The sequence below is a fragment of the Phocoena sinus genome, chromosome 6, assembly GCF_008692025.1.
Source record: "Phocoena sinus isolate mPhoSin1 chromosome 6, mPhoSin1.pri, whole genome shotgun sequence".
Taxonomy (NCBI): Eukaryota; Metazoa; Chordata; class Mammalia; order Artiodactyla; family Phocoenidae; genus Phocoena; species Phocoena sinus.
In genome coordinates this window covers 1,873,062-1,943,810 of record NC_045768.1, presented here as the reverse complement: position 1 = coordinate 1,943,810, position 70,749 = coordinate 1,873,062, and the positions used below count along the sequence as shown (strand labels likewise).

General features: G+C 53.1%; 1 protein-coding gene and 1 long non-coding RNA gene across 2 annotated transcripts; both read left to right on the top strand.

Moving 5' to 3' along the window:
* The first annotated feature begins 34,894 nt into the window (after positions 1-34,894).
* Positions 34,895-54,685, top strand: PAEP (progestagen associated endometrial protein). The gene is made up of 7 exons (XM_032634044.1): positions 34,895-34,990; positions 35,466-35,605; positions 36,293-36,366; positions 52,992-53,102; positions 53,812-53,916; positions 54,145-54,186; positions 54,617-54,685. The coding sequence occupies exons 1-6, from the start codon at positions 34,895-34,897 to the stop codon at positions 54,159-54,161; spliced, it is 543 nt and encodes a 180-aa protein (XP_032489935.1). The 3' UTR covers positions 54,162-54,186; positions 54,617-54,685.
* On the top strand, positions 38,712-39,522 carry LOC116755134. Its single transcript, XR_004350243.1, has 3 exons — positions 38,712-38,788; positions 38,979-39,020; positions 39,454-39,522. It is a non-coding gene; the product is annotated as an uncharacterized LOC116755134 (long non-coding RNA).
* Positions 54,686-70,749: the final 16,064 nt, after the last annotated feature.

Genomic DNA, 70,749 nt, shown 5'->3' with positions numbered 1-70,749 from the left:
CTAGTGCTAGAGCTGGCTCTGGAGCGGACTGTGATTTGAGCTGGTTCTATTTCTAGGTCTGGTGCTAGAACTATCGCTGGAGTTTTCACAGGAGTTCGTAATAAAACTGGCTCTATCTCTGTAGTTTGTGTTCAGACTGGTACAGAGGTTTTTCTACCTCTAGTTTCGGTGCTAGAGTGGATGCTGGAGCTGTCTCTACCCCTGGTGGTGGTGCCAGAGCTGCTGTAGCTCTGGAGCTGCTTCAAGAGCTGGTGCCACCCTGGGCTTTAACACTGGGGCTCATGCTAGAGCCAGTGGTTCGTCCTCTGAACCTGGCATTGCCTCTGACTCTTGCAGTTGTTGTTGGAGCTGGTCCTGGTTCTAGATGAGGCCTGCCCCAGTTTGCTCCTGTGTACTATGTGGGGCTATGGCGTCCCTTCTCTCAGGGATGGGCATGCTGCCAGGAAGGCCCAGTTGGGCTCATTGTCAAAGCAGCCATTCGGAAGAGGTCTGTATCCTCTTCAACGCCCGCAGGCTGGGCGTGGCCAAGCTCTCAAGGATGCTCTAGTACATGTTGCCATTGTCCATGTGCAGGCTGATGTCCATGCCCACGTGCTGGATGGAGAGCTGCAGTGAGGACCTGTGTTTGCAGACCCCTGAGACAGAGAGTTTGTGGGTGTGTGGTTGAGGCTCAAAAGCGGGAGGTGATGCCGGGGACCAAGCCGATACCAGGTCTTTTCTGTAATTGTGGTGGGAAGCATGGTCAGCCGTTCTCTGGACCCTGCAGGGCACCCCAGGCTGGCGAGCAGCTCATGAGCTTCTAGAAGCTCTGTTCAGGAGCTGGGGCTTCCTGGCCCCTTTTGTGAGTGTAGAGTGGGGAACTCTGGTACCAGGAACGGAGGGGCTGGGAAGGGCTGTCAGGGAGAAGGGGAGGGGCAGTGATCTTCTTTTCCTGGGCATCAGGGGACTCTGTGTCAAAGCTCATGTTATCTCCTCCGCTTTGAAGTTGGAGGAGCTAGCCGAGTGTGCAGTGAGCACATGGGCAAAGGCCCTGCTGCAGAGGTCGCTGGGCGGGAGCTGTCCCTGGTCCTGAACTCTGGGCTGGGGACCCTGTGACTGGGTGGCGGGGCCGGCTTTGCAGTGACTAGATCCACAGGGTGAGTGGGTGCTCTGTGGGACTCGTGGTCACAAGTGGCAGCGACCCGTACTAGGAACTTGTGAGGAAAGTGCACAGCGGGCAGTGCCTGGGGGGCGCACGGGGCTCAGTGCCCATGGGTAGCGCTCCTTGGCAAAGTCAGCTTGTCCTTTGGATCCCGGAGATCGGGAGGCACCTGAGGCCACATGTGGTCTACTGGAGGTCATGCCAGCCTGCCGGCAGCAGGAGAAGTTCAGGGTGAAACTGGGCCTGGGGGGTGGCCGGGGCTGGCAGGTCAGTGGGAAGGTATCCACCTGACCTTTGTCACTCCAGTCGGTAAGTGGTTAGTTATCTAGCCAGACAGTTGCTGGGGAGGGCAGCCATGTGACTGGCCAGTGCTAAGGACCAATTAGAAGATGCCCTTTGCAATCTCGAGTCCCTTCTGCTTCAGGTGGAGGAGGGTTGACTTGGCTCCAAGCCTGACCTTCACCCCTTTGCTGGAGGTCATCTTTGTCAGGACACAGTCAGAGTCAACGGTAGAGCTCATAGCACAGAACGTGTTGGCATTCCCAAGGGTCTTCACCTCTGTGGGGGAGGGTTATGGGAGGGGCAGTTGAACTCATGAGGGGGCTGCAGGGCACGGGGAGGGAAACGCACAGAGACAGGAAGCAGATTAGTGGCTGTCAGGGGTTGAGAGAGTGGGGCTTGGGCCGTGACTGCTTAATGGGTACAGGGTTCCCATTGGGGTGATGAAAATGTCTGGAACTAGAAAGTGGTGCACAGAACAGAGAATGTAGTTAATGCTGCTGAATTGTACGATTTAAAACAATTACAAGGTTAATTTTAATTGACTCTGAATTTTAACACATGAAATATAAAAAAAAAAAAAAACCCAAAGATCACATAAAAGAGAAAAGTAAGAAAAAACTGCCTTCGTGGGTGAGGTGAGTGAGCTCTGCTGCCAGAGCTGGTGTTGCTGGTGCTGAAGGTGTTGCAGAGGTGGCGCTGGCACTGGAGCTGGTGCTTCAGCTGAGGCTGGAGATGCTGCCGGCTCTGGCTGTGGACCTGGCCCAGGAGCTGTGCCCCAGCTGGGGTTGGAGCAGGCTCTGCCTCGGGTCGTGCTGCTGGAGCTGCTTCTAGAATTGGCTCTAGTTCTGAGCTGACTCTACTCTCTGGCACCGTTTCCAGATTTGGTGCAAGAACCAGAAACTGTAAAGGCTTCCACTACAGGGTGAGTCCAAGTGTTTGGGTGGAAGGGGCTTTAGTTCTGTAGCTGGTGGCAGAGCTGACATTAGTCCCAGTTGGTGCACAGTGTGGTGCTTTCAGTAGCTCTAGCTTTGTAGGTCGAGGTGACGCTAGCTTTGCTGCATGTATCAGACCTAGCTTTAGTTACGCAGGTGGCAAGCAGTCCTGCGATGGCACTAGCTCTCCTCCTGGACCTGGTGCACAAGCTGGCCGTAGCTCCAAGTTGCTGCTCTAATGACTGTGCAGTAGGTGCCGGCTCCAGGGCTGCTGCTGAAGGTGGCGCTACAGCCAATGACACAAATGACTCTGGCTCTAGAGCTGCTTTTAGTTCCGTAGCTGCTTCTGCAGCTGGATCTAGATCTCAGATTGTAATAGGCCTGGTGCTGGAGCCAGCTCAGCTCTAGATTTTGAGATGGCACTGAAGCAACAGGAAGAGAAAAGATGACCAACCTGACTGCCTTTCCATGTGACCTCCCAAAGGAAGAAATATCTCACAGCCTTTCACAGTAGCGCTAGAGCTGCTTCTAGAATTGGCTCTAATACTGGGGATGGCTCTAACTCTGGCAATGGTGCCAGAATTGGTGGGAGACTGGGTGATGGAGATGGCCTTAGCTCTGGAGTTACAACCAGAGCTCACTCTTATTCTGGAGCTGGTCCAAGTGTTTGAGCTGGATGTTGCTCTAGTCTGGAGCTGGCACAAGCTCTAGCTCAATAGCTGGTACCAGAGCTAGCTCTAGCTCCACAGCTGGTGCAAGATCTTGTGCTAGAGATGCTCTAGCTTTGTAGCCCCCCTTTTAGTGGCTGTGGGTGAGATGCTGTCCCACCTGTTATGCTGTGAGCTCCGAGGGCAGGATGGTGTCTAGGATATAAAATACTATGATATTCCAGGTGCCTGCACACAGCAGGGAGCAGTGCACAGGTGCCAAATGCATGCAAGAGTAAATGAACACAAGACATCTTTATGCCTCAGTGTTCTCAGCTACGTCGCAGTGCTGTTGGAAGGATTACATTGAATCCTTAAAGCTTTAAGTGCCTACTATACACCAGGCACTCTTCTGGAGGCCTGATAATACAGAACTGAACAAGCACGGAGCTGACTGGAGCAGGGGTTAGATGAGGAATTCGGGTCAAGTGTCCCAGCTCAGTTGGGAGCAGCAGGTTCTGTAGGCGTCCCTGTCCAGCAGCTCAGGACCGACCTGGGTAGGGACTGTGGCGGAGGGGATGTGGGATCCTTGGTCTGAGCATCTACGCTGCTCATGTACTGCTCCCTTCACTGTCCCCAGTTTTTCCATCCATAAATGGGCTTGTGAATATCTTTGTCCCTAGGTTCCTCCATGAAGTTGATCCTAACCCTCTGAGACGCACAAGGAAGAACTCCCCATTATCTGTCTTCTCGCTGGAATCCCGTAGGGCTGGGGGTTGAGTTTTCCAGGGACACTAGACAATGTTATTATAGGGGACTGGTTAGAGGTCCCCTTTTGGTCAGTGGCAGAGCTGGGCCAGAAGCTTTCAGCTCTGACCCCCAGTGGACATAAAGATCAGGGCATTGATGACACACAGGTCAAGATGTACTCCTCAAGGTACTTGAAAAAGGCAGCTCAGAGTCTGAGGGACTGTCCAGTGAGGGTCAGTACCGCCTGCACTCAAAAGCAGGGGGACATCTCTCCAAATGGCTCCTTAAAGATCTTCCTCCCCTCACTCTTCTTCCTATTTTCTTCCCCAGCTACATCGTATTTCATCGTGTGCATGTTCGTTATTTATCCCCTCTCCTACTGGAGGGAACTGGGACGTTTCCAATCTTTTGCTCCTGTGAGGAAGGTGCAGTGAATAACGTGTACACGTGGCAAGTGTAGAGGTGCTTCTACGGGATGAATTCCCTGCACTGGAATTGCTGAGTCAGAGGGTAAATGCATTTGTAATTCTGACAGACGTGACCAAACTGCCTCCCTTGGAAGATAACTTATACGCCCACCAGCAATGAATCAATTTCCTATTCTACACAGCTTCAGAATGTATTTTCGAACATTTAGATTTGACAATTTTGCCGTATTATGACTAAGATTGAGGATATTTTCACGTGTTTAACGCCGTGTCCGATTATGTTTCTTGCCCACTTTTCAACATTCGTTGCTCTTTTTTTTATCGACTTCATGAAACTCTTTAGATGCGGGCATTGTTAGCCCCTTTGCCTGACATGTGGGTTATCACGACCTTTTTCTAAAGTTACGGCGTCTCCCCACAAACTGTGTATTGTGAAGTTGTCAGTTCTCCCCAGTTTGATCACTAGAAATACAATTTCTATGAAATAGCTCAGCAGTTATCTCTTTGTGGAAACTGATGAGATGATCTCACAATTTATACGGAATACAAAAGACCAAGAGTACTCAGGATAATCTCGAAGAAGAACACAGTTACACCACCAGACAGCCAGACTTGTGTTCGGGTACAGTAATGAAGGCAGTGAGGCGGTGGTGTGAGGACAGACGCACAGAACAACAGAAGAGTGCGGAGTCCATCTCCAACTCAGGCATCCAGACATTTATGAATCTTACAAGCATGTTGATGGAAACCAGACATAAAAGAGTACATTGTGAGGATGGCTGAAAATACGTTCACAGATGGACACAATCCAAATGATCACCTCAACTGATGTGGAAAAGGGGTTTGACAAGATTCAATACCTTTTTTTTTTTTTTTTTTTGCGGTACGCGGGCCTCTCACTGACGTGGCCTCTCCCGTTGCGGAGCACAGGCTCCGGACGCGCAGGCTCAGCGGCCATGGCTCACGGGCCCGGCCGCTCCGCGGCATGGGGGATCTTCCCGGACCGGGGCACGAACCCGCGTCCCCTGCATCGGCAGGCGGACTCTCAACCACTGTGCCACCAGGGAAGCCCTCAATACCTTTTAATGATAAAAATACTCAACAAACTAGGAATAGAAGGAAACTACCTCAACGTAATAAAGACCATTTCTGAAAAAGCCACATTTAATATAATAGTGAACGGTGAAAGATTGGAATATTTTCCTCTAAAATCGAGAACAAGGCAATGATACCTGCTTTTGCCATTTCTATTGAACAAAGTATTGGAAGGTCCCAGCAAGGGCAGTTAAGCAAGAAAAAGAAAAGGCATCCAAATTGGAAAGGAAGAAGTTAGTCATATCTGTGCACAGATAACCTGCTCTTATATGTGGGAACTCTTAAAGATTCCACCAAACAAAACCCTGTAGAACTAATAAAGTAATTCAGCAAAGTTGTAGGACACAAATTCAACCCACAACAATTAGCGGCATTTCTATATACTAACAACCATCCAAAAAAAGAAATTAAGAAAACAATTCCATTTACAATAGCATCAAAAAGAATAAAATACTTAGGAATAAACCCAACCAAGGAGATGAAAGCCTTGTACAATGAGAATTACATAACATTGTGGAAAGAAATTAAAGATCCATAATTGGAAAGACACCTGTGCACAGACTGGAAGACAATATTGTTCATACTACCAAAATGATCTACAGATTCAATACAACCCGTAACAATCCCCATGACTTTTTTTTCAGACATGGAAATATTTATCTAAAATTCATATGCAAGCTCAAGGGAACCTGAGTAGCCAAAACAACGTTTAAAAGAACAACACGGGAGAATACACACTTCCTGACTTCAAGACACATTAGAGATCTTCATTAATTAAGACCATGTGGTACTGGCAGAAAGGCAAATAGGCTGAAAGGTAGCACAGATGTCCCGTAGATGAAGCCTTGTGTATACGTTCAAGTGACCTTCGATAAGGGAACCAAGGCACACAATGGGGAAAGGACAGTCTCTTCAACAAACGATGCTGGGAAAACTGGATGTCTACATGCAGAAAATGAAGTTGGATCTTTATAGTATACCATACAAAAATTAACTCAAAACGGATTAAAGTCCTAAGTGAAAGTCCAGAAGTTGTGAAACTCCCAAAAGAAAACGGAAGGGAAATGCTTCGTGACATTAGATCGATAAGGATTTCCTGGATACGACAGCAGAGTCACAGAAAACAACATCAACAACGAAAGAGTCGAAGAGGACCACGTCAAAGTCAAAACCATTGTGCATCAAAGGGCACAACAGGTGAAACGGCAACCCACAGAGTGGGAGGAAATATTTGCAAATCATGTATCTAATAATGGGTTAATATCCAGGAGAAACAAATACTCCTACGGTGTATAACAAAAACAACCTTATTAAAAATGGGCAAAGGACCTGAATAGACATTTCTCTACAGATGATATACAGGTGGCCAACAAGCCTTTGAAAATATGCTCAATATCACTAATCATTAGAGAGATATAAACCCAAGACACGAGCAGATATAATCTCACCCTCATTTGGACGGCTAATTAATATAAAAAGAAAGAAAAATGTTGGCAAAGATATGGAGAAATTGGAACACCTGTGCACTGCGGATATGACTGTAAAATGGTGTAGCCACTGTGGAAAACAGTGCGGAGGTATCTCAAAAAACTAAAAATGCGACTACCATATGATCCAGCAGTCCCACCTCTGTGTATATATTCAGAAGAATTGAAAGCAGGGTCTGGAAGAGTAATTTGCACACCCAAGTTCACAGCGGCATTATTCACAACAGCCAAGTGGTAGAAGCATCCCAGATGTCCACCAACACATGAATGAATGAAGCGAATGTGGTATATCTGTATAGTGGAATATTACTCAACCTTAAAGAGGACGGAAATCCCGACCTATGCACACATCGTAGACGAACCCTGAGGACATTGTGCTAAATGAAATAACCCAGTGCCCAGAAGACAAACACTCTTTGAAGCCACTTCTAGGAGGTACATAAAGGAGCCATATTCATGGAACTGGAAGCTAGAACGGTGGTTACCAGGAGCTCGGGGCGGGGGAGAAGGGGGAGTGTTGTTTAGGGCACAGTGTTTCAGGTTTGCAAGATTAAATGCTCTGGAGACTTGTTTCCCAACAGTGTAAACACACTTAAGACTATTGATCTCTACAATTAAAATGGTAAATTAAATGTTATGATTTTTTACCACAATGAAAGAGTACATTGTTTGATTCCATTTAAATAAAGTCCAACACAGAGTCACTCGTGTGGACATTTTATGTTGAAGGCGTTTCAGAGCAGTGGGAGAGGGTACTTTTAAGTATAGATAATAAATGGCCCAGGGTCCGCCTGTTATCCATATTGGAAAAATTCATCTTTACTCTTACCTCACAGCATAAACAAAAACCACTACCAGGTGGATTTTACATATAAGTGTGAAAATTTCAAGCAGTAATCTTACTAATATATAACTTAAATTTATTAGTAATAATCTTACTAATATATAACTTAGGATATTTTCAAGATCTTGGGACAGGCGAAGATTTCTTAAACATCATATACTCACTATTTTAAAAAATCATGACAGGGCTTCCCTGGTGGCGCAGTGGTTGCGAGTCCGCCTGCCGATGCAGGGGACGCGGGTTCGTGCCCCGGTCTGGGAGGATCCCACGTGCCGCGGAGCGGCTGGGCCCGTCAGCCATGGCCGCTGAGCCTGCGCGTCCAGAGCCTGGGCTCCGCAAAAGGGAGAGGCCACAGCAGTGAGAGGCCCGCGTACCGCAAAAAAATAAATCAAAAAAAAGAACAGGTAAAGGAAGAGAGAGAGAAACCAGATTAGGGGGTGTCAGGGTCTGAGGAGGGAGGGACGGGGAGTGAGTGCTTTTGGTACAGGGTTTCCTTTGGATGAAATATTCTGCACCTCGAGAGTGGTGAAGGTTGCACACAACTGTGAATGTACTTAGTGCTCACAGATCGTTAAATTTTAAATGGTGAAAGCTTAGATTTTATTCTTTTAAATTTAAAACCTAAAACTGACACTATATATTGATAAAATGTAAAATGAAAAAACAGATTAGGAAAAAAAAAACAGACAATAACGGGGGAGGAGAAGGAAAATTCTGGTGGGGGAGTGGGTTGGGAACCGGCACTGAGGGTAGCGCCAGAGCTGCAGGGGTGGCCGGTCCTAGGCTGGCTCTGGGTTACTTAGAGGAGCAGGTACAGGTGCAGGTGATGGCTCTCTCCGTAGGCCTGGTAGGTCTCCGCCATCTTCAGGTCTCCTACAGGCGCCAGTGCAGGTGACGGTTCCCCCTGCAGGGGTGGTGGGTCCTCAGCCAGCTCTGTGTCTCCCGCAGGACCTGGTGTGGACGGCCACCCAGGCCACTGCCGGGCCCTCACTCCCAGCCTGTCTGTGCTGGCCCTTCATGGTGGTGTGGCGACTTGCCCTCGATCAGAAAAATGGAGTGTGTGTCCCCGACGACCACAGATCCCAGCTGATCTCCTGCGTGGATTGTCCCGCGAGGACAGCTGATGCTTTTCCGCCCACTGGAACTTCTCCTCCCAGAGCAGAGAGTTTCTGCACCTCTACCCAGGATGAAGTGAGACCCACCTCCAGGACTGGGGATAGACCTCGGGCAGAAGGGCGCCGCCCCAGCTCCGCACATCCCACCCAGTCACCTTGGCCTGGGGGGGTCAACACGACTGGCCCACCAGGCTTCTGGCTCCTCATCGGGGCAGGCAAACTTGACACGAACGCTCCCTTCCGTGTACACGGGGAGGGGACACAGGTGGGACCCCAGAGGCGGCCTGGTTGGGACCGGGCTGCCCTGGGCCTACCTGTGTCACCTAAGGGTGCCTCCAGGCAAATGGCCAGACGCGTCTGTGACCATGGCCTCAGGACATCAGGACGCAGCAGGAGGACACGTTGCTCATTCCAGCGAGCTGGCCAGGGGCTTCTCTAGAACGCGGTGCCTGGTGACCGGGTTCCCAGTTCTGTGGGGCTCTGTCGACGGGGGAGTGAGGTCACTTCCTGGGGTCCCCATACTCGGTCTTCCTGCTCAGACATGAGCTCCCCAAGGGCCCTTCTGGGCTGCTGACTGCTCACCCCCACCCCATGCTGTGTCCCTGCACGGGGACACCAACAGGGAGGCCTGGGTGCCGCCAGGACCCCAGCTCTGGGGACACAGCCGGGTTCAGACCCGGCTCCCCCTTGTCACCAGTGATGTGACCCTGGACAGGCTGTGTGCCTCTCAGGGCCTCAGCAGTCTCCCCACCTGCACAGTGCGGTCATTCTAACATCTACGTCCTAGAAACGTCACCAGGCGCAGACGCCTATGGACACCTACAGCGCCTGTAAAGCCCGTGGGCTGGGGTCACGCAGGGCTAATGTACAGACTTAGCAGTGGGAGGCCCACGGGAAGGGCCGGGGTAGCACAGAACACAGCTCGCACAGGCCTGCGTCTGCCCGGGGGTCTAGGGACAGTCGCTTCCCCTCCTATCTCTTTCTCAGTGCCCCCCGGGAGGGGTGAAAGTAATGACACTCTGACATCATCCCCCTCTAGCAACAAGCTTCCAGGTCCTCCTGTCATGTTTAAACTCAGGTCCCGGCGTCTCACCTCGGCCTGCGGGTGGGCCGCCCCACGACGGCTCCCAGCGTCCCTGCCTCTGCCACACATGCCTGTGTCATCCCTCCCCTGAGGGTGGATGGGCTGTGGGACTGGGTTCAAACTAACAGAATTGGGCAAAAGGGATGGGAGGTTGTTTCCAAGACTGGTTTATGAAAAGTCTGTGACTTTCTGCCTGGTTCCCTCCCTCCTGTGTCCATTCTCTCTCCCCGTCTCTGTCTCTCTGTCTCTGGTCCAATGTTCTAGAGAAGCAATCAGGTATTAACGGGCTGCCCTAAGAGGCTCCAGTGCAAAGAACCGACACTGGGTCCCGGCCCACAGACAGGAAAGACCCGAGCCCCCGTCCAGACTGAATCCCGCCAATAACCCGAGAATGGTCTCAGAGACAGACCCCTCCCTGACTGAGCCTCAGCTGAGACCACAGCCCAGCCTCCTGGGGGACCTCGGGGCAGAGGCTCCCAGCTGAGCTGAGCCTGCCTCCTGGTCACAGACACTGAGGGGGTCAGTGTTTGTCCTCGTACGCGCTACGTCAGGGGATGCTGTCGCATGGCACAGACACCGGGACGTCCTTCCGGCCCCGGGTCTGGCCCTGCCTCCCCCATCCCCCCACCTCCTCTCCTCCCAGCTCTCTGCAGCCACACTGGCTGCTGTCTCGCCTGCTCTCCGGCCAGATTCTCTTCTGCCTCCGAGTCTCTGCACCTTTGAGCTCCGCCCCAGCTCACTGTCACAGAGTGTGCAGGGCTGGCTGCTCTTGTCTTTCTGGTCCCGGCGTCAATGTCACCAGGGAGACTTTTAGACCCCCAGGGGCTCCTGGCCCTCCTTCCAGGACCCTGACTCATTCCCTAGAGCACTTGCCCTTCTCTCCCACGTGAATTTGCTTTCCTGCTCTTGTCCATCTGCCCCTCCAGGCTGTGAGCTCCTGCAGGGCAGGGACCATCTGTCATGTCAGCACCGCCCCCAGGGCTAACAGGGCCCCTGCTCAGGGTGAGTGCAGGGGGGACGGTAGCTGAATGATCTATAGAGGGTCTCAGAGCCCCCTCCCGCCTCTGAGCAGCTCCCACTGTGGGCCTGGAGGCTAACAATAAAAGGTGCCTGTTGGGTCCGCGGCAGGGGGACGCCCAGAATGACCCCGGGTGTCCCTTCCCTGCTCCAGTTGCTCCATCCAGTAGAGTGCGCACGGCCCTCCCCCTGGTGGTCATCCCAGGAACTGCAGCCCCAGGCCCGAGACCAGAAAACTAACCACAGAACTTGTTGGGGGTCCTCAAGGCGGTGGTTCCACCACGGCCGAGAGGGCAAACGAGCAGGACCTGCCGGCTCCTGGGGGATGAGAGGGACCTCAGAGCCCCTCTTGCTTCCCTCTTTCCCTCCACTGTCCTCAGGTCCAGTTCACTCCGGAGGCCTCCTCATCCCAACCAGGGCCGTGACTCCACCCACTTCCAAATGCGGACCCCCAGGCGCCAGCAAGGAGGGTCTTGTCCCTGGTCCCCGACGAGTGGTCCAGTCTCTGCCACCTTCTGCACCCCAGGTCCCCAGTCCCCCAAGTCCCCAGGATGCCCCCTGCTCAGAAGGGCCTCAGGGGGTAGAAAGCATTTCCCAAGGACTCAGAGCAGAGTGGGTCAGGGATGGAGAACCAAGGCCCGCAGACGCCTCTGCAAGCTTATGGACCCTAGGGATCACCCCGTCTGTGCACCCACTTTACAGAGAAGTAGGCTGAAGCCTCCTCTCCTGCAGCCCCTCCACAGTAGGGGTAGGTCTCATCCTAGTGCCCGGTGCCCAGAATGGTGGACACAGGGCTCAGACCTTGTCTTCTCCAGGCAGCTCTAGCGATGGCCCAGGCCAGGCAGCCCCCTGGGCACCCCCTGCCATCAGCCTGGCATCTCTCGCCTCCCTATGCTAGGGCTGGGCATGTTGCTAGGGGGTCATTATCCCTGCCCCGTGGCAGAGCTGCCCCCAACCCCCTCCTTCTCACCCCTTGTTCCTCACCCGTGTGCACTCCCCTCTGACCCCCGGCAGGACAGTCAGTGTGTGAGTGTGTGTGTGTGTGTGTGTGTGTGTGTGCGCGCGCACACGTGCCCTCATGGATCCCGCGTCCCACCCCCTGCTAACTGCTCTACGTCACCCCCGCTGCGTTCCCTGAGCCGTAGGCCCACCGTCCCCCGGCAGGTGGGCTTCAGGACGCCGGGCTGGGTGGGTCGGACATCTGGGGACACGCGGGTCACTGAATATACCCCCACCCGCTCTCCTCGTCTCCAACTCCATCCCAGGGTCCAGCTCGGGGCATGGCTGGGTCAGGGGGATCTGGAGGGGGCAGTAGACACCCAGTCCGGCGTCTCCTCTGCCCCCACCCCGCATTTGTCTCCTCACCGTACCCCGGATCCAAGGTCCAGCCTGTCCCTGGCTGCGGTCCTGGCTGAAGGAGGAGGGGCTGGCAGGGGCTCACCACCCCAATGGGCGAGTGTTGGGGTCACTTACTGTTATTAGGGAGCCCTCCGGGCACTCAGTGATTTCGCCCCACTTTGTAGGGGAGCAGCGGCCCCAGCACTGAAGGCCACTCAGCTCTGAGTGACCAAGTCCAGCCGTGAACGGGGGGCTCAGAATCATTGCTCTTCACCCTCACTGAGCCTGCCCTGACCATCAGAGGCCTTGACCTGTGCTGGGCTCCACAGCCAGGGCACCTCCTGAGTCCAAGCACTTTGGGTGCCTTCGTCTCCCTGCTTTAATCCCCAGCACCCATTCCCAAGGTCAGGGTCACTGACCCCATCTTGGATGGAGCAAACTGAGGCACTGAGAGTCACCACACGAGCTTGCCTGTCACGGGGCTGTGAGGAGGCCCCGCTGTGGGCTGAGCCCTGGTCAATCTGACCCCAAAGGCTGTGGCTGCACAGGATCCCAAGGTTGTGGCCTCTGAGCCCAGCTTGGACGTGAGTCCCTCATGGATGGGGGGCTACAGGGAGGGGCGCTGCAGGCAGGGGCTCTGAGGGGGGAGGGCTTGGTGAGGTCCCTGGCGGATAAAGGCTGTAGGGAGGCTGGAATGGGGGTGAGGGGTGCACGCTGGGGAGGGCGTCTGGACCAGACCACATGGCTCTGAGTGCCAGGCTAGGAGTTGGGGTCACCACTAGTTAGGAGGGATCTGGGGACATGATATCGGCTGTCCCATTGGCCACAGCAGCCTAAATTTGGAGGGAGCATAGTGGCCATGTTACTCATGCCCCCTCAAGCATGGGTCTCCAATAACCCACCAGCATGAGGAGGCTGCCTCAGTTTCCTCCTTGTGCAGTGAGGACTGTGGGGGTCATCTGCCTCCTCCCAGGGCTGGGCACGCTCCCCGGAGGGTCCAGAGACGGCTGCTTGTCAAAGTAGCCGTTTAGGTGACGTCTGTTTCCAGAGAGTGTGAGTGAGGGGACCAAGGGGACGCCCGCCCACCCAGCTCAGCATGGAGCTCTTGTACGTGTCGCTGTTCTCATGTCCAGGCTGACGGGGGTGATGCAGCGCCGCCCACCTGCCGGACGGAGCGTGACAGCGAGGGGCTGTGTCGCAGAGCCTGGGACGTGTTACTCGTGTGTGACCTAGGCTGTCACAGGCCTGGTGGACGCTGAAGACGAGGGGCTGCTGGAGGCCGAGCTGACGCCCGAGGTCTCTGGGGATGATGAGGGATGCTGACTCCCAGCACCTGGAGAATGGCAGGGTCAGCAGATGCCCTGCACTGTGCAGGGCACCCCATGCCAGCATCCAGCTCTGGGGGCTTCAGCCCCCTTTTGTGGTGTGGAGTGGGGAGAACTTGTCCTGGGAAGGAAGAGACTGGGAAAGGCTCTTAGGGAGAAGGGTAGTTACCTTGTTTGCCTGGACATGTGGGGACTCTGGGTCACAGCTTATGGGTTTTTAAAATTTTTATTTATGTTTTTATACAGCAGGTTCTTATTAGTTCTCTATTTTATACATATTAGTGTACATATGTCAATCCCAATCTCCCAATTCATCCCACCACCACCACTCCCCCACCCCCCCGCTTTCCCCCCTTGGTGTCCATACACTTGTTCTCTACATCTGTGTCTCTATTTCTGCCTTGCAAACCGGTTCATCTGTACCATTTTTCTAGATTCCACATCTATGCGTTAATACACGTTATTTGTTTTTCTCTTTCTGACTTCCTTCACTCTGTATGGCAGTCTCTAGGTCCATCCACGTCTCTACAAACGTGGGTCACAGCTCATGTTACTGTGACCCACTGCAGAGTTGGAAGAGCTGGTCACACGCACGCTGAGCACAAGGACAGTGTCCCCACGGTCACAGGACTTGGAGTGGGAGCTGTCCCTGGTCCTGAAGTCTGTGCCGTGGACCTAGTGACTGGATGGAAGGGCCGGCTTTGCAGTGGTCACACCCACCGGGTGAGCGGTGCTCTGGGGTGCGTGTTGGTACAGATGGCAGTGACCTGGCCCTGGGAAGGTGTGGGGGAGGTGCCCAGAGGGCAGCGCCTGGGTGGAGGACAGCGCTCCGTGCCCACGGGCAGCTCTCCTTGAAAAGTCAGCTAGTCCTGCAAGGGAGCAAAGGCACCTGAGACTACAAGTGGCCTCTGGGAGGTAAGATCAACCTGTTGACTTGTGTCATGGGCAGCAGGAGAAGTTCCTGGTGGAACTGTTCCCGGGGCGACCTGGGCTGGCCGTTTAGGCAGACAGTGCCCAGCTAGCCTTTGTCACTCCATTCTATAGGTGCTTAGCTACCCAGCTAGCCAGACCCTGGGAGGGCACCCTGTGACTGGCCAGTGCTAGGGACCAAAGAGAGGGTGCCCTTGGTAATCTCGAGTCCCTTCTGCTTCATGTGGGGAGGACTGAGCTGGTTCTATGAGAGACCACACCCCCTTGGTGAAGGTGGGTCTTCATCTCTGGTGGGGCGGGGCAGAGGGAAGGTCAGCTGTGCTCTGCTGGGAGCTACGTGCCAGGGAGGGGGAAATGCACAGAGACAAGGAGCAGAGTCCTGGTTGTCAGAAGGTGGGGAGTGACTGCTTCGTGGGTACAGGGTCCCTGTTGGGGTGCCGAAACATTCTCGGACTAGATAGCAGTGATGGTGCACGGCATAGAGGATGTAGCTCACGCCTCTGAATTGTACACCTTAAAGTGATAAAAGGTTAAATTTTATTGAATCTAAATTTAAACACATTACACATAAAAGTCATAAAACATAGAAAAGAGAAAAAATGCTGCCCTCACAGGGGAGGCGAAGGGCAGCTCCGGGGTGGAGCTGGCTGGCGCGCACGCTGGCTTCACCACTGGAGCTGGTGCCTGGGCCGAGCTGGGGCTGGACGGGCTGTGTCTCAGGCAGTAGTGATCGAGCTGATAGAGAATCGGCTCTGGTTCTGGGGCTGACTGTAACTCTGGAAGTGTTGCCAGATTTGGCACAAGAGCTGGTGATGGAAGTGGCTTTAGCTCTGGGCCAGATGTTGGATGTTTGCCTGGACATCTGGGGACTCTGCGTCACAGCTTATGGGTTTTTAAAATTTTTTATTTATGTTTTTATACAGCAGGTTCTTATTAGTTCTCTATTTTATACATATTAGTGTATATATGTCAATCCCAATCTCCCAATTCATCCCCCCACCACCACTCCCCCTCCCCCCCGCTTTCCAGATGTTGGAGCCGGAGGGGGCTCTAGCTCTGGAGCTGGGCCAGCTAAGCTCTCTAGCTGGTGTAAGGTCCTGCTCTAGCTCCACAGGAGGTGAGAGATCCCCTGGTGGTGCCAGCTCTCCTTCTGCAGCTGGCGCAGAAGCCGACTGTAGCTCCAGAGCTGCTGCTGGAACAGATAATGAGGTTGGTTCCTGCTCCTGAAGGTGGCACCAGATCTCATGGTGAAATGCCTCAAGTTCGAGGTCTGCCGTCAGTTTTGTATCTGCTTCTGCAGCTGGATCTAGCTCTTCAGATGTAATGGACTTGGTGCTGGAGCAGGTCACCGACCTGACTGCCTTTCCATGGACCTCCCCGATGAAAGAAAAATCCCACTGTAGGTAATACTAGAGTTGTCTTCAGATTTGTCTGTAGTGTTGGGCCTGATGGTAACTCAGGCAGTCGTGTGAGAACTGTGATGGAGGTAGCTCAGCTCCGGAGTGGAAGCCAGGGGTGCTCTAACCCTGGACTGGTCCAAGTGTGGAGCTGGAAGGGGCTCTCGCTCTGCAGCTGGTTCCAGAGCTAGCTCTAGCTCCACGCTCCTGCAAGATCTTGTGCTAGAGATGGACTAGCTTTATAGCCCCCACTTACAGGCTGCAGGTGAGATGCTGTCTCACCTGTTAGGCTGTGACCTCCGAGGGGTGGTGTCTGGGGTTCACCATCGTATTCCAGGTGCCCACACACAGTGGGAGCAGTACACAGCTGCTGAATGAATGAATCCAAGAGTGTGTGTTCCAGGTCTCTCATCTGTAAATAACAGCACTCGTCTCACAGGGCTGTTGAGAGGATCAGATGACTCATTAAGAGTCTACTATGTACCAGGCACTGATGGAGGGCTGAGTGTACAGCAGTGAACAAGCACAGTCCCTGCTCGCACGGAGCTGACTGCAGCAGGGGTTAGATGAGGAAATCGGGTCACAGGCACGTGCCCCAGCTCAACTGGGAGCACCAGGTCCTGCAGGTATCCCTATCCAGCAGCTCAGCACCAAGCCAGGTGGGGACTGTGGTGGAGGGGATGTGGGATCCACGGTCAGAGCATCCATGCTGCACATTTTCCCAATGTAGCCATTGCCCTCACTGTCCCCAGTTTTGCCCTCCATAAAACTCGTGTAGGGTATTTGTTCCTAAGTTTCCTCTATGAAGTTGGTCTAGATCCTCCGAGACACACAAGGAAGAACTCCCCACTATATGTCTTCCTGCTGAAATCCCGGAGAGCAGGGTTTGAGTTCTTTAGGGGAACTAGACAATGTTCCGTGAGGGGACTGGTTAGGGTCCCCCTTCTGGTCAGTGGATGAGCTGGGCCAGAAATCCTGGGCTCTGACCCCCAGTAGCCACAGAGACCAGGGCATTAATGACACACAGGTCAAGGCACTTCTCGAGGTGCTTGAGAATGGCAGCCTGACGTCTGAGGGACTGTCCAGTGAGGGTCAGCCCTGCCAGCAGTCAGGACCAGGGGAGATTTTTCCAGATCAGCACTCAAGATCTTCCTCCCTTCACTCTGTTTCCTTATTTTCTGCCTCAATTACATTGTATTTTATCGTGTGGATGGTCATCATTCATTTATCCTGTCCCCTACTGGAGGGAACTGAGATGTTTCCAATCTTTTGCTCTTATGAGGCAGGTGCAGTGGATAACATGTACACACATCAAGGGTACAGGTGTTTCTACGGGATGAATTCCCTGAACTGGAATTGCTGAGTCAGAGGGTAAACATATTGGTAATTTTGACAGATATGGCCAAATTGCCTCCATTGGAAAGAAACTTGAATTCCCATCAACAACGAATAAAAGTTCCTATTTCTACAGCCCTTTCTAACTTACGGATTTGATCATTTTGTCGTATTATGAAAAAGACAGGGCATGTTTTCATCTGTTTTAAGGCCATACTTTTTTTTTGCAAAATGTCTGCTTTTGCACATTTTTTTCTGTATGACTGCTTTTTTTTCTTAATTTCTAAGAGCTCTTTATATAAGGGGATCGAGCCACTTTGCCTGTGACATGAGGTACAAATATTTGTTCCAATTTTTTTTTAATGTATTTTTATTTTTGGCTGCGTTGGATCTTTGTTGCTATGCGTGGGCTTCCTCTAGTTGCAGCGAGCAGGGGCTACTCTTCGTTGCAGCGCGTGGGCTTCTCACTGCAGTGGCTTCTCATTGCAGAGCACGGACTCTAGGCACGTGGGCTTCAGTAGTTGTGGCTCGTGGGCTCTAGAGCACAGGCTCAGTAGTTGTGACACATGGGCTTACTTACTCCGTGGCATGTGAGATCTTCCCAGACCAGGGCTCGAACCCATGTCGCCTGCATTGGCAGGCGGATTCTTAACCACTGCGCCACCTGGGAAGTCCCTGTTCCAACTTCTTGTTTCTAATTTATGTCTTTTCCTCTCGTGTATTGTTAAGATGCCAGTTCTTTCCCATTTATCTATTCATCCAACACAACCATATAAAATGCCTCAGCAGATAACTCCCTGGGGAGAGTGATGCGCTAGTAGAATGTAAAAACCAGAGGGGGGGGGGCTTCCCTGGTGGCGCAGTGGCTGAGAGTCCGCCTGCCGATGCAGGGGACGTGGGTTCGTGCCCCGGTCCGGGAAGATCCCACATGCCGTGGAGCGGCTGGGCCCGTGAGCCATGGCCGCTGAGCCTGCGCGTCCGGAGCCTGTGCTCCGCAACGGGAGAGGCCACAACAGTGAGAGGCCCGCATACCGCAAAAAAAAAAAGAAACAAACAAAAAACCAGAGGGGTCCAGCTCTAAGACGAATTATTTGAGAGAAACTCTTACAGCTACGTGTGCCATGGAGAGCCGCCTACCAGGCTTTATCTTGGACATTGAACATTTCTATTCGGCTTTAGCACAGATGTGCATTCAGCAAATATAGGGCCAATTTAGTAAACTTAAATCTCAATAATATCCATAAATTCTATATCTTACTTTAAAAAATCCATTTCTGTCCCAGTTCTCGGTGTTTCCTAAGCAAACCTCAGTGTCCTGGTCTGGTAAACTACAGTGACTATATCACAAGAGTCACTCAAGGTCTGTCCCCTCTCCGAGGCACTTCTCACACCTGCAGCCACTGTGAGAATCAAAGCATAAAATATTCCCTCTATGCCATTCCTCTTCCGCCTCTAAAACAGTCACCTTATTACAAGACAAACATTTTAAATTGAATGCTTCTCCTTTGTCTAGGAAGGTCAAGGCATTAAATTAAAAGTGTGCACTTGTGCCCACGCTGCTGGCTGGACCAAGATGCGTTCCTTCTTCTTGTGATCAGCATCCACCATCTTTTCCTTCCAAGGATGTCCTCCCCAGTTTACCCTGGGGTAGGTTTTAAGGGGTTGCCACAATATCCTTGGGTTTGGTCGGGGTTGGGGGCTTTACAGCCCTTAGTACTTTAAGCATAGTTGTTCCTGGCCTGGTAGTTCCAACATCCTTGCCGTATCTGGGTCTGATGCCTGCTCTGCCTCTTCAAACTGTGTTTTTCATTTTCGTATGTCCTGTAATGTTTCTTGCTGGCTGGACGTGATGCACTCTGGGTAAAAGGAAATGCTGTGACAGGCCTTTAGTGCCTGCCGTGTGGTGAGGGGTCAGGAGAGGAGCAGACTTCTAGAGTCTGTGATCAGGTCCCACTCTTTCAGGGACCCTTTGCCTCCAGACGATGAACTTTCCTCTGCTCCCCAGGTGGGACAGGATGGCTAGCGTTGGTTGTTTCCCTTCTCCCACGAGGAATCCAGAGGGGTTGTTGTTGGGTGTTTCCCTTCCTCCGCTGGGAAGGCAGGAGCTGCTGTTTCAGTGTTTCCCTCCCCCAGTCAGGGAGGCTCTCACTAAGCCCCAGTCAGGGAGGCTCTTGTTAAATAGTTTGTCCCGAGGGCAGACCTTGTTAGGAAGAATGGAACGCTGGGGTGTTTTCCAAAATTGTTCCTCCTCCCCTTCCCCCCCCAAACCACAATAAAGGCTCCCTCTTGGATTTCTCCTCTCTCTGCCCATCCCCCCTCAGTGCTCCCCCGTGGGGCCCTGTATGGCATTGGAGCCTCCCGTGTTGAGGGCACTCTGTAATAAGATCATCTTCCTTCATGACATTCTTATGTCTGTGTGGATTGCTACACCTGATAAAACAAATCCTAGGTATTGTTAAAACACCATGTGATTTACTTTGACTAATAAAATATTAACAAACTTTCTTTAACGCAGAGGCTTTAAAATGTACGTGCACTGGACCTCGGTCATTCTTGTTACTGGAAACTCTGAGACCATCATGTGAAGAACCCTGAGCTAGCTTCCTGCAGAATGAGAGGCCACATGGATAGAGAGGCACTGCCATCCCATCTGAGCCCAAATCTCAGCTGACTTGCTGGTTGAAACAGCTTCACGCATGAGCCAAGCCGAGAGCAGCAGAAGAACCAACCAGACAGCCAACCCACTGCTTTAACAACTGGGAGTTGTTTTGGAGTTGTTTGTTACACAGCAAAAGCTAACTGATACAAGACCAAATTGATTTAAGAATACACATGCAGGGCTTCCCTGGTGGCGCAGTGGTTGAGAGTCTGCCTGCCGATGCAGGGGACGCGGGTTCGTGCCCCGGTCCGGGAAGATCCCACGTGCCGCAGAGCGGCTGGGCCCGTGAGTCATGGCCGCTGAGCCTGCGCGTCCGGAGCCTGTGCTCCGCAACGGGAGAGGCCACAACAGTGAGAGGCCCGCGTACCACAAAAAAAAAAAAAAAAAAGAATACACATGCAAAAATTAAACAATACCAAATCACACCCAAATTCTAAAATATACATCATAAAATGAATCCAGTAATGTGATGTTATTTTTCCCTAAATGTTACCATGATTCAAGGCACATTCTGAAACCTGACATTTTCACTGTACAAAGAGTGTGAATAATCATGTCTGTATATGTAGATTTATTCCATTCTTCTCTTAAAAAACTAACACATGGTATTTCAATGTATGGATAAATTAGTTTATTTAATTGCCCCCCTAATTTGACATTATTTACAGTTTTGTGCTGTTACAAGTAATCTCTATCTCATTGAGCAATATGGAATGTTTGTCTCATTTCTAATACATGTTGAAAAATATGTCCTCTCAGTTCTCCATTAATCTACTGATTTGACTGTAATAGATATAAATGTAGATTGTGTAAATAGAATACAAAAAATACATTTTTACAAGTAGAATATGTAAAAAGACCATGGAAAGGCAGGCATGTGGGTGCTCTCTGCTCCTCCCACAGTTCCAGCATCAGCTCACGAATTAGAGGTGGCTCCAACTCCAGTTCCTGTCCATTCACAGGAGACAGGTGCAAGGGCAGAATGAGTGCAGAAGTAAAGGCAGCTCCAGAGCCTGAGGAATGTCCACCTGCAGTTGAAGTGTCACCTCCACCAGCAGCTCCAGAGCTGCAGCCAACACCAACGTCAGTTGCACCAGCAGCTCTGGAGTGAGGACCAGCATCTGAAGCAGCTCCTGCAGGGAGACCAGGAGACAGTTCCCAGCGCCCCCGCAGGGAGACCAGGACATACAGCTCCCAGCGCCCCTGCAGGGAGACCAGGAGATACAGCTCCCAGCGCCCCCGCAGGGAGACCAGGAGACAGAGCTCCCAGCGCCCCCGCAGGGAAACCAGGAGACAGCTCCCGGCGCCCCCGCACGGAGACCAGGAGACACAGCTCCGAGCTCCCCTGCAGGGAGACCAGGAGACACAGCTCCCAGCGCCCCCGCAGGGAGAGCAGGAGACACAGCTCACAGCACCCCCACAGGGAGACCAGGAGACACAGCTCCCCGCGCCCCCGCAGGGAGACCAGGAGACAGCTCCCAGCGCCCCCACAGGGAGACCAGGAGACACAGCTCCCAGCGCCCCCGCAGGGAGACCAGGAGACAGCTCCCAGCGCCCCCGCAGGGAGACCAGGAGACACAGCTCCCATCGCCCCCGCAGGGAGACCAGGAGACACAGCTCCCAGTGCCCCCGCAGGAAGACCAGGAGAGACAGCTCCCAGCGCCCCCGCAGGGAGACCAGGAGACAGCTCCCAGCGCCCCCGCAGGGAGACCAGGAGACAGCTCCCAGCGCCCCCACAGGGAGACCAGGAGACACAGCTCCCAGCAACCCCGCAGGGAGACCAGGAGACACAGCTTCCAGTGCCCCCGCAGGGAGACCCGGAGACACAGCTCCCATCGCCCCCGCAGGGAGACCAGGAGACACAGCTCCCAGTGCCCCCGCAGGAAGACCAGGAGAGACAGCTCCCAGCGCCCCCGCAGGGAGACCAGGAGACAGCTCCCAGCGCCCCCGCAGGGAGACCAGGAGACACAGCTCCCGGCGCCCCCGCAGGGAGACCAGGAGACACAGCTCCCGGCGCCCCTGCAGAGAGACCAGGAGACACAGCTCCCAGCACCCCCGCAGGGAGAATCATCACCTGCTCCTCATGGAAGCCTGAAGCCAGCACAGGTACCACCACTCCTGAGGGAGAGCTGACACCTGCACCTGCTCCTGCAGGCAACCCAGAGCAGATGAGGACTCACCATCCTTGTGGGGAGATCCCACTCCGGACCCACCCTTCATGCCAGTTTTCAAGCCACACCTTCAGCTTGCTACCCCACTAGGACTTTCCTTCCCCTCCCCTGCTACTGTGTCTGGTTATTTTTTAATTTTATTTTTTGCTTTACATTTTTACGGCATCTTATATTTCAGGTTTTTAATTAAATACAATTTAAGGTTTTGATCTTTTAAATGTTACAGTTCATGGGCGTTAAGTACATTCACCATGCTGTGCAACCATCACCACTATTTAGTTGCAGAATATTTCATTCTCCTAAAGGAAACCCCGACCGAAAGCACTCACTCCCCATTCCTCCCTCCCCCAGCCCAGTGCAGCCCCTAATCTGCATTCCTTCTCTGTTCTTTTACTATTATGGATTTTATTAAATAAATGGAACTACAGGCTAGGTACCTTTTTGTGTCTGCACACATATTTTGAGAGGTTGTATTTAATTTTTGTATTCTGTGTGTTAAACAGTATTTTTGTTGTATGAAAGGGAAATCCCTGATGGATTAAAGATTAGATGTATAAAATGAAGCCCTTTAGTAAATACATGCATAATGTCAGGGTAGAGACCCTGTTCTAAGTATGACACCAAAGCCAGAAAACAGACAGGAAATGCTTGGCTCTTCCTGTGGCCAAAATAGAAACAAGAAAATGTAGAAAGCTGGAAAAACAAACCACAAACTGGAACAGCATTCCTCAAAACCCAAAGCCAGAAAAAGTTAACCTCCCTGTGGCCCAAAAAATGCTCAGAAATCAATTTTTTGTTTTATTGTTTTATTTATTTACTTACTTATTTTTGGCTGCGTTGGGTCTTCATTGCTGCATGCAGGCTTTCCCTAGTTGTGGCGAGCGGGGGCTACTCTTCCTTGTGGAGCACGGGCTCTAGGCGCACGGGCCTCAGTAGCTGTGGGACATGGGCTCAGTAGTTGTGGCTCATAGGCCCTAGAGCAGAGGCTCAGGAGTTGTGGCCCACGGGCTTAGTTGCTCCATGGAACGTGGGATCTTCCCAGACCAGGGCTCGAACCCATGTCCCCTGCATTGGCAGGCGGATTCTTAACCACTGCGCCACAGGGAAGCCCCAATCAATGTTTTTTAAACTGACAAAGAACAAACACATGCAATTCCAATGAGAGGAGACACACATGGTCAGTATATGTCAGAGATGCTTTACCTCCCAATGAAGACACACGCAAATGTGTGTCACAGCCATTTGTACCGATGGGTTCCCCCGGAGCACCCTCTCTCCTAGTGGGTGTGACCACTGCAAAGCTGACCCTGCCCTCCAGCCACCAGGCCCCAACACAGACTCCAGCACCAGGGACAGCTCCCCTTCCAGGCGCTGTGACCTGCTCAGGTGGGGCCCTGACCTCAGCAGTGGGGACACCAGCCTGAAGTGGGGAGATGAGCTTTACCCAGAAAGAAGGGGCCTTCCCAGTGCTCCCTGACAGCCCTTCCCAGCCCTTCCCTTCCTGGGGCCAGTGTTCCCTACTCCACACCCTCAGAAAAGCCAAGAAGCCCAGGAGCTGGATGCTGGCTCAGGGAGCTCTGCAGGGTCAGAGAGTCTGCAGATCGCGCCACAGCCCACAGTCAAGGAAGTTGACCTCCCCGAGGTCCCCAAAGATCTCTGGCATCGGCTCGACCTCCAGCAGCACCTCGTCTTCAGCATCAGCAAGCCCGTGCAGCCTCGGGCACACGAGGGCTGTGTCTCAGGATCTGCAACATAGACCCTCACTGTCTCGCTCCATCCAGCAGGTGGGCGATGCTACCGCCCACATGTCAGCCTGGACATAACAGCGACACGTACAAGAGCTCCATGCTGAGCTGGGTGGGCGGGCGTCCCCTTGGTCCCCTTGGTCTCCTCACTCACAGCCTCTGGGTACAGAACCCTCCTGAACGGCTACTTGGACAAGAGGCCACCTGTGGACCCTCCAGGCCGCGTGCCCAGTCCTGGGAGGAGGCAGATGACCCCACGGCCCCGCTGTGCGCAGGAGGAAACTGAGGCAGCCTCCTCACTCCTGGTCACCCCGGGCTCAGTGAGGGTGAAGAGCAATGATTCTGAGCCCCCTGTTCGCGGCTGGACTTGGTCACTCAGAGCTGAGTGACCTTCAGTGCTGGGGCCGCTGCTCCCCTACAAAGTGGGGCGAAATCACTGAGTGCCCAGAGGGCTCCCTAATAACAGTAAGTGACCCCAACACTCGCCCATTGGGGTGGTGGGCCCCCGCCAGCCCCTCCTCCTCCAGCCAGGACCGCAGCCAGGGACAGGCTGGACCTTGGATCCGGGGTACGGTGAGGAGACAAATGGGGGGGGGCAGAGGAGACGCCGGACTGGGTGTCTACTGCCCCCTCCAGATCCCCCTGACCCAGCCATACCCTGAGCTGGACCCTGGGATGGAGTTGGAGACGAGGAGAGCGGGTGGGGGTATATTCAGTGACCCGCGTGTCCCCAGATGTCCAACCACCTAGCCGTGTGTCCCGAAGCCCACTTATCTGGATGTGGTGGTCCAAGGGCTGAGGACACGGGGGTCATAGAGCAGCTGGTAGGGTTTGGGACACCGGCGCCCGCCACGTGGGAAGCCGTTGGTGCTGCGCCTGCGCGCTGTGGGGCCGGGTCACGTGCTCGCGCGGTCTGGGGGCCTGTGTGCGCGCCCCGCAGGGAACGTGAGGTCAGACCGCCCCGCAGGAGGGAGGCATCTGTGGCCTCAAGTTCATCCTCGCCCCAATCATCCAGGGCGGAGAGCCTGGACCATCACCGGGCTGGGCTGGACGGATGCCGTTTCATACCCAACTCCTCATATCACCAAAACGCAAGTCCGTGTGCCCGACGCACAGCGAGGCCAAACAATACCAAAACGCCAGAATTTGGAACAGAGAAAGGTTTATTGCAGGGCCATGCAAGGCGACGGGTGGCTCATGCCTTAAAAACCCCAAACTCCCTGAAAGCTGTCAGCAAAGCCCTTTAATAGGAAAGGTGAGGGAGCGGCCTGCTTGGTTGCTGCAGACTTCTTGGTGTCAGATCCCTTGTTCTTGAGGTCAGGTCCGAGTCAGGTAATGGTGCTCCTATAAATCTCCACCAAACAACTGTTACTCTCGGAAAAGGGAAGGTCCCAGGGCGCAACTTTCACTCTTTGAGGTCCAGGCCCGGCCGAGAGAAGGGGGTCCCTGCGGGGTGGGAGGATACCGTGCCCCAGAGCGTTCGTCCAGCACCCAGTCTGGGTCCTCCCGCCAGTGCCCAGGCCCGGCTGAAGAGGCAGATCTCAGTTGGCGGCTCCCTCAGGGCCGGGTCCCCAGACCCCGCCCAGCTGTCACCGCTGAGGGAGCCAGGCACCCAGGACCCAACTGGCCCTCAGGCCGCCTAAACGGTGGGGGCCGGGTCCCCCAGACTGTGTCCCATGCAAACTGCCTCTGCCATTAGGTCGCAGAGGCAGGGATGGGGGAGAGGGTCCCTGCCGCCTCAGGGCCTGGGACCCCCCAGTGGGCGACCTTGGCGAGGGCTCTGGAGCCCTGCAGGACGCACCCCCAGCCTGTTCGCTGGGCCCCCCAGCTGACCTGCCAGCCCAGAGCCGCGTGAGCTGGAGGGCCCCGGGGAGGAGGCCGGGATCTGTTTCTTACTTCACTCTCCACCTGACGACCACCGCTCCCCCGACCACTGGCTCAGTGCCCCGCTAAGTGTCGCTCTTGACAGTTGCTTGCTTGGGGGCGGGGCCACTGCGGCGCTAACCAATGGCTGAGCAGGACCTTTAACGCCGCTTTAACCGGCGTTCGTGGTCTCCCGGTAACCGTTGCCTGGTAACGGGGTGGGTAACTGTGCACAGCGATGGCGGAGTGCTAAGGGCTGCGCATTGCAGCGCTCTGTTACACTCATGGGACAGTGGGAAACTGAGGCCGGGAGAGGCAGGACTGTTCCGGGGCCCAGGAGGTGGGCAGAGTCCACAGGAGCAGGGAGGGTTCCCGCCTCCCCGGCCAGCCTCAATCTTCCATGGGGTTTGCACTGGGATGAGAGGCCCTCAGATCCTGGAGGACCCCTGCCCACCCCTCCCACGTGGGGTCCATTCCTCTGGGCCACCCCAGAGCGTGCGCGCGCGCGCACACACACACACACACACACACACACACTCACACACTGACTGTCCTGCCGGGGGTCAGAGGGGAGTGCACACGGGTGAGGAACAAGGGGTGAGAAGGAGGGGGTTGGGGGCAGCTCTGCCACGGGGCAGGGATAATGACCCCCTAGCAACATGCCCAGCCCTAGCATAGGGAGGCGAGAGATGCCAGGCTGATGGCAGGGGGTGCCCAGGGGGCTGCCTGGCCTGGGCCATCGCTAGAGCTGCCTGGAGAAGACAAGGTCTGAGCCCTGTGTCCACCATTCTGGGCACCGGGCACTAGGATGAGACCTACCCCTACTGTGGAGGGGCTGCAGGAGAGGAGGCTTCAGCCTACTTCTCTGTAAAGTGGGTGCACAGACGGGGTGATCCCTAGGGTCCATAAGCTTGCAGAGGCGTCTGCGGGCCTTGGTTCTCCATCCCTGACCCACTCTGCTCTGAGTCCTTGGGAAATGCTTTCTACCCCCTGAGGCCCTTCTGAGCAGGGGGCATCCTGGGGACTTGGGGGACTGGGGACCTGGGGTGCAGAAGGTGGCAGAGACTGGACCACTCGTCGGGGACCAGGGACAAGACCCTCCTTGCTGGCGCCTGGGGGTCCGCATTTGGAAGTGGGTGGAGTCACGGCCCTGGTTGGGATGAGGAGGCCTCCGGAGTGAACTGGACCTGAGGACAGTGGAGGGAAAGAGGGAAGCAAGAGGGGCTCTGAGGTCCCTCTCATCCCCCAGGAGCCGGCAGGTCCTGCTCGTTTGCCCTCTCGGCCGTGGTGGAACCACCGCCTTGAGGACCCCCAACAAGTTCTGTGGTTAGTTTTCTGGTCTCGGGCCTGGGGCTGCAGTTCCTGGGATGACCACCAGGGGGAGGGCCGTGCGCACTCTACTGGATGGAGCAACTGGAGCAGGGAAGGGACACCCGGGGTCATTCTGGGCGTCCCCCTGCCGCGGACCCAACAGGCACCTTTTATTGTTAGCCTCCAGGCCCACAGTGGGAGCTGCTCAGAGGCGGGAGGGGGCTCTGAGACCCTCTATAGATCATTCAGCTACCGTCCCCCCTGCACTCACCCTGAGCAGGGGCCCTGTTAGCCCTGGGGGCGGTGCTGACATGACAGATGGTCCCTGCCCTGCAGGAGCTCACAGCCTGGAGGGGCAGATGGACAAGAGCAGGAAAGCAAATTCACGTGGGAGAGAAGGGCAAGTGCTCTAGGGAATGAGTCAGGGTCCTGGAAGGAGGGCCAGGAGCCCCTGGGGGTCTAAAAGGCTCCCTGGTGACATTGACGCCGGGACCAGAAAGACAAGAGCAGCCAGCCCTGCACACTCTGTGACAGTGAGCTGGGGCGGAGCTCAAAGGTGCAGAGACTCGGAGGCAGAAGAGAATCTGGCCGGAGAGCAGGCGAGACAGCAGCCAGTGTGGCTGCAGAGAGCTGGGAGGAGAGGAGGTGGGGGGATGGGGGAGGCAGGGCCAGACCCGGGGCCGGAAGGACGTCCCGGTGTCTGTGCCATGCGACAGCATCCCCTGACGTAGCGCGTACGAGGACAAACACTGACCCCCTCAGTGTCTGTGACCAGGAGGCAGGCTCAGCTCAGCTGGGAGCCTCTGCCCCGAGGTCCCCCAGGAGGCTGGGCTGTGGTCTCAGCTGAGGCTCAGTCAGGGAGGGGTCTGTCTCTGAGACCATTCTCGGGTTATTGGCGGGATTCAGTCTGGACGGGGGCTCGGGTCTTTCCTGTCTGTGGGCCGGGACCCAGTGTCGGTTCTTTGCACTGGAGCCTCTTAGGGCAGCCCGTTAATACCTGATTGCTTCTCTAGAACATTGGACCAGAGACAGAGAGACAGAGACGGGGAGAGAGAATGGACACAGGAGGGAGGGAACCAGGCAGAAAGTCACAGACTTTTCATAAACCAGTCTTGGAAACAACCTCCCATCCCTTTTGCCCAATTCTGTTAGTTTGAACCCAGTCCCACAGCCCATCCACCCTCAGGGGAGGGATGACACAGGCATGTGTGGCAGAGGCAGGGACGCTGGGAGCCGTCGTGGGGCGGCCCACCCGCAGGCCGAGGTGAGACGCCGGGACCTGAGTTTAAACATGACAGGAGGACCTGGAAGCTTGTTGCTAGAGGGGGATGATGTCAGAGTGTCATTACTTTCACCCCTCCCGGGGGGCACTGAGAAAGAGATAGGAGGGGAAGCGACTGTCCCTAGACCCCCGGGCAGACGCAGGCCTGTGCGAGCTGTGTTCTGTGCTACCCCGGCCCTTCCCGTGGGCCTCCCACTGCTAAGTCTGTACATTAGCCCTGCGTGACCCCAGCCCACGGGCTTTACAGGCGCTGTAGGTGTCCATAGGCGTCTGCGCCTGGTGACGTTTCTAGGACGTAGATGTTAGAATGACCGCACTGTGCAGGTGGGGAGACTGCTGAGGCCCTGAGAGGCACACAGCCTGTCCAGGGTCACATCACTGGTGACAAGGGGGAGCCGGGTCTGAACCCGGCTGTGTCCCCAGAGCTGGGGTCCTGGCGGCACCCAGGCCTCCCTGTTGGTGTCCCCGTGCAGGGACACAGCATGGGGTGGGGGTGAGCAGTCAGCAGCCCAGAAGGGCCCTTGGGGAGCTCATGTCTGAGCAGGAAGACCGAGTATGGGGACCCCAGGAAGTGACCTCACTCCCCCGTCGACAGAGCCCCACAGAACTGGGAACCCGGTCACCAGGCACCGCGTTCTAGAGAAGCCCCTGGCCAGCTCGCTGGAATGAGCAACGTGTCCTCCTGCTGCGTCCTGATGTCCTGAGGCCGTGGTCACAGACGCGTCTGGCCATTTGCCTGGAGGCACCCTTAGGTGACACAGGTAGGCCCAGGGCAGCCCGGTCCCAACCAGGCCGCCTCTGGGGTCCCACCTGTGTCCCCTCCCCGTGTACACGGAAGGGAGCGTTCGTGTCAAGTTTGCCTGCCCCGATGAGGAGCCAGAAGCCTGGTGGGCCAGTCGTGTTGACCCCCCCAGGCCAAGGTGACTGGGTGGGATGTGCGGAGCTGGGGCGGCGCCCTTCTGCCCGAGGTCTATCCCCAGTCCTGGAGGTGGGTCTCACTTCATCCCGGGTAGAGGTCTGTGCAGACACAGGTCGGTGCCTGATGTGGGAGCAGAGGGTGCAGTGGGCAGAAGCAGCAAGTGCATCGGGCGGGCAGGACTCTTGGGTCCTCAGGGCCACTGCCGGTCACTGTCTTTTCAGGGCTCCACTCGGGAGATCAGTGAGGAGCTTTTCGACGGGGACACCCCTCTGTTTCCCTGAGTGAGGGGCATCCTCGCGGCTCGCGAGGGCAGCACGTGCTGGGGTGAGCGCCGACATGAAAGAGTCTCCCGAACGAGGACCCCAGACGGCCTGGGAAGGTCACCTGCACCTGCTCCTGTGGAGACCCAGAGCCAGCCCTGGACCCGCCAGCCCTACAGGGAAAACCGGCTCTGGCTCCGCCCTCAAGCCGGCTCTGACCCACACCTTCTACCTGCTCCCCCAGACCCAGAACTTTCCTTCCCCTCCCCTGTTATTTGTGTTCTGTTTTTGCTTTTCTAATTTTTACTTTTTTTAATTTTTACTTTTTCATTATTTGTGATGCCTTTTCTTTTAGGCCTTAACATGATGGCATTTAGTTTTTTACACTTTAAATCGTACACTTCATGAGCATCGAGTACATTCACAGTCACGTGCATCCTTCCCCCCAGTCTCGGGCCAGACTGTTTCACTCGCAGAAGGAAAACCTGACCCAAAGCGCTCACTCCCTGGCCGCTCTCGCCTTTTGAGAAGGACCGCATTCTGTCTACAGAATGTGTATCTCCCAGGGCCTCTCGCTTTCTGAGATGGCCCACACTCTGTCTATGGAGGGTGCATCTCCCTAAAGATAGCTACTTCTTACCTAAAAAAAAAAAGAAAGAAAAAGAAAAGAACCCAAAACGCTCACTCCCCATTCCTCCCTCTCCCAGCCCGCAGCCCCTAATCTGCTTTCTATCTCTGTGTCTTTACCTGTCTGGATGTTTCCTGTCAATGGAATCATGCTATAGGCATCTTTTTATGTAGTCTACATATTTTAAGTGGGGACTGGTTAATTTTTGTTTTTATTTGAAATAGCATTTTTGTGATATGAAAGGGAAACGCCAGGTGGATTAAAGATGGGATGTACAAATTGAAGTCTTTTTTGTAAATATGTGTGCAGTCTCAGGGTAGAGACCCCTGTTCTGAGTATGGCCCCAGAGCCAGAAGACAGAAGGGAAACGCCTGGCTCTTCCCATGGCCAAACAGAAACAAGAAACATGTAGAAAGCTGGGAAGACAAACCACAAACTGGAACAGCATTCCTCACATCCCAGGACCAGAGAAAGGTTTGACACCCCTGTGGTCCCCCAGATCTTGAAAGTCAATGTTTTAAAAAGGGACAGAGAACAAACACGTGCAGTTCCAACAAGAGGCCACCCACGCGGTCGGTACAAGTCAGAGACGCTTGACCTCCCAATGAGGACACGCAGATGTAAACGCCGTGGAGATGGCGCTGTCAACACCACACCGACAGGTTTCCAGTCTGGTGGCGGCCAGCCCTGGGGACAGTGTGAGGAAGCAGAGGCCCAGCAGGTCCTCTAGAGGGAAGCGTGGAAGGACACTCCTGTCTGGGAGAACAGTGCACAGGACCCCAAAGCTCTGCAGGTGCAACCCTTTACCTGCAGAGCTAATCCCAGGAGTTTACCCACAGGAATTCTTGCACAATTTTTCTTTTCTTTTTTTAAAAAAATTTTATTTATTTATTTATTTTTGGCTGCATTGGGTCTTCGTGGCTGCGCTCGGGCTTTCTCTAGTTGCGGCGAGCGGGGGCTGCTCTTCATTGTGGTGCACGGGCTCTAGGCACACGGGCTTCAGCAGTTGTGGCATGCAGGCTCAGTAGTTGTGGCTCACGGGCTCTAAAGCTCAGGCTCAGTAGTTGTGGCACACGGGCTCTGTGCTCTGTGGTACGTGGGATCTTCCCGGACCAGGGCTCAAACCTGTGTCCGCTGCCTTGGCAGACGGATTCTTAACCACTGTGCCACCAGGGAAGTCCCTACGCGTTATTCTTATTTATATGGTCAATTTTAGAATCAAATGGTCCGGTAAGAAATATGGTTGATATTTTAATGGAATTGCATTTATAGCTTGACTTAGGGAGAATTGACATCTTTCTGGAATGCTCTATCCATAATTATATCTTTCCTTTGTTTATGTCTTTTGTTGAGTCCTCAGGAGTGTAAATTTTTTTTCATAATGAGTTTTTGTAATAATTATTAAATTTATTGTTAAAAATAACTTTGAAATTGATCAGTCTTGATAGTCTCAATAGAAACCATCTTACAATTTTTCTCATAATCTATTACTATCATTACTTTTATCAATAGATTTACAAATATGAAAACTTCTTACAATCCTAGAATCAATATCTGTGTATCACCCTTTAAAAGTGTTGTTGGGGCTTCCCTGGTGGCGCAGTGGTTGAGAGTCCGCCTGCCGATGCAGGGGACACGGGTTCGTGCCCCGGTCCGGGAAGATTCCACGTGCGGCGGAGCGGCTGTGCCCATGAGCCATGGCCGCTGAGCCTGCGCGTCCGGAGCCTGTGCTCCGCAGCGGGAGAGGCCACAACAGTGAGAGGCCCGCCTACCGCAAAACAAAACAAAACAAAACAAACAAACAAAAAAAAGTGTTGTTGGGTTCTGTTTGATAATATTTTAGTTAGTATTTTTACATTGATACTAAAAAATGAGATTGGTCTATAACTTAATTGTCAGGGTTTGAAAATAAAGTCTTAACTTCATAAAAATGATGGGAAGTTTCCTCAATTTTCTAGCTTTCAAACTAACTGTTCCTTAAAGCTGTGCTAGATTTTCACTGTAAAACTGCCTGGAAGTGGTGTTTTTTGGGGGAGAAAATAACTCGTTAATAATTTATTTTTTCTAGTTTTTCTACGAAATTAGTCCATTAACATAACTCTTTCACTGTCCGGTTGAGTAACTTACATTTTCCTAGAAAATTACCTATTTCATGGAAATTTTCATTTTTTTCCCATGGGGTTAATTAAGTAAACCTTTTTCTTTCTAATGGTTTTTTACTTTCTTCTCCTTTTGTGGTTATTCTCACAATAGCATTTATTATTTTGTGTATTTTTCCTTTGTTAATTAGGTTACCTAATGGTATATCTATTTTATTGATAGCTTTGAAGAATTACCACTTCACCAAGTATATCATTCTTCTATTTTCTAATTCAGTAATTTCTGCTTTTATATTTGCAACTTCTTCCTTATTCTCTCATGTTTATTTTGTGTTTTCCCCCTCATTTTCCCATGCTATGGCTAATTAATCCCTTTTCGTTCTTTTTGTTTATTGAAATTATTTTTAGGACAGTGGGTTCTCCTGCGTTGTCTGGTTCCCCCAGATTCTGATATGCTATGTTTTCCTTTTGCTGTCCTAATATTCTTCAATTTTCTCTTTTAACTCAAGCGTTGCACTGCAACTCCTCACCTTCTTGCAGTAAAAAGTAAGCATGGAATAGCCTAGCTCATAAAGAGGGGAGCTTCTGATTTTGATCACCCTAACACATGAGCTGCAGCCTCAGAAAGTGTCCCTTTGCCTGGATTGTCCTCTGTCGAGTCCATCTGGTGGGGGAGGGAAGCTGGGGGGACAACATGGACGTGTGTTCAGGACTCCGAGTCCCACTTTGACTCTGTGGGTATATATATATCAGCACCACCTCAAAGCCGTAATTACCACCTGCAGCCCGGAGCACTAGGGCTCACCTCTTTCCTGCCTTACTCGGTTGATTATGACTTAGCTGCCTCTCTACCTTCACTTGGGGTTGTTGGCAAGTCCCAGACGGAGCTAACAACCGAGCCAGTGAGACACAAGGACCCATTGTGAGGAACTTCCTGAGGGGTCTGCAGAGCCTGGCAGGCACAGCACAGGGCTCAGCCTGGGCTCAGGTGGATGGCCCCACACCAGCACTAGGAAGGCCCTGGGAGGAGGAAGTGATGTTCTGTCCCAGAGCCAGCTTCTGGCTGACCTGGCTCAAGGCCAACCTTGGCCACTAACGACGGGTATATTTAGGTCATGTACTTGGTACTATGTATCTCATTCCTGTCACCTCTATGAGAGGCAAAAGTGACAATGGACATGAAAGCACCTTGGAAAATCACAGGGATCATGAGAATGAGAAGCTAAATGGCCCATCCAATATGAGTTAAGGAAGCCATGCCTCCATGTAACCCCCATGCATCCATGCATCCATCCATCTACCAATCCATCCATCTACCACCCATCCACTCATCCATCCACCCATCCATCTACCACCCATCCACTCATCCATCCATCCATCCATCCATCCACCCATCCATCCACCCACCCATCCACCCATCCATCCATCCATCCACCCACCCATCCATCCATCCATCCACCCACCCATCCACTCATCCATCCATCCATCCATCCATCCATCCACCCACCCATCCATCCATCCATGCTTCCACCCATCCAGCCACCCATCCATCCATCCAGGCTTCCACCCATCCATCCATCCATCCATCCACCCATCCATCCATCCATCCACCCACCCATCCATCCATCCATCCACCCACCCATCCACTCATCCATCCATCCATCCACCCACCCACCCATCCACCCATCCATCCATCCATCCACCCACCCATCCATCCATCCATCCATCCACCCATCCATCCATCCATCCACCCACCCATCCATCCACCCATCCACCCACCCATCCATCCCTTCATCCATCCAGACTGTGCGTTGTTTTAATCCACCAATAGGAACCTCCCAGGGCTGCCCCTCCCCACTCACATAAGCCTTCGGCCGCCTCACTTGACTCAGTCTCTGCTCCTTGCCTCTCGGGGCTGACTCTCACCTGGGGGCAGTGTACACCTGCTCCAGCGATCCTGAGACAGGCCTTGCCCAAAGATGGGGCTGCAGACTCCTAGAGGTCCCAATCATAGCAGAAGAGATGGAAACAGGGCTGGATCCTGGACAGGCTCGGGGGGTGAAGGAGGCAGCTGCCCATGCTTGGGACACCTAGAGCCGGCCTGAGGGGGTGGCACTGGGAAGGGGAACAAGGGCCGCGGGGGTTGTACCAGAACCATGTGGGCACCCCGGTCCTTCCCACAGATGACGACAAGGGAGCAAGATGGTGGTGGGGGTCCTTGTGCCGCCCCCTCATGGAGCACACGGCAGCCCAGGGCGTGCACACTCAGGTGGTTGTGTGAACTGGGTGCACACACACGGGGACAGCCTGTGCAGGGGACCCGTCAGTAGTGTAGTGATATGAGCCCCCGGTGTGGGGCAGAGGGCCACCCCCTGGCGCATGTCCCTGGGTCATGGCTGGCATGGGGGTCTCCAGACCCCGGCCGGCCCACGGGCCCACCCTCCAGGACACAGCTGTCCTCAGTGCTGGCTCTGACCTGTCCTTGTCCAAGAGCCCGACCCAGGAAGTGTTCCTGACACTGGCGGCCAGCCTGGACCCACACCCTAGACCCTTCCTGCCTGGGGCCAAGCAGGAACCATCCAGGCCCAGGGACACAGGGCACCTTCCTGCTTGGCCTCGGATGGAAGTCAGTGACACTGTCACAGAAAGCAGGCCTCAGGCTATCCTGGAAGATAGTGTCTTCGTGGCCCCAAGGATGAGTCACAGGGCATTCGGGGAACTGCATGGCCTCCTCCTATATAAGGCCCCAAGCCCTCTGCCTCGGACTTCCCTTCTCTCCAGAGCTCAGAAGTGCAACCACGGCTGCAGCCATGAAGAGTCTCCTGCTCGCCCTGGGCTTGGCCCTCGTGTGTGGCGCCCAGGCTGTCCACATTCCCAATAAAGTGGAGGGTCTGGACATAAGAGAGGTATGGGGGTGGGCCCCAGGGGCTGGGGTCAGGGGCTGAGAGGGCGCAGGAAAGCCTGGACCGCAGAAGTCTAACACGGGTCAAAATGAGGCCATAGCATTGGGGGACCACTTCAACCCCCAGATGTTGGAGGGACTTGTCTCTCTCCAGCCACTTGGTTCCCAGACGCTCCTGTTTCCCTCTCCCTCCCGGGGTGGAGTCGTCCTCTAAGTTGCCACACCTGGATGGGGGCTGACTTAGGACTGCGCTGGGGGTTCGGTAGAGATGGGGGGTGTTCCAAATATGCAAGAACTCCCCACTCAGGTGTCATCACAGAGCTGGTGACCCCCAAGTGCACCTGGAACCCTAGTGCGTCATGCTTCCTGAGAAACCTGGGCACATAGGAGACTCGACGTGGCCCAGTTGAGGTGGGACTGAGAGCCCACTGTGGGGCTAGGGTCCCCTTCCTGGAGTGCAGCTCAAGATCCCTCCCCAGGTGGCGGGGACGTGGCACTCCGTGGCCATGGCGGCCAGCGACATCTCCCTCCTGGACGCCGAGAGTGGCCCCCTGAGAGTGAACGTGGAGGAACTGAGGCCCACCCCCCAGGGCGACCTGGAAATCATCTTGCAGAAATGGTAGGTGTGCTCCGCCCCCCGTGACAAGGCACCACCCCTTCCCCGGTGCTGCGGGCCAGCGGGGGCAGCTCCAGGACTGGTGGGCTGCGGGCAGGGCTCCAGGTGGGCCCCAGCTGCACTGTGGGTGGGGCCGGGGCCCCAGGGACAGGGAAACAGGGCTTGGAGGTTCTTGGTGCCCTTGGAGCCCCGCCCAGGGGCTGTGGGGCAAGAGGCGGCTACACAGAGCGGCCCCGGGGTCAGTGTGAGGAGAGGCCCGTGTGGAGACCACTGGGCAGCTGCAGGCTTGGGTCCTCAGGGCCTGGGCAGTTTCCACCATGAGCCCCACCTGCCCCCAGAGTGGGGGAGCCGGGGCGTCGGCGAATTCTGGGCCATGATGAGACCAGTATTCTTGGAAACACTGTGTCCAAAGCCCCATGCAGACAGGGTCAGTTCTGAGCTGCCAGATGCCTTCGGCCACCAGCCAGCTCTCCTGTGGGGTTCCTGGCTGACTCTGTCTGCCCCATTGTCAACTTCCTGAGTCACCCGCTTGGGTCCAAGGAGGGCCGCTCCCACTCAGGCCAGCACCTGGTGACTGACGGTGCTTTGGGCGGCCCAGGTGTCCTCCTGCCCTAAGGACACTTCCCGGAGCGCAGCTCCTGTCCCTCTGCAGGGTTTGTGAATGACCCCCACCACCATCTGGCTTTTCAGGGAGAACCAAAAGTGCGTTGAGAAGACCATCCTGGCTCAGAAGACCGAGGACCCTGCTGTATTCAAGGTCGACGGTGAGTGCCCCCAGCCCGGGCCCCATGCTCCCGTGGGGTAACCCCAGCACATGCGGGGCGTCACCTGATGCTCTGAGACACTCGCCATCCCGCCATCTGGGCAGCAGGAGTCGGGCTTGTGTGGCCTCGTCCTGTGCACCAGGCCCTGCTTCTCCCACCCTGCGGAAGGTACTCTCAGGGGGACAAGGCCTGGGATCCCCATGCTTTCCTGCCCCTTCTGCACCCCCTGCTTGGTGTAGATGGAAGGAAGCGGGTATGTGTCCTGTGCACCCGGGGGTGGGTTAGGGCGGGCACGCGTTTCTCGGGGGCTCCTTAAAAATATCCAAACAAACCAGACCTGTGGGCAGGCACACTGTGCATTTTCCTCTCCAACCTGGAACCTGCTTCTGGAATATTCCAGGCCTCACCCCCCTCACCCCAGCCCTGGCAGCCTCCCTGGGACACATCCCTGGGCCCCCAGATCCAGCCCCACCCCCAGGGCCCACCAGCCCCATCTCCAATCCACAATCTGTTGTTTGTCACGTCCTCTTTCTGAGAGGCAGTGGGAGGGGTGGGGACAGTCTCATCCCCAGAAGCTGCCCTGCCACGTCTGGGCCCAGCAGCAGAGGGGGGCGGGGAGCCACCTAGCCCCACGCCCGAGGTTCTCATTCCTCACCTGCAGGGCCTCAGGTCTACCTGGGAAATCGGCAGGACCCTCCAAAGAGCCTTCCCTCCATCGCCGTCATGTTGCGTCAAATCCAGCCAGGACAAGGACCCCGAGGGTGCGGGGTCTCCACATTCTCCCCCCCGAAGGACAGAGGCATCGCTGCCCTTCCTCTTGAAATATTGTCCCTTCTTTCTTCCACTCTTTGGTGTCCGCGTATAACCCCAGGCTCCAGTGAGGCTCCAATCCTGGCATCCTTTTGATCGCTCACAGACCTGGGAGCCTGCCCTATCGAGGGGGGCTACCTGGGATTTAGTGCCTGGGGGTGTGGATTAGTAAGTGAGTGAACTAATGCCACGTCCAGGACATAGGGGAGCAGAGTTTGGCCAAGCGGGCAGTAGGCATGGAGAGCGGCCTCACTGTAGCACCGACATTTAAGAGCTGTTTCCAGTCTCGGCCTGAGTGCGGACGGGCTGGTCTCGCCCAGACGGTGCGGCTCGGAGAGTCCCCACTGGGGGTCCCTAAAACTTGTGCTGCCGGCGGTGGGCTTCTGGCACCCAGTAGGGAGGGCGTCCCCTCGGTGTCCGGGAGCGGATATTCCGAGCCCGGTGGCCGCCGTGGGAAAGGGCGCTCCCAGGCGATGATCCGGTGCCCCGACGGACATGGTGGAGGGACTCAGACAAGATTTCAGGCTCCATTTCCGCCCCTTTTCCAGATCACGGGGAAAGAAAGATTTCCGTGCTGGACACAGACTACACCACCTACATGATCTTCTGCGTGGAGGCCCCCACGCCCACCGATGAGCATGGCGCCATGTGCCAGTGCCTGTGTACGTGGCTGACCCCATGGGGCGTGTCCGGAGGGGCCACTCCTCGTCAGAGACGTGGCCTTTGGTCAAGCTGTGAATAAGGGACGCTCAAGACTCCCCCGCACCTTCCTGGCCCCTGGTGGGAGGAGGGGGAGAGGGGCTGCCTCGCTGGCCCCTACAGGTCATGCTAGCAAAGGTCCCAGCCGTGGTGCCCGACACTGGCGGCCAGATGTGGGGTGACGTGCAGGGCAGGAGATGCTTGGGACAAGGTCCGGGACAGGCCAGCGGGACTGACGCAGGAGGCTCGGGGGTTTCTCCCTACGTGGAGGGGCCTCACGGACCAGCTGGTACAAGTGGCTAATATTCATCAACAGTCTTATAGGAGGAGATTCTTAACGACTTCAGAGCACTTTCAGTTATGCAACCAGCTTTAAAGGGAGATTTTCTGACCAAAGTAAATATACGGGCGATGCTCCCAAGGTGGCCATGGCGGGCAGTGGAGGCTCCTGGTCAAGTCAGTCAGCCCAGGGGGACTGGGGGAGACCAGGATAGGGGCGAGGGGGGGTGCCTCTCCTCTGTGACCGTGCAGACCCCCAGCGCTGCCCTGGGAGGAGGAGGAGGGGGATGGGCTCGAGGAAGGGAGGGCAAGGGGCGGGGCTCTGGAGGGCGGGGGGCGGGGCCCTGCAGACCACCCTGGGAAGCAGGGCTAGGCCAAGTTCTACAGACCCCAGCGCATCAGTGCCTCCTTCCTGTGCTCGCTCCTGGGCGGTGGGGGGCTCAGGGTCCCCGAGCTCTCAGGTGGGGGGGAGTGGGGGTGCCGCCAGGGACTGACCCCTCCCCTACAGCCAGGACCCTGCCAGTGGACACCGAGGTCTTGGAGAAATTCGAAAGAGTCCTGGAGTCTCTGCCCGAGCACATGCGGATCAACCTGGACCTGAGCCAGAGGAAGGGTGAACTTAGCCCTGCCCAGGGTGAGAATCAGGGGAACATCTTCCCCCCTTACTGGACCCCCATTCTCCCCAGGGCTGCCGGGAGGAAGGGGGTGAAGGGGCAGCATCCCCGAGGTGGGCCCATCCCTCCCCACCCCCTGCCAGGCCCCTCTATCCCCGGGGGCGTCCAGTCCCGTCCTGACCCTCCCGCACGGCTCTCCCTCCCCCACAGAGCAGTGCCGCGTCTAGGCGAGCTCCTGCCGGCGCCCTGGAGGTAACGTAACCCCCCTGCCCCACATCCTGGGCACGTGCACAGGGTGGGGGTCTTGGTGGGGCCCGGGCTCCCCCATCAGGCCCTGGGGTCCCCCTGCGGGAATGGCTGGAAGCTGGGGTCTCTCCTGGCGACTGCGGAGCTGCTGGCCGCGTGCCCACTCTTGAGGGGTGGCCTCTGGGGAGGTCGTTTCCTGTGTCCTGGCCTCACTCGCATGCTGACCTCCCCCTGCTCCCTCTGGGCAGGGCCGAGGGCCAAGGTGGAGGCCCCGGAAGCGGGCACCAGTGACAGACACTCCGCCTGAGGGGAGAGGTGGGGTGGTCCCTCTCCCGAGGAGGGGCCGTCCTGCACCCCCAGGCCCAGCCCGGGGAGGGGGCGCTGGCGAGGGTCCAGCAGGTTCCCCAGGAAGCACAGGAGAGCCCCGTGTCCATTTCAGGGCCCGGGAGCCTTGGCCTCTCTGGGGACAGATGACGTCACCCCCGCCTCCCCCATCAGCAGTGTCAGGAGGGACCAGGACCAAGGTCACCCCTCTTGGGACCCAGGCCCCTCCGGGCCCCGCCTGGGGTCTCCTGCTCGGGGGCGTTCCTCCTTCAGCAATAAAGGCATGAACCAGTGCGCACTCCTGTCTGAGTCTTTCCTGGCCGATGCGCGTGGGCTGGGGACCCGGGCGGCTCAGGTGGTGACAGCAGGGATGGGAAAGGTGGTGCCTCCTCCAGACCCAGCCCTGAGCCCAGCGGGGACCCCAGCGGGATGCCTCGTCTGTGTCAGGCGGTATTGCACACAATTTCCCTTTACTATTCATCCCACCTCTGTCGTCGTAGGGCTGCGGAAACCCTGTTTGCTGGTGGGACAGCTCACCCTGAAAATCATACATTTTCATTTAAATTTCTTGAAAAAGAAATGTCTTGGCACCTCCCGCCCTCCCTGGAGGTGGGGGTGTGTCAGAGCGCCAGGGTGGGCGGGGCCTCAGGCTGCTCTGTGGGTGGGCGGATCCACAGGGACCAGCATCGAAGAGCAAGGCCCCCACCCCGCTCCCCCGTTAGAGCTCAGGGTCACCCCCTGACAGGAGCTGAGGCAGGGCTGACCCCCGCCCCTGCCAAGAGAGAAATGGGGGCAACAACATTCAGGCATTTCAGCTTCCTAAGGCCCTGCACGGTGCTGACGTGGCTGCACAGTCCCTACACCAGTTCAGTGGCAAAGCTGAACCGGGCCCCTGGCCATTCGGCTCCACGCTCCAGCTCTAACCTGACACCGAACCCCTCCGATGGGAAAGCTCCCAGGTCTGGCTCCACAGACGAAAAGGATGGACAGGACGGCAGGGCAGGGCCTGGCCACAGGGTGGTGACAAGGCTGTGAGCTCGTTTCTGTGACTGCCGAGGGCAGCGGTCATCCCGGCTGTGCGCTAGTCAAGAGCACAGGCTGCAGGCCAGCCTGACGACGCCCTGCTGTCACCTCTCTGCCTCTGTTCCCTACCTGTAAAGTGGAGAGTACGGAAGGAGCCGACCCCAGGGAGGCGTGGGTGAGGATGGAAGGAGAAGACAGCTCTCCTGTGCCCAGAGCAGGGTCCATGCGCAGGAAGTGCGCAGCGACCGCCGGGTGCCAGCGTGGCTCCCCCGCCACCCCAGTCCTGCCACCTGACCTTCCCCACCATCGCCACCACCCGCCAGGGCCTCAGTCTCCTCGGACGTCAGGGCCAGCCCGAGACGGTGTGACAGCCCCCCGGTGGGTTCTTCCTGCCGCTAACATAGTCAATTGAAAGCGAGCAAAGCCAACTGTGGTAGAGTTTAATAGAAAGCTTCCCCAAAACACCGTGCCGGCTGGACTTCCAATGTGGACAAGATGGTGTGAGCCCATCTCCCCCTGCTCCTCCCTGCTAAGCGCAATTATACAGCCTGGAAATTACACAAGCGACAGCAAAAGCAGAAATCTGAAAAGTGGCAAAAGGAAGGCCAACTGGTTTGGGGCCCTGGGGTTGGGGGAGTCAAGTCCCCCCGACTCAAGCAAATAAGGTGACCCGGCCTGGTGTTTCCTGACCCAGCCAGGAAGGCAGCCAAGGTGGGACATTCCCCGCCTGGATCAAACAGGAGTCCCTCTGACGACACCAGGCGACACCTGTGGCAAGGGAGCCCAACCGAGGCCCCTCCGGCAATAATCAGCCATGGGTTGCACTCCCTTTCCCACAGGAGAGCAGGCCTGAGATGGTCCTCCCCACTGGGAAACGCTGGCGGCCAGGCCTGAAGAAACCCTCCTCCCTTCAGGCAGCACGAACAGGGACAGTGGGGGCCCAGGGAGCACCAGATACCCCTTTGTGTGGGTCAAAATGGCACCACAAAGGCTTTGAACATTAAACTGGAACCACAGTCCACAAGAATAGGCCAGGATAGTAGGAGGGAGACTGCTTACTATGACTAAAAAAAACAACGTCAAGTAACACCCAGGGTCTCCTATCATAACAGGTACAACGTCAAGGATACAATCAAAAATCACCTGTCATAGCAAACACCAGGAAAATCGCAACCTGGGTGAGAAAAGACGATACAATGACACCAAAAGCAAGACGAATCAGTTGTCGAAATTATCTGGTAGGGATTCTAAAGCAGCCTTTGTAAACATGCTTCAACAAGTGATTCCGAACACACTTGAAACAAGTGAAAGCGTAGAAAATCTCACCAAAAACTGAAACCTACCATTAAAGAAATTAAAAGTTTAATTTCTGGATGGGCTTGGTAGTGGAGTGGAGACCACCAATTCAAAACCATAGGCAGGTTGAGAGTGAAAGGATGCAAAAAGATGTACCATGCTGACATTAATGAAAAGAAAGCAGGAGTGGCTATTTTAATAACCGATAAAGCATAGTTCCGGGCAAAGAAAATGACCACAAAGAGAGACACTACAGGGGACGAGGAGGACAGAAAAATTATTTGGAGAAACAGTGGCCCCAAATTCTCAAAAATTAGGTGAAAACTATAAATATACAGATTAAAGAAGCTCAACTAATATCAACCATAAAAAGCAGGAAGAACACTACTCCAGGGCACAGATAACAAATTAATTAAAACCAGTAACAGAGCAAAAAAAAATTTGTGTAAAAAGGAATAAAGATGGTAGCACTTTTAAGAATGATTTTTGCTGGCAATGTTGGTTGCATATACTTCACTAGGTTAAAGAAAGTCCCTTCTGTTTCTATTTAGATAAAAGGTTTTGTTTTGGCTTGGTTTTAACCAGGAATTGCTGTTAAACTCTAACCAACGTGTTTTCTGCATTGAGGTGACCAAATAGTTTTTCTTTAACCGATTGAGGTTGTATGGCATCAGTATGTTTTATAATGTCAGATGACCCTCACATTGCAGGGGAAAAAACAATTAGTCACGATGGATGGTTATCCAGCACTGGATTTGATTTTCTTCCTATGTTCCGGGGTACATTTTCCACTTATGTTATAGGTTAAGCTTTCTTGTCCTCTCCTGTCTTTTTTTTTTTTTTTTAAACACCAACTGGTCAAACTCATATGAGATGTATTTATCTCCCAAATGATAGAGCTCAGGTCAAACATATTAGAAATAATGCCATACGGATGTCAATTTAAAGCAGTGCTATGTTACTAGCCTTTGGTTTTTTCCACAGAAGGGATTGGCTCAGGAGCTATTAAACTAAAGGTATTCCCACTGCTATAAAAATGCTCCATAATTATTAAAATAATTATAATTTTAATAACTGTGTGAATTTTAAACAATTTTGCTCTGGTAAATGGCTTAGAAAAGAGTTGTTTTCCAGAATTTAACACACTGCTCAGCCAGACATCACACAAGACTTTCTGTGACGTGGGGGGTATTTGTAAATACTGGTCACGCAAAGCTGATTCACGACCACATTCCTTGCTCTGTGGCACCAATGTTTTCCTCAGGCCTGTCTTCTGAGCTTCGTGTTACCCTTTGCTGAATTTTCCCAGGAGAAGGAGGAGAATCTGGTATAAGAAACGTGTGCTTCCCCAAAGAGACACTGAATAGACCTTTCATCGGGACTGTCCCACCTGAAATACCCTTCCTGCTGTTGGCCACCGCTGAGTCATAATCCCGAGGGGAAGTGTCTCTAGGGATAGAGGCAGAGACCCCGCAAGGGGGACTGAGAGGTTTTGGCCTTGGGCTCACCTCTGTTTCCAGTTGCGGTAGAAAGTCAGAGAGACTTCCTGAAAGAGTATTTTGCAACCTTTAACAATCTTTGCTATTAGTGTGACCAAACCAAACTCAGGTCCGAGTGTCCACGTGCAGTAAATCCTATCTCCTGACACTGGTGTGTGATGAAGGAAGGGGTGGTGTTTATTGCAGGCGCCAAGCAAAGAGTCCAGGTAGCCAGTGCTTAAAAGGCCAGAGCTCCCCGAAGTCTTTCAGGGAAAGATTTTTAAAGACAGGGTGAGGGAGGGGGGCTGGTGGACCTTCTTCTGATTGGTTGGTGGTGAGGTCATCAGGAGTCAACAGCATCAACCTTCTAGTTCCAGCTGGGCTGGGGTCTGTGTGCTTTGGGGCAGTGTAGAGTTAACTTCTTCCACCTGGTGGAGGTTTCAGTACCTGCAAAACAGCTCAAAGGACGTGGCTCAGAATATTATCTACAGCCCTTGAGGAGGAACTAAAGGTCCTTGGCTTTGTTTAATGGCTAAACTATTATAATTTTGACTTGTTTGACTGCTTTCTTTTCTTTCTGTAGTTTCCCACTTCTCTGATTAAATGTACTCTTTGGAACTCTGGGAAGGCCTAGGAGGCTAAAGTTTTTCTACAAACAAGAGGCAAGTGGAGGACATGGGGGATGCGGGGGGAGTCTGTTCCGGGAAGGCCCCATAGGGTGCTGCTTGGCTACATTAGGACATTGGGGGGTTTTGACCCTTCCCCACAGGACATTGTTGATAGTACTTTTCCTGTTGCTATTTGAACTACAGTCCTGTAAACAAACCTTCGTCAAAACTCCATCGCGCTTCCTATTTATTCAGTCACTCACGTGCCTATTCATTCCGCAAACACGGACCCTGCTGGGAGACACATGAGCTCACGCCTCTGACCTAGATCAACTCTATCTCATCCCCCTCTTTTTGTTATTTCTCTCAGCAGCCCCTCCACGCTTTTAAGAAGTTAGGAGATTAAGAGAACTGATGACTCTCTAAGTCTCTCAATCTAGTCCCAACTTGTTAGATCCAACCACAAACCGTATGCAACTAGCCACTTAAGTTTTGGTGAGCTTCAAGAGGCCATTCTGAGAATTAGCACAGTCGCCCAGGAAAGTCGGGTTTTTTGTTTGTTTTTTTTTTATGCTTCCACTAAGCGAGGTTCAGAACAGAGTCATCTATACGTACTCGGGTTTTGCAGCCAGGGTACCACACCTGTCTCATCTGTGCCCTCTTAGCCATTTCTTCCGCCACACTCAAGGCCAGGCTCTCACCTGTCCCTTAGATGCTCAGACTTTAACATGCACAGAACCACCTGGGGACCTGTCATGAATAAAGATCTTGAGCCCCACCACTTATGAACTGAATCTCAGTCTCGGGGGTGGGCCCGCTAATGGCTTGTTAGCTCCAAACTATCCTCACGCACACTAGTGCTTGAAACAGACCCAGAGAGACAACAGCAGTGACCTCTTAATTCCCGATTGTGTTTTTAGTATTTCATCTAGTGTGTCTTAAATACCTTTACTAAAATCATCTTCTTGAACATCTTCAACGGCTCCTAATTGTCTAGTAAAACGTTTATATGACTTTTCGGGATTTCCAAAAATGTAAACCTAGCTAAAATTTTAAGTTATTCACTCCTAATCTACCCAAAACTTATACAGGATAATTTCATATTTCTTTTTTTTTTTTTTTTTTTGCGGTACGCAGTTCTCTCACCGCTGTGGCCTCTCCCGTTGCGGAGCACAGGCTCCGGACGCGCAGGCTCAGCGGCCATGGCTCACGGGCCCAGCCGCTCCACGGCATGTGGGATCTTCCCGGACCGGGGCACGAACCCGTGTCCCCTGCATCGGCAGGCGGACTCCCAACCACTGCGCCACCAGGGAAGCCCAATTTCATGTTTCTTAAATATTGGTTATATTTTTCCATCTCTAGCTTTGCTCATTTTGTTCCCTCTTGTTAAATTCTTATCAGTCCTTCACGTCTGTCTCAAATTTCCCTCTTCCTTAAGAGAAGTGTACTGCCTATGTTTTCTTCTAGGAGTTTTAGTTTCAGGTTTTACATTTAAGTTTTTAATCCATTTTGAGTTTATTTTTGTACACGGTGTTACAAAGTGGTCCAGTTTGTTTCTTTTGCATGTAGTGGTCCAGTTTTTCGAACACCATTTATTGAAGAGGCTGTCTTTTCCCCATTATATATTTTTGCCTCTTTTGTTGTAGATTAATTGACCATATTAGTTGGGTTTATTTCTGGGATCTCTGTTCTGTTCCATTTACCCCTGTGTCTGTTTTTGTGCAAGTACCATACTGTTTTGATGACCATAGCTTTGTACTATAGTCTGAAGTCATAGAGCATGATGCCTCCAGTTCTGTTCTTCTTTCTCAAGATTGTGTTTGGCTGTTCGGGTCTTTTGTGTCTCCATACAATTGTTAGAATTATTTGTTCTAGTTCTGTGAAAAATGCCATTAGTATTTTGATAGGGATTGCATTAAATCTGTAACCTGCCTTGGGTTGTATGGTCTTTTTAACAATATTAATTCTTCCAATCCATGAGCATGGTATATCTTTCTCTCTGTGTCATCTTTAATTTCTTTCATCAGTGTCTTAGAGTTTTCTGAGTACACATCTTTTACCTCCTTGGTTAGATTTATTCCCAGGCATTTTATTCTTTCTGATGCAATTGTAAATGGGATTGTTTCTGTAATTCCTCTTTCTGATAGTTCATTTTTAGTGTATAGAAAAGCAACAGATTTCTGTGTATTAATTTTGTATCCTGCCACTTTACTGAATTCATTTATTAGCTTTTTGGTGTCATCCTAAGGATTTTCTCTATATAGTATCATGCCAACTGCAAACAGTGACAGTTTTACTTCTTCCTTTCCAATTCGGATTTCTTTTATTTCTTTTTCTCATCTGAGGGCTGTGGCTAGGACTCCCAGTACTATGTTGAATAAAAGTGGTGACAGTGGACATCCTTGTCTTGTTTCTGATCTCAGAGGAAATGCTTTCAGCTTTTCCACATTGAGAATGATGTTGGCTGTGGGCTCGTCCTATGTGGCCTTTATTATGTTGAGGTTTGTTCCCTCTATACACACTTTGTTGAGAGTTTTTAGCATAAAAGTATGTTGAGTTTTGTTGAAAGCTTTTTCTGCAACTATTGAGATGATCATATGGTTTTTATTCTTCAGTTTGTTAACGTGGTATATCACATTGATTGATTTGCAGATATATTTGCATCCCTGGGATAAATCCCACTTGATCATGGTGTATGGTCTTTTTAATGTACTGTTGAATTCACCTTGCTAATATTTTGTTGAGGATTTTTACGTCTACGTCCATCAGTGATATTAACCTATAATTTTCTTTTTTTGTAGTGTTTTTGCCTGGTTTTGGTATCAGGCTGATGCTGGCCTCATGGAATGAGTTCAGAAGTGTTTCCTCCTCTTCAATTTTTTGGAATAGTTTGAGAGGGATAGGTGTTAACTCTTTAAATGTTTGGTAGAATTCACCTGTGAAGCCATCTGGTCCTGGACTTCTGTTTGTGGGAGTTTTTTTAATTACTGATTTAATTTCATTACTGGTAATTGGTCTGTTCCTATTTTCTATTTCTTCCTGGTTCAGTCTTGGGAGACTGTACATTTCAAGGAATTTGTCCATTTCTTGTAGGCTGTCCATTTTATTGGACACGCGTGGGGGGCACCTGGTGCCGGCCACCACGGTCGTGAGCAGCGAAACTCAGACTGGCTTCCCGGTGCTGAGGCTGAGGCCCCGAGCAGCATGGCATCCTCAGCTGTGTGAAGGCCCACTGACCCTGCCCGGCCCCACGATTTCATTCTGAGAGAAGTGATTTCCTGCTTCTGCAGTTACAGGCCCGACTTCCTGACATGGTTCTAAAGAGCAAGGGGTTTTGGTGGGAGGGGGAGCGACTGAGAGCTGGTGGGGGCCCAGGTCTCCTCCCAGGTCCCACTTTCTGGGGCAACACGTGACCTGGGGGAAGCTGAGCCCTTAGATCTCAGTCTCCCTCCCACAATGGACAATGCCAACTGCCCGAGGCCAGTGGGTGCTTTTTTTTCCTTTTCTCTCTCTCTCTTTTTATTTTTTCCAATTTTATTTTTTGGATGGTATTCTATGGAAACTGAAGGTTCCTGGAAGTTATGAATAGTTGTGCCCTGAAGGGCATGCTTTGTGGTCTCGGTTCACAGGAACACGTGAGAACCTGCAGCACGGATGCCCCGCGGCTGGTGGGATCTCGATTTCCCAAGTTCGCCGAGAAACACGGTGCTTGTTTCTCTCTGGCTGACCTCCCTCTGCCCTGCGTGACCCCGTTCTGAGAGCGGAGCTGTGTTGAAGGGGATGGCCTCTCGCATCTGACCCCTGGGTCCAAGCCGCCCGCGCTGATGTCCTAGGGGGCCACCCACTGAGCGGCGGGGCTTCTAACTAACTACAGAAGTGTACCCTGTCCTGTCTGAGGCCAGAAGTCCACAGTTCGGGCGTCGGAGGGCCGAGGTCCCTCCAGAGACTCCCAGGAAGGATCCTTCCCCGCTTCTCCAGCTGCCGGTGTTGCATCAGTCCTTGGAGCCTGGTCTTGTAGAAGCCGCGCTCCAATCTCTGCCTCCGTGTTCACATGCCTTCTCCCTGTGTCCCCTCCGTGTCCTCGTTTTCTCTTACAAGGACACCAGACAGTAGATCAGCCCCCCTTCCAGCACGCCTCATCTGAACTACTTACACCTGTAAAGACCCTGTTTCCAAATAAGGTCCCATCCTGAGCTTCTGGGTGAACATGTGTTCTGGGGCGACAGAATTCAACTCCATAACTGCCTGTGGCTCGTCGTAACAAAGGATGCTGGGGACCCTGAGCTCGGAGGATTGTCACAAGAATTAAAGGAGATAAAACAGATCAGGGCGAGGACTGGGGCTGCCCGAGCCTCCTCCTCCTTTCACAGCCCCCACCCTGGGAAAGGGGAGTCTGGGGGCAGCCTGGGGTCCTGCAGTCTCTCCAGTGCATGGGCTCTTTCCTGGTACAGTAACCAGTGGTCTCTACAGGAAAGAAACCAGAGGCCAGATAGCAAACCAGAGCTAATCTAGGAGACCCCTTAGCCTCCCAAGATGCTGACAATGACAGTGGCCACCTGGAAAGACCCTACACATCGGGGGGTGGGCACAGGGGCCGACCCTCCAAGTCTCCCACCATCGGGAGATATCCCCACCTTGCCCCTTTCCCCCACCCCAAAGTTCACGCCCCCGCCACCCCGAGATGAGCAGGTTAATCACTTGGAATGTCAACTGATGGCCTTTGCAGCCCCCCTGGCACGGGACACAGGGCATGCACAGCCCCCGGGGGTGTTGTCGTCAAGGTGGACTCAGCGAGACAGATACTTCTGTGTCCTGCTCGATTCCCCTCCAGACTTAGGTACATGCCCGGCGCCAGGGCCCCATGCCTCCCAAGGTGTTGAAGGCGGCTTGCTTCAGCCTTGAGTGGTATGGAGGGAAGTGCCCTAGGAGATTTAAAATGTACGATTCGGTAGATTGAAGACTCAGATACTGTGGACCTTTCTATCACACTTACAGACGTGGAGCACGCGGTGTTGCTCCGCTGGACCCCCACAGGTCAGGTCACCTTCCCGGCTGGGTGGCTCTGGGGGTTATGATGACTGTTGCCGTCAGCATTGTTGTCTTTATTGCTACCCTAACTGGGCAGCAGACACTTGCAGAGCTCTCACTACAGGCCAGGCCCATCCTTGGAGCTCCACCTGAGCCCCACGTCACCCTCACCCCAGCCTGCAGGGGGTGGGGTGACCCTTCGCCCAAGGCCACGTCCGTGGGGTTTGGAGGAGCCGATGCCCGAGACAGGAGAGTATACCAGAAGCAGGAGGAACCCAGCGGGACCATAGCCTTTCGGGAGGCCTCGCTCAGCAGGACCGGGTGGGAGGCCCTGGGAGCTAGTGGAACCCCCAGGAAGGGCAGCCCACAAGAGAGGGGTGATGGGTGCGGGTGACGTGACCCCCTCGTTCGGGGCAGACAGCCACCCCCTGGCTCACGTCCCTGGGTCCTTCCTGGTGTGGGGCTCTCTGGACCCCGGCCGACCCACGGGCCCGCCCTCCAGGATACAGCTGTCCTCAGTGCTGGCTCTGACCTGTCCTTGTCCAAGAGCCCGGCCCAGGAAGTGTTCCTGACGCTGGCGGCCAGCCTGGACTCGCACTCCGGACCCTTCCTCTCTGGGGCCAAGCTGGAGCCGTCCAGTCCCGGGGACGCAGAGGACCTTCCTGCTTGGCCTCGGAAGGAAGAAGGCCTCCTATTGTCCCAGCTGAGGAAGCCACCCAAGGGCCTGAGGGTGAGTCACAGGGGATTCGGGGAACTGCGTGGCGGGGAGCCCAGCACAGGCTGGCCGGCTGGCGCTCCTCCTATATAAGACCCCGAGCCCAGTGCCTCGGCCTTCCTCTCCCTCCAGAGCCCAGAAGTGCCACCAAGCCTGCAGCCATGATGTGCCTTCTGCTTGCCCTGGGCCTGGCCCTCACGTGTGGCACCCAGGCTGTCAACGTCATCCGGACTATGGAGGACCTGGACATCCAAAGGGTTCGAGGGGGGCTGGGTGGGTGGTGAGCTGCAGGGCAGGCAGGGGTCTCAGAGGCCGAGGGGAGACAGAGGAGGCTGTGATGTCTGGGGTGCACATTACCCTGCTAGGGCCGCCCTAACAAATACCCCCGACAGGGCCGCTTAAACAACATCGTCTCACATCCTGGAGGCTGGAAGTCTGAGATCAAGGTGTCGGCAGGGCTGGTTTCTCCTGAGGCCGCTCTCCTGGGCGTGTAGACGGCTGTCTTCTCCCTGTGTCTTTACCTGGTCATCCCTGTGTCCAATTTCCTCTCCTTATAGGTCATCAGTCACACTGGATCAGGGCCCACCCTAATGACCTCATCTTACCTTTGTCATCTCTTTAAAGACCCTGTCTCCAAAGAGTTATGTTCTGAGGCTCTGGGGGTTAAAGGGACACAGTTAAGCCCCTAATAGGGTCTCTCTGCCCCCCAACCTTTCCCCACCTCCAGCCACGTCTCCCCAAGATCCAAACATTCCCACTTGTGTGATGGGCTCCTCTGGGTCCTTCTTGGGGTTCAGAGTGAGTTTAGGGAGAACATTCCTCAGGGTGCCGAGGAGGGGGTGTCTCAGGGCTGCCTCAGGTCGGGGTGGGACAGAGAGCCCACCGTGGGGACGGGGTCCCCTTCCCGCCCCCGAGTGCCGATCAAGCCCGCTCCCCAGGTGGCAGGGACGTGGCACTCCGTGGCCATGGCGGCCAGTGACATCTCCTTGCTGGACACCAAGAGCGCCCCCCTGAGAGTGAACGTGGAGGAGCTGAGGCCCACGCCCCAGGGCGACCTGGAGATCTTCCTGCAGAAAAGGTGCGCGTGGTCCCCACATCCCGCCGGGGCTGCAGGCCAGCAGGGTGCGGGCGGCGGTCAGGGCTCCTGGTGGGACTCGGCTGCACTCTGGGCGGGACCAGGGCCCCAGGGATGGGCAATGGGGCCCTCGGAGCCCCACCCAGGGCTTTTTTTTTAAAAAAAAACTTTTATTAATTTGATGCTTCGGAGCATAATAAAATAAATGAACATAAAACATCATTTTAGTTAACTTGGAAAGAGAGATAAAATCCACTGAAGTGGAAACACGTAGGAAAGATATGTGCATTCAGGCAGTTACTTTAATTCTGTGTTAGGTTAAGGATTACGAATGTACTTGAGCAACGGGGAGACGTTTTGCATCTTTTCTAGTCTGAACACTTCGATATCTCAGATGAACGGGATGTCACAGAGACAAAGCAGAGTGGGGAGAGCCCCATCTGCCCTCGGAGTGGGGGTGGGGTGCAGAGATGGGGACCCGAACCCCAGGATTGTCTGCAGGTGCAGGTCATTGCCCCGGACCGCGGGGCCTGGCCGCTCCCGGCCCTTTTTTCCCTCAATCCGTCTGACCTCTTGTGGCCTGTCCAACCTGGTCACCTGTGGCCCTAGAGGTTACTGTGAGCACAGCCAAGGCCTGGGTGACCAGCTGGGCTCCAGTGCCCCCCGCCGGCTCGGGCCCCTCCTGGGGCCAGCTTCCACCCTGGCCCACAGTTTGGCCTGATCAACTGTGCATGGTCGGTGCACGTGGTTCAGGAAACGCCTGCCTTTCAGGGAGAAGGATGGGTGTGTTAAGGAGAAAATCATCGCAGAAAAAACTGAGATCCCTGCTGTGTTCAAGATCAACTGTAAGTGCCGGGTCTGTGGTAGGAGCCCCACCACCCTGGGGGGCTCTGGGCAGGTGCAGGGGGCTGGCACCGGGCCCGAGGATGCTAAGGGGCTGGTGGTGACGAGTGACGCTGTTATTACACCAGCTTCACTGACCTCCCTGCCCCTTGCCCGGTGCTGTGGGGCCAGTGGCCGCGGGCAGGTCCCTGCTAGGCTGGCCTCACTCCCCAAGGTGACTCTCCAAGCTCTCTCTGCTGGGCAGGAGCTCGGGGCCCTCAGGCTGAGCTCAGGAAACGTCTGTGCCCTTCCAGGTGGAGCTGAGAGCCACTGTCAGCGGTCAGGGTGCCCCACGGCCCCCAGCCCACCACATGGGTTCCTCCATCTCCACGAGACGAGTTCCTTCCCTCATCCACTGGTTCACTCATTCCTCACTAAATCCAAGATGAGAAAGCGCCATGGGGGGCAGGGGGGCTTCCACCAGGGCCACTCCCGCTGGGCAGCCTGGGCCACCTTGGGACTCACTCTGACTCACTCACTCTTGTCTGTGCCAGACAAGAACTGACCACTGCCAGGTCGCCTGCCCCAGGGGCTCCAGAGCCACCTGCTTGCACTGGGTCAGGATGCTGGCGTTGCCCCTGAAGCTGCCTGACCCTGCGGTGCAGCCACTGCCGCCCGCTGGCCTCTGTCAGGGCAACCCTCACTCCTGCCGCCCCAGTTCCCACGGCTCAGGGCTGCCCCGCGATGCAACCATTCTTGGGACGTTCCCCTCCTCCCTCGCTCGGCGGTGCCCAGTCTCACCTGAGATCGGCGTGACAACCGCATTTCTTTCTTTCATTTTTTTTTTTTTTTTACATCTTTATTGGAGTATAATTGCTTTACAATGGTGTGTTAGTCTCTGCTTTATAACAAAGTGAATCAGTTATACATATACATATATCCCCATATCTCCTCCCTCTTGCGTCTCCCTCCCTCCCACCCTCCCTGTCCCACCCCTCTAGGTGGCCACAAAGCACCGAGCTGATCTCCCTGTGCTATGCAGCTGCTTCCCACTAGCTATCTACCTTACGTCTGGTAGTGTATATATGTCCATGCCTCTCTCTCGCCCTGTCACAGCTTACCCTTCCCCCTCCTCATATCCTCAAGCCCATTCTCTAGTAGGTCTGTGTCTTTATTCCTGTCTTACCCCTAGGTTCTTCATGACATTTTTTTTTCTTAAATTCCATATATATGTGTTAGCATACGGTATTTGTCTCTCTCTTTCTGACTTACTTCAGTCTGTATGACAGACTCTAGGTCCATCCACCTCATTACAAGTAGCTCAATTTCGTTTCTTTTTATGGCTGAGTAATATTCCATTGTATATATGTGCCATTTCTTGACCACTCTGGGTCCCAGGGGGCATCTTGGATTGAGCGGTGCGTGTTCCTGGGTCCAGGAGGTGGTGGAATGTCTCTGGCGCATCCGCAGTTGATGTGCCTGGGGACGGCTTTGGGGACGGCTTTGGGGAAGGGGCTGTAGCACGTTGGAGTGCAGTCCTTGCCAGGTGGTGACCAGAAGAACTGGCCGCTGGAACTTACTTCTACCCTGTCTTGGTCTCCCTTCCAGCCCTGAATGAGAATAAGATCTTCGTGTTGGACTCCGACTACACAAACTACCTGCTCTTCTGCATGGAAAACACGGCCGACCCCGAGCGCAGCCTGACCTGCCAGTACCTGGGTACGCGCCCAAGCCCTGCTTCCCAGGGAGACCCACGGTGTGGTCCTCACTGCGGAGAGCATGTGGGAACGGGGGAGCCTGACACCTGAGGAAGAGGAGGAGGGGTGAGGGGTCATCGGGAGAGGGTCGCATCCTGTGGCCTGGTCTCCTGTGGGCCTGTGGGTGGCTGGGGACGAGGGACAGACCGCGCGCTGAGGGGCAGGCGGACTGCAAGCGCTGTGACTGGTGTGACCATCGCGATGGAGCCGGCGGGTCACTATGAATCCAACAGCCTTTGTTACCCGGGAGTTTCAATTACTTCACCAAATAAGAATTCAGTTACAGAGACATCTTTCAACTATAACGTCCTGAAAACAAATGTCAGGTGGCATCTTTATTGTCACAGAAGATGTGCCACTGTGTGTCCCCAGGGAAGTGGCCGTGGGCACCAGGCAGTGCAGGCTCCCGGTCATAAGTCAGCCAGCCCCGGGGTGGGGCGCGGAGGGCAGGAGGAGACCCAGACGTCCGGAGGGGGGTGCCGTGCAGACCCCCACTGCAGTGCACCGGGAGGACGATGAGGGGAATGGGCCGAGCGGAGAGGGCAGGGGCCCCGGAGGGCGGGGGCACTGAGCCCTGCAGACCACCCTGGGGGGGGCAGGGCCCTCGGCGTCCCCGAGCTCTGGGGGGGGGGGGGCGGGGGTGCCCCCAGGGACTGACCCCTCCCCCACAGCCAGGACCCTGCCAGTGGACGACGGGGTCATGGAGAAATTCGACAGAGCCATCAAGCCCCTGCCCATGCGCATCCGGCTGTCCTTCAGCCCGACCCAGCTGGAAGGTGAGCTCCCAGGCCCCGCCCCGGCTCCCTGGGCAGAAAGCCACCAACCCCGGGGATGACTTCCTCCCGTGATGAGCCCCATTCTCCCCAGGGCTCCCGGGAGGAACGGGGTGGAGGTGCAGCGCCCCGAGGTGGGCCCATCCCTCCCCACCCCCTGCCAGGCCCCTCTGTCCCTGGGGGCGCCCAGTCCCGTCCTGACCCTCCCGCACGGCTCTCCCTCCCCCACAGAGCAGTGCCGCGTCTAGGCGAGCTCCTGCCGGCGCCCTGGAGGTAACGTAACCCCCCTACCCCACATCCTGGGCACGTGCACAGGGTGGGGGTCTTGGGGCCCGGGCTCCCCCATCAGGCCCTGGGGTCCCCCTGCGGGAATGGCTGGAAGCTGGGGTCTCTCCTGGCGACTGCGGAGCCGCTGGCCGCGTGCCCACTCTCGAGGGGTGGCCTTTGGGGAGGTCGTTTCCTGTGTCCTGGCCTCACTCGCATGCTGACCTCCCCCTGCTCCCTCTGGGCAGGGCCGAGGGCCAAGGTGGAGGCCCCGGAAGCGGGCACCGGTGACAGACACTCCACCTGAGGGGAGAGGCGGGGTGGTCCCTCTCCCGAGGAGGGGCCGTCCTGCACCCCCAGGCCCAGCCCGGGGAGGGGGCGCTGGCGAGGGTCCAGCAGGTTCCCCAGGAAGCACAGGAGAGCCCCGTGTCCATTTCAGGGCCCGGGAGCCTTGGCCTCTCTGGGGACAGATGACGTCACCCCCGCCTCCCCCATCAGCAGTGTCAGGAGGGACCAGGACCAAGGTCACCCCTCTTGGGACCCAGGCCCCTCCGGGCCCCGCCTGGGGTCTCCTGCTCGGGGGCGTTCCTCCTTCAGCAATAAAGGCATGAACCAGTGCGCACTCCTGTCTGAGTCTTTCCTGGCCGATGCGCGTGGGCTGGGGACCCGGGCGGCTCAGGCGGTGACACAGGGCCGGGATCTAAGGTGTCTGCATCACAGGCCTCATGACACCTGGGGGCCTGCACACGTCATCACGGCTCCTTTAAACTTCTGGAAACTAGGTAGGGACGCGGCAGAGGCACCTGCCAGCTAGCTTTGCGTCTTCAGCCAACACCCAGACTCCACAAAGGACAGGAAACGGAAACTTGCTGTCCCTTAGTCTAATAAACATTGATATAAAAACTTGTTAGTTGCCTGCAGATCAAATTCTGCCCTCTTTTACAAATGCAGCCCCATGACCCTCATGACCAGCTTTCAGGAACATAAAGGTAATTGCTACTAGTAAGACTATTGATATCAAAGTTCATATGCCAAAAATGCATTGATCACAAATGGAAAGGGGGTACACAGCGACAGAAACGGGGATTTTCAGATCATAAGAACAGTTTACGTATAACATAATATACACACGTATTGCTATATGTATAGTTACATATAATCACAATTTATGTATAATACTAAAGTTTTGAAAATATAGGTAAAGTGGATACATTTCTAGAAAACTATTAAATACCAGTATTGGCTAAAAAAGAAAACTTTGAAAGAACAATAACTCTAGAAAATAAAGAACGGTTCCAGTGCCAGATGTTCTCAGTCTATGGCTGAGAACCAGCAAAGCACCGTCAGATGGATCCTGGCTCGTACCGTCTGTTCCAGGGCACAGAGAGACGAGGAGTCTGGACTGTCCTCTAACAAAGCTGGATGGAATGATGCAGGAGACAAAAAAAAAAAGCAGAGCTATCACTTTTTGGAATAAAGATACAAATATCCAAATAATTTATTAACAGGTCGAATCCAACAATGTATTCAGTACCTGGTGATTTAAGGCAGAAAATCACGTTTCCACGTTAGACAATATATAATAAATCTGTTAACAGATTAAGAGAGGAACACCCATATAAGCACCATTCATTGATTTTAAAATAAATATTTTAGGGCTTCCCTGGTGGCGCAGTGGTTGAGAGTCCGCCTGCCGATGCAGGGGACGCGGGTTCGTGTCCCGGTCCGGGAAGATCCCACGTGCCGTGGGGTGGCTTACATTTCGCCTTGATACTCTCTAATATTCACCTGAATTTGTAAGTTTTTAGTTTTGATAAAGTCCGTTTTCCTATTTTTCTTGTTGCTGCTATGTTTTTGGTTTACCAGGTTGAAAAAGTTCCCTTCCATCCCTAGTTTGTTGAATGTTTATATTATGAAGGGACGGTGGATTTCATCAAGCAACTTTTCTGCATATATTGAAATGATGTGGTTTTAATTTTTATTCTATTAATATGGTGTATTACAATGATTGATTTTTCTATGTTGAATCAACCCTGCATCCCTGGAAGAAATCCCACTAGTTTGTGGTATATAATCCTTTTAGTGTGCTACTAGATTTGGTTTTCTAGTATTTTGTTGAAACTTTTTGCCTCTATGTCATATAAGATATTGGTCTGTAGTTTTCCTGTGATGGCTTTGTCAGGTTTTGGCGTCAGGGTGATGCTGGTCTCCTAGGATGAATCCTCTTCTAATTTTTGGAATAGGTTGTGAAGGATTCGTATTCATTCTTCTTTAGACATTTGGTAGAATTTGCCAATGAAGTCTTCTGGTCCTGGGCTTTTCTTCATGGAAAATGTTTTATTATTAATTCAATCTCTTTACATGTTAGAGACCTATTCAAATTTTTCCTTTCTTCTTGAGTTTTTCTAGGAATCTCTAAGGGTTTATATCTTTCTAAGAATTTCTCCATTTCATCTAGGTTATCTAATTAGTTAGCATATAATTGCTCATATAATCATAATTATTTCTGAAGGTTGTTGGTAATGTCCCCTCTATCACTCCTGACATTAGTAATTTGAGTCTTCTCTCTTTTTATTTGGTTATTCTAGTTAGAGGTTTGTCAATTTCTTTACTATTTTCAAAGAACCAATTTTGGTTTCATTGATTTTTCTCTTATTCCACTCTTTATTTCATTTATTTACTCTTTCATTTTTATCATTTTTTCTTCTGCTTGCTGTAATTTAATTTGTTCTTCATTTTCTTTTTCCTTAATGTGTAAAGTTAGGTTATGAAATTTTGAGATCTTTCTTATTTCTTAATGTAGGCACTTACAGCTATAAATTTTGCTATAAGCACTGCTATCACTGCATCCCATAAGTTCTGGTATATTGTGTTTTTATTGTCAATAATCTCAAGGTATTTTACAATTTGCCTTTGCTGTTTCTTCTTTGGCCCACTGACTATTTAGGAGTGTGTTGTTTAATGTCCACATATCTGTGGATTTCCCAAATTTCTTTTTGTTATTTATTTCTAATTTTATTCCATGTTGGTCAGAGAACAACTTTACGTGATTCAAATCCTTTTGAATCTATTGAGACTTATTTTACCATGGTCTTTAAGATGGTCGTTCCTGGAGAATGTTCCATGTGCACTTGAGAAGAACAAATATCCTTCTGCTGTTGGGAGGAATGTTCTACAGATGTCTCTTGTAGGGTCTTTTTTTTTTTTTTTTTTTTTTTTTTTTGCGGTACGCGGGCCTCTCACAGTTGTGGCCTCTCCTGTTGCGGAGCACAGGCTCCGGACGCGCAGGCTCAGCGGCCATGGCTCACAGGCCCAGCCGCTCCATGGCACGTGGGATCTTCCCGGACCGGGGCACGAACCCGCGTCCCCTGCATCGGCAGGCGGACTCTCAACCACTGCGCACCAGGGAAGCCCAACCACCCCCCTTTTTATGAAGGATATTTTTTCTGATATAGAATTCTTAGTTGACAGGGTTTTTTTCTTCCAGCATTTAAAATATTTTGTCCCACTGCTTTCTAGCCTTCATGGTGTCTGATTAAAAATCATTGGTTAATCTTACTGAATCACTTCTCTTTTGTTACTTTCAAGATCCTTTCTTTGCTTTTGGTTTTCGACACTTTGATTATGATGTATCTAGTGGTGGATCTCTTTTAGTTTATCCCACTGGAGTTTGTTGAGCTCCTTGGATTACTGACTCTTTCTTCAGCCTGCTCAAATCTACCGTTTATTTCAGATGTTTCACTTTTTAACTCCAGAATTTCTATTTGGTTCTTTTTTTTATAATTCCTTCATCTTTATTGATATTGTCTTTGGTAAGACGTTGTCCTCATACTTTGGTTTCCTTTAGTTCTTTGTTATTTAAAATAGCTGATTTAGGGCTTCCCTGGTGGCGCAGTGGTTGAGAGTCCGCCTGCCGATGCAGGGGACACGGGTTCGTGCCCCGGTCCAGGAAGATGCCACATGCCGCGGAGCGGCTGGGCCCGTGAGCCATGGCCGCTGAGCCTGCGCGTCCGGAGCCTGTGCTCCGCAACGGGAGAGGCCACAACAGTGAGAGGCCTGTGTACCACAAAAAAATAAATAAATAAATAAAATAGCTGATTTAAACTTTAGTAAGTCCAACACCTGGGCTTCTTCAGGCATAGTTTCTATTAATTCCTTTTTTTCTTCTGTACAGGCCCTACTGTCTTGTTTCTTTGCAAGTTTGGTAGTTTTGGGTTGAAAATAAATAACTTGGGCTTCCCTGGTGGCGCAGTGGTTGAGAATCTGCCTGCCAATGCAGGGGACACGGGTTCGAGCCCTGGTCTGGGAAGATCCCACATGCCACGGAGCGACTGGGCCCGTGAGCCACAACTACTGAGCCTGTGTGTCTGGAGCCTGTGCTCCGCAACAAGAGAGGCCACGACAGTGAGAGGCCCATGCACGGTGATGAAGAGTGGCCCCCGCTCGCCGCAACTAGAGAAAGCCCTCGCACAGAAACGAAGACCCTACACAGCCAAAAATATAAATAAATAAATGAATTAATTTAAAAAAAAAAAAAAAAGAAAATAAATAACTTAAATAATATAATACGGCAACTCTGTAAATAAGATTCTCCCTAAGTGAGCAGACATTTCAGTGGCCGTAAATTTTATAAAAATTAGCTCAGAAAAGTCATTAAACAAACAAACATAACAACCAAGAGCAAAGATGAAGCCTGGGAAGGGAGGGAGAATCTGACTCAAGGCCACTGTAGAGCTGGAGAGAGGCAGTCAGCCCAAGGCAAGTTAAAATGCCACAAACCTCACTTTTCTTACTGAGAGCCAGCTGTTTTTCTTGAGCAAATGCTCCCCAGATTGGTATAAGCCTTATGTTAATTTCCAGAGTACTAAATGAGTTGATTATAACAATTTTTGCCAGTTTTCTCATTGGTTTTATGGAGGAGAAAATAATTGGAAGTGAGGACTCCATCATTTCTGGTGATATACCTCAAGAGATACTTTATGCCCACCACCCTGGTGGCACCAAGCATCAGAAAGGAAGGAGACCTCTGGGGATTTAAATTGGGGCGGGTACCTGCCTTGGGCAATGATCTGACACCATCTTCCAGGTTGGACAGCAAATGCCCAGCCTCCCAGTGGCTCCCCTTCCACCCAAGTGAGGCTTCTGCCCACATGTGCCACAAAGCAGGCATAAGAACGGTGCAGGCAGCATTGTAAGAGCAAAAGCACAGAAGCGGTTCAGGCGCCCAGGAGAAGCTCAGCTGGTGAGTCAGCTGGAATATTTCCACCCTGGGTGTTATACAGCTGTCCAAAATGAACTACAGTGACAAACTCAGGTGAATGTTAGAAAGCGAGCATCAAGGGGAAATGTAAGCCCTGGAAGATTACGTAAGCATGACATCCTCTTCATAAGGTCACAAAGAGCTAAAATTCAAAAATAGACTTTGTTCAGAATACTTGTAGATAAATTATATAAAAGGGAAAGCAAGAGTATGACCAATCAGGATTCAGAACGATGATTACCTTAGAGGTGAGGGGGGTGGCGAGGGGGCAGGACAAAGGGACAGGGGACAACACAAAGCCGATGTGAGTCATTGAAGGTTATCGTTTTTGTTTCACGAAAAGCAAGCAAAAGCAAACGTACAAATCAATATGGATTATGATTAATCTAATTCTGAGCACCTGAGGTCCATTTAGAAAATACACGTTTGAAAAAGGAATTCACAGAAGATTAAATACAAATGCGTGATAGACATTAAAATAAGCTTAAACGCAATAATAACTACAAAAATGCAGATTGAATTGGGATATTCTCACCAGCAATTTTGCTAAGAATAAAAAAAACTTTATGATACTTTAGTTTATCCACTGTAGATAAGACAGTAAAAAGGTACAATTAGTAAAAGGAAATTTAGCAACTTACCTCAAAAATTTAAATATCTGGGTATTTCCCTTGCGGTCCAGTGGTTAAGACCCCACGCTTCCAATGCAGGAGCCGTGGGTTCAATCCCTGATCAGGGAATTGAGATCCCACATGCCACACAGTGTGGCCAAAAAATAAAGGCATAATGTAAAAGAAATTAATATCTGCCTTCTTTGAGCTAATGGCTATGTTTGGGGAATTTACCCACAGATAAACTCACAGGACAATGTAAGAATATATACGTACGTGGTTAGTCCCTGGAACATTCCTCGCAATAGCCCCAAACTGTAAACAATCTAAAACCAAGAGGGAATTGGCTAATAAATGATGGCATATAACCAGAAAGCAGACACTCCTTAACCACTACAGAGGACGGGACCCTCCCCTGGGAGCCGAGGCCAAAATCAAGAGAAGCCGTTGGTGGCTTTTTTAAGCTGCCCCCAGCGGGATGCCCTTTCCCTGAGTAAACCAGGAAGCTTCCAGGGTGTAGAGTGGGTCAGTATAAACTCCAGCTACTGGAGACCTCCCAGGACGCCTATAATTTAGTGACTGGGAAAAAAGAAAAAACGAATCACTCCAAATTGAGTTCATGTGTGTGTGTGCGGGTGTGTGCGTGTGTGTGTGTGTGTGTGTGCGCGCGGGTGTGCACGTGTGCGTGTGTGCGTGTGTGCGTGTCTGTTCGTGTGCAAACACTTTCCATCTTACCTGGGATTAAACCAGTTTGAGAGCTGACGTTCTTCTACTTGACTATTCCTGAGTATGAACGGAAAACCAAGTTATTATGAGTAATCCATTCATTCGACAAATATTTACAGAGCCCTTGAGGTGTGCTGGGTGCTGTTTGGTGCTGGTCCTACAACTGTGAACGGCCCCTGGCCCTGGGGCACCTGCGACAGAGAGGCGGCCCTAAACAGTCCCTGAAGTAGGTGCCAATGGCAGAGACAGGGCTCAAGGCATATGGCTGAATGTGGCACATCTAGCCCAGTTTGGGGACCAGGAGAAACTACTGGAAGAGGAGACATCTCACCTGGGTATGGAAGGGAAAAGGTGGTCAGGAAAGAGGGGTGGGGGGAGGAAAGGACGGCCAGAGGGAGGAAGCCAGAAAGGGTATGTGGTTGGGAGGAAGGATTAAGGAAAACGAAACTAACAGCAGATCAGAGAACTGTGTCCAGACAAAAGGCAGCCCCTCTCCCATTCCCCTTCTGGGTGGAGCCCACACCCCACTGTCGCCAGACCCCGACGGCCCAGAAAAGCACGTTGTATGGGACCACCATCCGGAGTCCTGCCTCCTCCTTGATCAACACCAGAGTCCTTGCAATAACACACACAGGATACACACAAGCTAGTGCGCTAACACACACAGGGCACACACAAGCTGATGCATTACACATATGGCACACAAGCTAAGGCACTTACACACACAGGGTACACACTAGCTAATGCGCTTACACACACAGGGCACACACTAGCTAATCAGCACCTAGGCGTCATGTATTTAGAACACTTCTGAGCCGATCGCCAAGGAAGTCAGAAGCGGTTGCCTGCAGGTCTGTCAGTCTTTGGTTTTCTGTCCCCCTGGTTCTGCCACCCCTGGAGCCTCCTGGTTCCTGCCCTCTCGGCTTTCCAGAGGGACAATCTTTATACAACAAAGATCCTTGCTAGCAGATATGCCCCTTCCGGAGGGACGTCTGGCAGACAACAGCAGGACTCCCATTCAACGTGAGCTTAAGATAAGCAACAGATGTCCTCCTATAAGTATGTCCCAGGTAATGTGTGGGGAATCATAGCCAAAAGCAATCAAAACTATCTAAAAACTCTCTGATCGTGGATTTCTGATTTACTCTCAGAAATTCAAATGTAACAGAGCATTCTGTATTTTTATTTGCTACATTTGTCAACCCTCCCAGTAGATGATTTATTCTTCAGATCAATGGGAAAAATCATTTATGTTTTGAATTGAACAGAGACCTATTGCAATTTGAATAACAAAAACTCTAGAATTCAGACCCATTTATTTGCTCTCTTTTTAACCAAATGATGACCGAGCACCTACTATATGCCAAGCGTAATTTTACGGTTCTGGGGCACATGGCAAAACCCATGCTATGGATTAGCACATGGCCCCTGCATCTTCTCTGCTGAGGACGGCCCATCATTATTACCTTCAAAGAGATAATCTCCACACCCAGTCCTTTCCTGAAGGTAAAATGCCACCAGAAAACATATAAGGTGTGATACCAATGCCATGGGGTTAAACTTTTCTGCCTTGATTTTGCATTATTAACTCATCGTCCTTTATTTTCCCTCCTTTTGCTTAGTTTTATTTTGTACTGGAGTCGAGTTCATTAACAATATTGCGTTAGTGTCAGGTGCCCAGCAAAGTGATTCACTTATACATATGCTTGTATATTTTCTTTTCCAAATTCCTTTCCCGTTTAGGTTATTACAGAATATTAGGTCCTTTTTGGTTATCTATTTTCTTTTCTTTTTTCTTTTTTTCAGCTGCATTGGGTCTTCCTTGCGGTGCGCGGGCTTCTCTCTAGCTGAGGCATGTGGGTTTTCTCTCTCTAGTTGTGGCGCCTGGGCTCCAGGGCACATGGGCTCTGGACTTTGGAGCACGTGGGCTCTCTTGTTGAGGTGTATGAGATCAGTAGTTGCCCTGCAGCATGTGGGATCCTAGGTCCCCGGCCAGGGATCAAACCCGCACCCCCTGCATTGGAAGGTGGATTCTTTACCACTGGACCACCAGGGAAGTCCCTTGGTTATCTATTTTAAGTACAGCAGTGTGTACATGTCAATCCCAAACTGCCTAGCTATCCCTGCCCGCCACCCTTCCCCTCTGGTAACCATATTCGCTCTCTAAGTCTGTGAGTCTGCTTCAGTTTTGTAAATAAGGTCATTTGTATCTTTTTTTTGTTTTGTTTTTTTAGATTCTGCATGTAAGTGAGATCATATGCTATTTGTCTGTCTCTTTCTGGCTTACTTCTCTCCGTATGAGGATCTCTAGGTCCATTCATGTTGCTTCAAATGGCATTACTGCGTCCTTTTTATGGCTGAGTAGTATTCCGTTGTGTATATGTACCACATCTTTATCATTCATCGGTCGATGGACACTGTGTGCCCTCCTTTTAAAATAAACTTTATTTTTAGAGCAATTTCACAGCAAAGATTATGAAGGTGGTCCTGGATGCCCCTGCACCTGGCCGCTTGGATCAACCACTCGGATTCGTATGGGACACCTGTTACCGTGAACAAAGCAATGGTGACACTATTATGAACACATCAACCACTCGGATTCGTATGGGACACCTGTTACCGTGAGCGAAGCAATGGTGACACTAGTATGAGCTCCACCCCTTGCTTCCGTCAGATTTCCTCAGCTTGTCCCTAAGCCCCTTCCCCTGTTCCGGGATCCTGTCCAGGATCCTTAGGACGCCCGTCTGCTTGGGCTCCTATTGTCTGGCAGTTTCTCAGACCACATCACGACCTGTCCCAGCTGACGTGACCTTGACCACCTGGCTGAGGTGGTGTTTGCAGGCTTTTCTACTCTAAAGTCGCTCTTTCTCCCCACTTTCCATACTGTGCTCTTTATAGGGAAACACTACGGCAACCCACGCGTTCCACCTCCTGGAGGGGAACGTCTCCATCGATTACTAGGAATTCTTATGAATGGGAGTGTCGTCTCTTCTGAATATCTGTTTTATACTTTGGGTTATAATCCAATGCTACTTTATTTTCTTGCTTAAATTCTTCCAACTTTATCCACTGGGAACTCTTTTATTGGCCCCTGTGTTCCTTGGATGTGCTCCAGGCTCATCCTGTGTATTTTCTGTCCTGGTTGTAGAATCAGCCATTTCTCTATTTAGGGGTTTGCTTTGTTTTGTAGAATATTAAAAGCCAAGATGTGAGGCTAGGTGTACTCACTGCTCCTGGGGGATCACTGTTTCCAGGCCCTCTCATCTGGGACAGCAAGGAAGTGAATGTGTGTATTCATACCAAACGATACAAGTGCACTGTCTAGAAATACTTCCTCGTGTAATCCTCCTTGAAGCTAAACACGAGTGCAGACTTGTGTCTCCAGGTCCAACCCAACACCCCATGGATCCACCTATTGTCCCCCGCTTACCTATAAACTTTCACTCCACCAGTGACGAGCTGGCTCCCATGCCCTGCCTTCCACTTACCCAACGGTTCCATCCCAGGACCACCCACACTGGCTTCAGAATTGCTACCCTGTCTTCCTGTGGGTAAACGACGTAATCAACTAGAGACAGTCCCACGTGCAGCTCCTTTGCCTTTATTTTTACAGACTCCACTGATTTCCAGGGAGACCTTGCTCGGCGCCCTCCTCCGCCCTCAGGGAGCTTGTTTCAGGCATGTTTGTTTCAGGCTCGGCAAACCTTCCTGGGATTCCCTCAACCTCCTAAACAACTGGAGAATTTATCTAGGTTAAGATTCACTCTTTGTGCCATGAAATTCTATGGGTTTTGAAAAAGGCATAGCGCCATGGGTCCACCGCTGCGGTGTCACACAGAGCGGTTCCACTGCCCCCAAATCATCTGTGCTCATCTATCTACCCCTCCCCCATCCCCCAAACCTCTGTCAACCCCTGATCCCTTTACTGTCTCCACAGTTTTGCCTTTTCCAGAATGCCATGCAGTTGGAATCATCCAGTAGTCTTTTCAGATTGGCTTCCGGCTTGTTTCCCTTACCGACATGCATTGACGTTTCCTCCGTATACTCTCCTGGCTTGATAGCTCACTTTTTTTTGTTGCTGAACCATATTCCTTTATCTGGATGGACCACAGTTTATTTCCCATTCATCTACTGTAGGACATCTTGGTGGCTTCCAGATTTTAGCAATTACGAATAAAGCTGCTATAAAAGCCTGTGTGGGTTGCTTGTGGACATACGTTTTCAAATTACTTGGATTAATAAGACTTAAGAACACCACTGCTGGATCACTGGAAAGACCATATTTAGCTTTGTAGGAAACTGTCACACTGTCTTCCAAAGTGACTGCACCATTTGGCTGTGCTAACAGGTATGTCCTGGTATCTCGTTGCTATTTTCATTTGCAATTAACTAATGACCAAGGATGTCGAGCATCTTGTTAGAGGCCTGTTTCTTATCTCTGTGTCTCCTCGGGTGAGATGTCTGTCCAGATTGTGCCCATTTTTCAGTTAAGCTTTTCTTTTCCTTACTGTTGAGTTTTAAGAGTACTTTGCACATTTTGGTTACAAGCCTTTTATCAGATCTGTGTTTTGTGAAAGTTTCATTTTTCAAGACATTCTCTCTCACGGTATGACTGCTTTTCAGATAGCATTTGGGAAGGCTGCACTGCTTTTGAAGGAGGCCACGAGGGGTGGGCATGGAGGAAGGAAGAATTGGTATTTTTCTCTATGAGAAATCGAGCAGGGCACAGGTGTGTCCCCAGCTCACACAGGCTGCCAGGGCAGGTCACTGTCATCTTGTTTATGGCAGACACAAGATGGAACTTTGTGACAGTTTACGGTTTGTCTGAAATAGCAACCCGGTGCTGTGACCTAACTTTAATTTTTCTTCTTGACATTAATCACGTAAAATATGTCACCCCTGACCCTCTGTTTGTTTGCTCAGCCTTCCTCACCTAGGACAGGACAGGACGCTCCATGTGGACAGGCACGTCCTGTTACCGCTGTTCCCTCAGCACCTGGAACAGAGCCCAGGGCCCAGACAGGGCTTGAGCAATGCTTGTTGAAAGTTTAAAAATGAAAGAATGAGAGTAAGTATATTCTGCTTGGCCTCCCAGAGAGGGGAGGTAACATCTGATTAATTTTGAAAGTGTTATTAACATCTTTGGACAAAACTTGGAGGTTTCGACCAGCCCTGCCAAGCACCGCAGGTCCTGATTCATCAATACCTTCTATTTACCTGAAAAAACGCTCAAGCAACACGAGGGATGAAAGACACAGGATCAATGACAGCATTTTCCTTTTAGAGTTCATTGTCTCCTAGAGGAGAAGGAGAGAGAAGTCCGTTTTAATGAGCAGAAAGTCACACCTCCGCCCCCCTCTTAACCATGGATTCGTGGACTCATTGAGAGACACTGGGGCACCAACCTAGCTGTCCGCTCCCGGGACGCTCACCTCTGGGGAGAGGGCAGGGGAGTCGGGGGCACCTCTGTTCCACTAGAGTCTCCTGGGGTGCTGGCCGCTCCTTTGGGGACTGAGTGCGCCGTCTCGGACACGTCTCCTGGTCCTCGTCAACGTCCACATTGACTAAGAGACGTGCTGCAGATTCTCCACCCTAGAGCAGTGACAAAATGAGGTCATGACAAGGTTGCAATCTGTCCCCAAAGCTGACGTCATCTTCTTTCTCCTCGCAGAGATAGTAAGATGCACCATTTGCCCCAGGACTCTGGTGGGCTAAGAACACCTGAGCCTTCTCCAAGGCGGACGCCTGTGAACAGGGATTTACAGTCTGAATGAAAGGCGTCAGGGTCCAACATGGAACCTTTGGCTCCAGCCAACGCCCAGGCTTACGTCATACATCCTACATGGGATCTCCGTGCACACATCTGCAGGGCTGTGCGCCGAGCAGAATGGAGAGTCTGATATTTCATTTCCGGCACCTGATTAACGAGTAGGCGGCCTTAGTTTGCACTGACCAGGTCAGTAGCCACGTGTGGCCGTCGAGCACGTGAAAGGCGGCCGGTCTGACTTCAGATGTACTGTGAGTGCACAAAGCACACTGGGCTTTGAAGACGAACACAGAAAGAAAAGAACTTAAGCACGTAATCAATGAATTTACATTGATCATATGGAACTGCTAGGTACAAATACATGACAAAATGTAATCTACCTGCTTCTTTTTATCTCCTACTAGAAAACTGGACAGGGCAAAGGCCGCACACGTTGTACTCCCACTGGACCCCTCCACGCTGGCCAGGAGGTTTTCATGCCCCGCAGTGTGACACTGACCCCTGCTTGAGTCCTAGGGCATTAGCAATGCCACGTGGGTAGGGTACCACGGGGTCTCTCCAGCAGGGGGTCTCAGCGACGACACCCCCAAGGCAGGCACCGCTTCTACCACTGTCACCAAACTTCCCCATGTCCCTTCTGAGGGGGCCCTTCACCTCAGTTGGGGCAATGTAAGAGGCGGTCATGACGGCCCACGGGGATGGCCATTTTCCGAGCGTCTAACTTTGGATCTTTGTAAAGATACGGGCCAGACACCGTGGGGGGCTTGCGCGGTGTTCAGCCTTCCGTGGGTGATGTCAGCAGACCCTTTGGTGATGTAAGTCCTGGAAAGTCACGGTCACGATGACGCCTCTGCTGTCCGGGGCTCCTCATGGCTGCCGGACGATGGGAGTTTGTCCTGTTTGAAAAATTAAAGGGTATTTTAAATTCTCCTTTGCATCTCACTTCCTCTGTGATCCCTCCTTGCTTCTTAGGGACTGACCCTTCCTCGCAGGGAGGTGTCTTGAGCAGTTTGTTCATGAATATGATGGAGAAGAACAGCCCTCTCTTCCCTCATCCCCCAGGCAGCGGATTCGCCCCAGGAGAGCAAACCCCTTCTTCTGCTTTTCAGAATATTTTTTAAGTACTCATCTTTCTGAAGATAGAAATAACACGCTTCATGTTATAAGATCTGTTGGGTGCATTAAAGCATCCAGGGTGCGGGGTGGGGCCACGTGTGCACACACGAGTGTGCGTGCGTGTTGACACGTGCATGCATTTGCATGCAGGTGTGTCCATGTCTACGTCTGTCATGGCTCATGGGGCAGAACATCGATGGCAGCATCTCAGTGGGAAGGTGACCCTGGCAGGCACAGGAGCGAGGGTGGTGGGGACAGGCCGTGGCCGCTGGGACGGAGCTGGGCTGAGGGCGCTCCTCTCCTGGGCTCACAGAATCCAGCACATTCCAGCAGCCCTGGAGGGCCCTTCAAGCAGGCATCATCTCAGAGACAGTCACGTGACCCCAGCATCAAACCACCAAGACTCCTGTTCATCCTGTGAGGTCACAGAAATCCTGACGCCAGGAGGCACGTCACAGCTGTCCTCTGTGACAGAGACTGCGACCTTCAGACGGGGGTCCTGGGGGACATGGGTGAGCAAAGAGGGCTTCTGTGAAGAAGCAACTCCCAGCCCACCTCTGGGAATTTCACTTGTGGACCAAAGGCACCAGCTCTGTCTTCATACCCTCCCTGTCCTTGCACTGTCCCCTGTCCTCACAGTGGCCAAGGATGGGGAGAAGCTGCCAATGGCTGATGGTCAGGCCGGGGTGAGTAGTGTGACCAAGGGACCGAATGAGCTGAAGGTGGCTGACCTGGGAACCCCACTGAGCAGGATGGAGGTTTCGGTCAGAGGGGGGTCGGCCCGTCCAAGGGCACAGGGAAGGCCAGTGGTGGGGGCAGGAAGTGGGGGAGGAGGAGGCCGTTTGTCATTTTCTGTTTGTCTAATGCCTGTGTACCCCTTGGAGCACAGCCCTCCTGAGACCAGGTTCTTTAATCCCAGTGCCTGGACATAGTAGGTGCTCAATAAAAAAATAATCAATACATAAACTGTGTCTGTTACTTAAAATAGGATTTAGTGGGACTTCCCTGGTGGTGCAGTGGTTAAGAATCTGCCTGGCAGTGCAGGGGACACGGGTTCGGGCCCTGGTCTGGGAGGACCCCACATGCCGTGGAGCAGCTAAGCCTGTGCGCCACAACTACTGCGCCCACGTGCCACAACTACTGAAGCCTGCACGCCTAGAGCCCGTGCTCCACAGCAAGAGAAGGCACCGCAATGAGAAGCCCGCGCACCGCAACGAAGAGTAGCCCCCGCTTGCGGCGACTAGAGAAAGCCCGCGTGAAGCAACGAAGACCCAACGCAGCCAAAAATAAATAAATAAAATTTAAAAAAATAAATTAAAAAGATAAAAAAGGATTTAGTGGCCGATGTCCTGGTTGGTCCAGCACAGCCCCCACCCCGCACCCCGACCACCAGCTCACCTTGTGCCCAGATGCAGAAGGGGAGTTGGGACTTGCCCACCTCTGCTCAGGACCCCGACCTGCACGTGTGGCTGCCCGGGCACATCGATGCTCTCATATAGGAGCACCCAGGCCGGGCCGGGCTGGAAGGGGCAGGAGTGATCCCTCCAGGGGCAGTGCCCTCTGCTGCCCACGTCCTACGGCTCCGAGAGGCCCCGGCGTCACTCGCCCCTGCGGCCGGCGGGGCTTCAGGCCAAGACGCATCCCTGTCCCCACTTCCCTTTGCAGCTTCAGACCCAGCCGGACCCCCGTCCAGGCAGATTCCAGAACCAGCCATCGCTGGGGGAGGACACTGTGAGAAGCGGGGATGGCTGCGGCAGCTATCGTCTGTGTTCCCAGCAAGCAGCGGCCTGTGCGGAGGACACGGAAGGCTGGGGCCGGAAACCAGAGCGCAGGAAGGGGGATAAAGGGGGCGGGCCTCAGGGCAGGCACCCACCGGAGGGCGTGGCACTGCTCCCGCTGAGCCTGGAGCTGAGCCTGGTCTCTGCCCAGGACTTCTACCTCCAGAGAATCCTGGGGAGAAACCATGACATCTCAAAGGTGGGGCTGAGGTCTGGGCCTTCCCGGGGGCTTGGCTGCAGGGCACGTGCCCTGCCTCCACCTGGGGTCTTTGACCTGTGACAGGATGCTGTCCCTGAGGCTCTCACCCCCAGCTGCAACGGCAGGCTGGGAGGGTAGAGGGGTCCCCGGAGGGCAGAGGGGTCCTTGAGAGGCAGAGGGGTCCTTGGGGTGCAGAGGGGTCTCTGGGAGGGCAGAGGGGTCCCTGGTTGGGAGCCATACGCCCAGGGTCTGGCCCAGGAGGGAGGCACCAAGAAGTCCAGGATGCCCTACGGGCTCCCACACCCACCACAGCCTCTGTCTCCAGGTTTGGGGGACCTGGTATTCTATTTCCATGGCCGCAGACGACATGAGGCGGATAGAAGACGACGGGGATCTGAGGGTCTTCATGCAGAGTATCGAAAGCTTAGAAAATGGTGGCCTGCAGTTCAGCCTCCCCCTCGTGTGAGTGGCCCACATTCTCCAGAACTGGGGAGGACGGATGCCCCCCAACCCGTGTGGATCAGCTTCTGGCCATCTGGGGGTGCTGCATACGGCGCTGGGAACACCGGGTGGGGGGCAGCAGAGTGTGAGGCTGGGGTAGGGGTGCAGAGGACATGGGGACGAGGCTGGAGGGATGGAAGGAGCTGGTCACACGGCTTCCAGGTGGAGTCCCGCTGCGGGCATCACCCCGCTGGTTTCCAGGTTGCATAACGAGTGGGTGGATGTGGCCATGGTCTGTGATAAAACGGGTAAGGGCGGGGAATACACCATCACCTGTGAGTGAACACGGGTTCTGCCTTGTCTGATGGCCCCACCCCTAGTGAGCTCTGATTTAGGGCATTTTGTGAGACCTCTTGACTGCTGACCCCATAGTGAGAGGAGTGGGCCTGGCCTGTAAGGGCCCGGGCTCCCCCCCCCCCACCGCCCCCGCCCCCGCCCAGGGCCCCAGGGAGGCAGGAGAGCCAGCCTAGGGCTCGGGGAGGCGAGCCTGGGTGGGCCCTCGGGGGCGGCGGGGGTCTCCACCCACCCCTCCACCCACAAGGGTCTGTGCCCTTGGCCTCTGGGGGATGCGGGCACTGGTAGGGGCCAGGGCAAGGCTGAGCAGAGCTTCCACG

Bases quoted from the DNA above. Each gene is read 5' to 3' on its own strand.
- PAEP (XM_032634044.1), top strand. From the start codon at position 34,895: ATGAAGAGTCTCCTGCTCGCCCTGGGCTTGGCCCTCGTGTGTGGCGCC. The intron at 34,991-35,465 runs GTATGGGGGTGG...ATCCCTCCCCAG, and splicing joins AGGGTCTGGACATAAGAGAG to GTGGCGGGGACGTGGCACTC. The intron at 35,606-36,292 runs GTAGGTGTGCTC...CTGGCTTTTCAG, and splicing joins GAAATCATCTTGCAGAAATG to GGAGAACCAAAAGTGCGTTG.